Source organism: Populus nigra, chromosome 9, assembly GCF_951802175.1.
Source record: "Populus nigra chromosome 9, ddPopNigr1.1, whole genome shotgun sequence".
NCBI classification, from domain to species: Eukaryota; Viridiplantae; Streptophyta; class Magnoliopsida; order Malpighiales; family Salicaceae; genus Populus; species Populus nigra.
This window is the reverse complement of record NC_084860.1, coordinates 10,806,886-10,878,974: the sequence shown is the minus strand read 5'-3', so window position 1 is coordinate 10,878,974 and position 72,089 is coordinate 10,806,886. Positions and strand designations below refer to the sequence as shown.

At 31.6% G+C, this 72,089-nt stretch overlaps 3 protein-coding genes across 5 annotated transcripts; 1 reads left to right on the top strand and 2 right to left on the bottom strand.

Moving 5' to 3' along the window:
• Positions 1 to 5,221: 5,221 nt before the first annotated feature.
• Positions 5,222 to 13,051, bottom strand: LOC133702497 (polyadenylate-binding protein-interacting protein 9-like). Of its 3 annotated transcripts, XM_062126792.1 has the most exons (12): positions 12,238 to 13,051; positions 11,056 to 11,166; positions 10,899 to 10,943; positions 9,374 to 9,419; positions 8,767 to 8,819; positions 8,033 to 8,105; positions 7,813 to 7,925; positions 7,621 to 7,680; positions 7,413 to 7,460; positions 7,240 to 7,308; positions 5,745 to 5,806; positions 5,222 to 5,654 (listed from the first exon to the last, which is right to left on the bottom strand). In XM_062126792.1, exons 1-12 carry the CDS (start codon positions 12,523 to 12,525, stop codon positions 5,597 to 5,599), a joined length of 1,026 nt encoding a protein of 341 aa, XP_061982776.1. In that variant the 5' UTR covers positions 12,526 to 13,051; the 3' UTR covers positions 5,222 to 5,596. The 3 variants fall into 3 exon arrangements, with proteins under 3 accessions (XP_061982776.1, XP_061982777.1, XP_061982778.1); XM_062126793.1 differs by lacking the exons at positions 8,767 to 8,819; positions 9,374 to 9,419 and having other exon boundaries at positions 12,238 to 13,050; XM_062126794.1 differs by lacking the exons at positions 8,767 to 8,819; positions 9,374 to 9,419; positions 10,899 to 10,943.
• Positions 13,052 to 24,080: 11,029 nt separating this feature from the next.
• LOC133702605 (uncharacterized) lies at positions 24,081 to 35,475 on the top strand. Its single transcript, XM_062126914.1, has 21 exons — positions 24,081 to 24,179; positions 25,676 to 25,737; positions 25,838 to 25,910; positions 26,012 to 26,134; positions 26,259 to 26,428; positions 27,482 to 27,631; positions 28,225 to 28,365; positions 29,173 to 29,233; positions 29,646 to 29,926; positions 30,337 to 30,468; positions 30,752 to 30,871; positions 31,081 to 31,167; positions 31,292 to 31,414; positions 31,556 to 31,655; positions 31,754 to 31,879; positions 32,504 to 32,638; positions 32,728 to 32,879; positions 33,085 to 33,225; positions 33,922 to 34,245; positions 34,741 to 34,863; positions 35,079 to 35,475. Exons 2-20 carry the CDS (start codon positions 25,681 to 25,683, stop codon positions 34,834 to 34,836), a joined length of 2,592 nt encoding a protein of 863 aa, XP_061982898.1. The 5' UTR covers positions 24,081 to 24,179; positions 25,676 to 25,680; the 3' UTR covers positions 34,837 to 34,863; positions 35,079 to 35,475.
• Positions 35,476 to 52,840: 17,365 nt separating this feature from the next.
• LOC133703299 (gibberellin 2-beta-dioxygenase 1-like) lies at positions 52,841 to 54,747 on the bottom strand. The gene is made up of 3 exons (XM_062127761.1): positions 54,268 to 54,747; positions 53,795 to 54,143; positions 52,841 to 53,284 (listed from the first exon to the last, which is right to left on the bottom strand). Exons 1-3 carry the CDS (start codon positions 54,666 to 54,668, stop codon positions 53,036 to 53,038), a joined length of 999 nt encoding a protein of 332 aa, XP_061983745.1. The 5' UTR covers positions 54,669 to 54,747; the 3' UTR covers positions 52,841 to 53,035.
• Between the last annotated feature and the right edge of the window lie 17,342 nt (positions 54,748 to 72,089).

The following is a 72,089-nucleotide window of genomic DNA, read 5'->3' as shown; positions in this document are numbered from 1 at the left end:
ATGTCTTTGTTGGAAAATTTAAGAATTGAAATTTTTTTACAATGATATTTTAGGAATAAAAAATAAAAAATATTATATTTGAAAACATGTCCTCTATATACCTTCTATTTTGAAAATATATAAGTTTACTTCAAATTTATCTTAAAAATAAATTTATTTTTATATTTTTATCTCCGCCTTTCAATCAAACATATATTTGTCTTTATTTTCTCCGTCTAACTACCTTAAATTTATACTTGATATCACTATTTATCCCAGAACATAGGTGTGGTAAACTCAATTTCCATATGGAAATGCATTAAATTCTATGGATGGAAATTAGATGGGTTCGAGTTTGTACTCCTTCCATCCTAACTCTATATCTAAGGTCGTACTTCTTTCATCCTTACCCCATATTTATGGGCCTTAGGTTAGGAGAAAAAATATATTTTTCGCGTCATATGTGAGAATTCTTTATTGATAAATATCTAGTTTGTTTATATATATATAAAGAAATATTAAGTCTACATAAAAATTGAATTTTATCATAACTTTGATACATTGTTAAATACGATAATCAAAAGATAAAATCAACAATAGATTTATTTTAATAGATTAATTATTACTTTTTATTAATTATTTGAGTCCCCTAGAAAAGATGTATTTTCTATTGAGAGAACATGTCCTTGTACTTGTCCCCATGCCTTGAATTTTTTATTATCTAGCAGGACAACTAATTTTTTTGTTCCTATAAAATTTAACATGTATTGAATTTTATAAGCTTGTTTAGTACTTATTATATTATAGTATGGGGAATAATAGGGGGTTAGCATATATAGATGTAGTAAACTAGGAAGCATACCAATCCATCACGCCATAAAATCCAAATACCTCTAGCAAAATCATTATTTAATAATTCTATCAACAACACGATATATAGAATTTTATATTCTCAATAGATGATTTAAAAATTAAAAACAAAAGGATCATACTCCTAAGGCCATCAATGGTGCTATCCATTCATGTTACTTTTTTGGTGACTGGTCGAGGATAAACTTGTGTCCTATTAAGTAGGTGATGAAGGTCAGATTTGATTCGTCCTCTAGTTGCATGGAGGTGATGTTGTGGTAAGATCATGGTGCCCAAAACCTGATGGAATGTTAAGAACTCTCTTAACAGAGCAATGTGATTTAGAAGAAAAGTAAGAAAACAATGAAGTTGAAATATAGTTAATGAGACTAGAGTTTTTATTGCTTGTTTTGGACAACTTCATTCTTTTCTTCCTAATTAACAACTAATTGCAACATATTAGGAATATTTACCATTAGTCTCTGTAACTTGGAATATCAGATACCTTAAATGCTTCTAGAATTAGGGGTGTTGTGGGTTTCAGATTGGGAATTATTATTATTTATTTTTAAGTTGGACAAATAGGGTTGAGGTGAATACTAACTAGATTGGTGGTATGCGTGGGCTGAACCAATTTTTTTCCAAGGTTAAAAATAGGAAGCTCAAGTGACGTATCGTTTTTAAAGAAGCAGGAAAAATCCTAAACTTGAGTCATTGACTTAACTTGATTCAATAAATTCAGTTAAGTTAATAATATTATAAAAACAAATAGGTAGCGAAAGTAAATAAACCAAACTAAAAAAAATTGACAATGATCTACTCAAAAAATAAATATTTTTCAATATTATAAAAAGTTATCCTCCTAATATTCTTAAAAGGTTTCTATGATCTTAGTTGATAATGAAACAAAAATTAAATAATAACATGATAACCCAAAAAAAAAACAAATTAAAACTCAATTCCTAATAAATCAAATGTTGAAAAAAAAAATTAAAAAAATCAAGTTAAAAAAAGAACCCAAGTCAGCCTATCAAATTTGCAATCTGGTCATGAGACCAAGATAGTCCCGTAGAAAAAACAATTGAATATAACTATAAAGCTAAAACCTTAAATAACCTAAGGTTAAAGTGTGAAACTGAAAGAAAATAATAATAAAAAAAACAATAAAAAATACCTAAGTTAACATGACAAGCCCGTGATCCATGATATCAAGATAATCTCATAAAAAAATGAACAAAAATTATGAATTTCAATCTCCAACCAACCCAATATTGAAGGATGAAATTGAAAAAAAAAATCAATTTTTAAAAATGTAACGTCCTAAAAATTTAATGTGATTTCCATCCTTATAATTTTTCATGCACGTGAAAAGTAAAGGATATATATATATATATATATAAGGACACCATCAAGCTCACATTCCAATAATTTTATCCACAAGTATAATGATACACAATAGTACGGTTACAAGACTTTATAAACTACATGCATAAACTTGTTTAGACAATACCAAGACCTATCCAGTAGAAAAAGCCAATTAACTCGATAACCCTTTTATGAGAAATGAAGCATTCAAAAGAAAATACTTATAAAACACATAGGATCATGAAAATTATCATAAATATTTACATTATCATGGTTATTTTATTTTTATGAATATATGAACAAAACCAATATTGACCTTTTCATAAGCACATCAATTTAGATCCTTTTCAATTTAATACTTCCTTGCTAACCACAGATCTCTTTATTATTATTATTATTATTAAACACGTTACTTTATCGTCATCACATATATAGCTATTAATGAATTTACCAACTATTTCATAACTCATCTCAATACAATTTTTTACTTTTTTTATGTTCATTGAATTCATTGTAACGTTTTCATATCATGTTCCCTTTTCACATCATATTTTATTTATACTATATTTCATCTTAAGAGTGTATTTAGTTCATACCATTATTTACAACACCCTTTATTCATGTCATATTTTGTCTCTTAATTTTAATTTTAATCTTTTTTTGTTTTCCTGAGTATTTGGTTCTTTTCAACCAACTAATTTCAATAGTTAATCTGATCTCCGATTATATCATTATTGGCTCGATAATATCAATTCCAAAGTCTATTATATTTGTTATAGCTCATCTATATAAATTTTCAAACTCAATATGCTTCAAGTCCATTTCTGACTTATATATATTTCTTTCATTCTCATGTACTTTACAATCACCTAGCTCTTTCAATATATTTTTTATCTTGAATATTTCTTAGACTCATTTATGGTACTTTTCAATGTTTTTTTTCAAACTAATGTTATTTTTATCCATTTATGGCACATTACAATATCTTTCCACCTCAATTATTTTTTATGTCCATTTATGGCACATTACAATAAATTTCCAACTCAATTATTTATTATACCTATTTATGGCTCATTATAATATCATGTTGACCTTTGGATCACATATTAATATTTATATATTTTGATGATAACAATTAAATGAAATTGGACTAATAATATGCTTGGCTGAGAATAATTTTAAACAGGTTTTCTATGAAAAACACATCAATAAGTATAAAGAATTGAATGAAGAAATCAGTCAAACAAGTTCAAGAAGCAAAGCAAATGAAGATTTAGTTCTTAAGAATTTGTTTTAGTGCAAATTGTATAAATCTTTGTATCTTACTTGATAGCACAAATTAAAATGAATCTACACATTTTGCATTGCATGCATTATAAGATTGATATGCATTTAGTCAGTTCAAGTTTTACCAGGTTTAAAACTGTCAAATATGGGTTTTAAGTTGAATTGGTCGACCGTTTAGCTATACCAAGTGAATTGGTCGACCATTTGTTCATCAGGGATGAACACCTGGGAATTGCAAGAACCGGTTGACCAAATGTCTTGACCAATATGAATCAATCGATCATTTCATCTGTTAAAGGAACAATAACCGCTATAAAATGGCTAGTTTTTGCTATATATATTGTCTAGTTGCACAATTAAACAGAGAATTTGAACATATATCATATACAATATATTTTAAGAGCAAAACAACTTCAAAATCATCAATCCTTAATCATACTCATATTGTTACATCAAAACCTTTATATTGTTACACATACAATAAGATTAACAATATGTGTACAACATCTAATATGCATGAAGTCATTTGACAATATATTAATTGTTCAACCACTTGTTACTCTTTTCAGATATTTATTGTCAAATTATTTGAACTTGCATTGTCTACTGTAACTGTTAAATTGCTATCAATTCTCCATACCAACAAACAAATCTCAATCGTTCGGCCAATTGTTTCACCTTTATGATTAGAAACTTGACAAAAGTTTAGAATTCTTTTATTCAAGTCCCAGCCTTCATCAATCCAATGGACAATCAAACATATATAATTAATATTTTGGATTGATGTCCAAGTATCAGTTGTTAAACATAAACGTTGATCCTTAATAGCTTTCTTTAATTTGTCCTTCTTGACAGCATAAATTTTCAAACAATCTCTCCAAATCATAAAATAAGAAGGAACATCAAATTTAGGTTGCATTACTTTACAAAATAATTTAAATCCTTGGTTTTCTATAAAGTTAAAAGGTAACTCATCAAGTATAATTATTTTTCTAATGGCTTACCTATACTTTTCATAATTATAACTCACTGCCTTAATAGTCACCAGATTTTCCTCTCCATTATCACCCCCTCTATTCTATAGTATGACAAAAGAAATTTTTTTGCATACACTTAGATGACTCCACATGTTACTAGTCACATTAAGTATAGTATGACATGCATAGTCTTTTTCACAATACAAAACTTTCTGTGATAAAGACAGATATAGAACAGTTGAAACTTGAAACGAAAAGAAAGATTGAGAATTAATTGAGATAAATATTCTTAATTTCTCAAGGGTCAAGGCGGTAGCTTTTTGTGAGGGCAAAAAAGGTTATGTTAGGGTTGGGTTAGGTTTAAAATTTTTCTATTTATACCCCTCAAGTTTAATTTATCAATTTAAGTTTTGATACCAAAACCAGACTGAATTGAACCTGTTAAAATTTATAGTTTTAAAAATCAATTTAATCAGTTTTTCATCTTGGTTTAGTTTTTTTAGTTAATTTTTCTTTAGTTTTTTTAGTTGATCAGTTTTTTTTTACACCGTTAAACATCTTATATTCGATCCTTGATTCTTTACTGCTTGTGTAATGCGCAACCTTAGCTAAAGGCATCCCAGGACTGGAGCCAATTCCACCATTCCCCAACCCATCAAATCTACTTTAATTTGCCAACCTTGATCAAAAACAGGTCCTGCGTCTTTCCTGGTAGCTTGCTTCATGAACTTTGTCTGAGTTAATGCCCTCCATAACTACAAGGATTGGGTACCAAATTACCACTGCAAATTATTTGCAGTAAATTGAATAAAAGAAATTACTTGCTCAAGTTATAGGCGTCTTTAACCGTGATCAGAACCACTACAATTACCAAAGTCAACTGATGAAATGGTTCGAACAGGGGGGGGGGGGGGTGGAATTAAGGTAAAAAGTTCTCGGAGACTGAGACAGTCTTGTAAAAACTTCAATTTGAAGCAGGCAACAATATGTTTCAGTCACATTAAAATGTTTCAGTTGTTGCCATGGAAATGATGGAAGCACTGAGACAAGGGAAAGTTTCACCATCCCTTCGGCACAACGGAGTTCCCCTCAACCAGGAAATCACTGAATTCCATCCAAGGGTCTTTGACTCTGACTAGTTAATGCAATGCTAAGCGAGTAACTCGTGGCCTCACTGGTGTCTTTGAAGGACTTACCCTAAAAAATTTGAAACATTTAAGAGAGGTTGGCACTGGCTTAGCTCAAATCCTTTGAAAACAAAACTCACTTCAAGTACAATGATGATACCTGACAGGCTGGGATCCCAGGACCATCCCACTGCAATTCAGCGCAACTATGGCACTTTCTGCCTGTTTACAAAAACAAAAGGAATCAGAAAAGAGAGAATCCAATAGAAAAAGAATGGCAATTGTTTGCATGAATGAATGAGATCAATTGGGAGCATCACAGCTAAATGTTTCACAGCCCTTGCTGAATGAAAATGTAATGCAGACAATACCATCAATATCAGGAGAAAGAACTTTTTTTTAAAATGTAAGCACATAATTAATAGCTCTACTATAAATATTTTATCACCAATACATGGTATGATACGTACTAGTGCAGCTCTTATAGAGATTACTATTGCTATTTTATATCTTCTCCAGTCCTCTCATTTTTCCCTCAAACAACTATCAGATATTCAATCTAGTTCAACACCATACTTTTTGAGGTGAGCTAAATCTCACTCTCTTCATAATGAATCATTACTCTCCTTTGTCAAATTGAATAACTTTGGAATTAAATCCACACAAATTTAAACAGTGCTTTCATAGATAAAGAGCACGGTTGTAACTTGCAAAAATCAATTTGTATACCAGTGAATCCCACACCAATCAATTTTCATTATTAGTTCACTTCTATCCATAGATTCTACTTAAATTGTGCACTATATGCTGAGCTCTATTCCTGATCTTTTCTTGTTTCTTGTTTCTTTTTTTCATTTTCAAGAATTCCAGCCTGCTCAACCTTAAAACTGTCAAATTAGAACGCATCTCTCTTTCAATTGAGACCACAGACATGATATTTTTAGACGAGGAACAAACACAAATACCATAATAATATATAACTCATCCAACAAATGCAATTTCTATCAATTTAATTTCCTTCAATGCAAACAAATAAAAGTCTGAAAGAAAATGAACCTTGAGCACATAGACATGCATCACACAGTCACACCACACACACAGGCTGAACCTACAAGAATGAACACACAACAAGCAAAGAAAGGGCACGTAGCAATTCACAACAGAGAGAAAGGGTTGGTTAAGGTACTTTGTTCACAAGTAAATGAAGGAAGGAGGAGGAGGTGGTGTTAGAAAAGTTTTATTCTCACTAATTCAAGTCTACCCATGAAACAGAAATGATGAATGACTGCTTACATCTCCAAATAAGCAAAACAAAAATTAACTGAGAAAATTTATATCAAAATAATCAAGACAGCTCCCAACCCCTCACCCCCAAAACTCCATATGAAAAAAAAATGACAGCATTTCATTCAAACCAGCAACAACAAGAGGCAGACATATTTACACCATGGCAGCTATTGTTATGTGTGTGAACAACACATATGAAAGAATAAGTTCAGTTATTCATGCAAACCAGCATAAATAAAAACCAAACATGTTATCAGTATGGCTCTGTATTTACATGAGTGTGAGTGTGTAAAACCACACTAGCCATCAATTTCATGAACATAATGCAATTTCAAGAATTTTCAATAACTTCAAACATTATAGCTTACCATAGCAAATTCAACAAAAGCTATACGAGTTGAATGCACATGATCCCCTAAAAGCCTCAAGCGAGTGACCTGTCAATAAAACAAGAAAAAAAAAGTGCGGTCACTCAATGAAGAGCTCTTGGCATCCACTTGTCTGAAGAGGGAGGATGGGGATACTTTGGTGCCATGCTCACCTCACCACATATTGATTCGAAAAAATTCTTGACCTCAGCTTGAGAAACCTGTATTTAAATTAACTTCATTAACTGGAAGAAATTACGTAGGAGTGAAGTTGTGAACTAAATCACCAAGCATAACAGTACAATGGAAAATATGCAGCAGACAGCCCTACATGGGACTCAAGAGTTCATTAATCTATTTAATGCAAGGAGGGGGTCCAACCTTTTTTTCGATATTTGTACAATAGACTGTCCTAGTGCACATCTCCCGTTCATCTTCAGACTGCATTTAGTTAAAATGTTGCTATCATCAAGAAAGCCACCTCTCAAGCATCAAAACTTAAGTTTTCGCTAAAATAGCAAAATCATACAGAATTACACAATTTTAAAAGGCCATAATAAAATTCATTCATACCTGAGGGAGAAATGTAGGATTCACTGGAAGGATAGCAGTTTTTGAAGGTAGCACTCTGACTGGATAGTATCCTAGCATGGTCCCGCCAAGGTTTAAAGCTGCTCTTGCCCCTTCTGTGGAAACAAATTCAACTTCATATGTAAAGAGCACTTATAATTACATATTAGATTGTGCAAAAAACAACAGATAAATAAAATATTGCTGGCAGCTGTTAACTCACGCTCAACAGCAAATTCCACAAAGGCAAAACGAAGAACTGAGCGTGGATCACCACAAATCCGGCAATCAACAACCTTCAATCCAGCATGTAAATGATGATGAGATTGCAGAAATCATGTTCACAAAAAAGGTAAAAGGCATTTCGTTTTGATATGCCCATAAAGGCAAAGTCTCAAGCAAAAAGCACATGGGTCTAAAGTTGCATAAACCAAAACACATTAGGGGCCCGGAGGGGGGGCGCTTTAAATGTGGAATAGAAGTAGCACTGGTTGGTAATGAGTCCTAGGAATAGGAATTGTGAGCAGATTTTGAACCATTTTTTTTTTCAGATTCAACCCCGTTTAAATGCAGACAACCAAATATCTCATGAACTCCGAGAACCAATAGACAGTATTAGGAAAGTAAGTAAACCTTCAATCACACAAAAACTGGATTGGTTCAGGGGTTACAAGAAATTTCAACCAGTTATTGTCTATTACATGATTGGTAAATGATCCTAGGCTACCTAGTTGTTTATAGCCCAGCTGCAGAATTTAAGTCACTTTTTCGTTCTTCAATCCAAATAAATGTGGAACCTGACTTTTGAACATCCTTCAAAAATACAATCTAAATTTGCTAAGATATAATTTACTCATGAACACTGCAACATATCATAAAAAATTAAAATAAAGACAATAAAAAAATGAGGCACAAATTGACAAATAAAGAAATACAAGACAGTACCAAAACACTCACCACAAGGTGATTATGTAGATATCTGTGTATGCAAACAATACACCCTATGACCTCTGGAAAGAAATAAGAATCCCTGCAATTATGTTTGTATGGAAACTATATTGTCTAATAGAAAATGATAGAAGAGATGTATTGACACTACAAATTTTTGAAAGTATGAAAAGACTGACTTCACAAGCTCTTATGCAACATAATGTCATTATAATATAATGAAACCAGCAATTTAGAACTGTTAATATAAATTGCAACTCTCTAGCAGAAGTTCATAAAGGTGAGAAGAAAAAAATTGTCACTAACAGGAGCAAATGAGCCCAGCTCTATAATTAGCATCCATTATGAAAACATCATACCAGATGAGATCAAGAAGTGAAACATAAATGTATCAGTCAATACATCTTCATACTACCGTAACTAGCTTTGATTTTATAAAGGTGAGAAGAAAAAAATTGTCACTAACAGGAGCAAATGAGCCCAGCTCTATAATTAGCATCCATTATGAAAACATCATACCAGATGAGATCAAGAAGTGAAACATAAATGTATCAGTCAATACATCTTCATACTACCGTAACTAGCTTTGATTTTATGAAGTCCATTAGATTCTCACCAATGTGTGAAACTATTATCAGCAATTCTAAAGAATATGGCATGACCTGTTAATATAACAAATAGATTGAATTGGTAAAGTAACAATGAAACAAATAACTTTAATTTAAAAGATACTCGCATGCAAACTCTAAAAACAATCATGAGTTATGTAACTAACAAGAAGCTGTGGGTGCCATCTAACTTACTTTCTTTTCTATATTTTATTTTCTTCTTCTTTTTTTTTCTTTTTTTTGTATCAGCTTATGCACCGACTAAGAGATCTCCTAAATATTAGTAGAAGGTATTAATAGAAGCACACTTAATAAAGTTAAAGCCCTTCCATGAACCTTGATAAAATAAAAGAAAAGTTATTCCCATAAATTGCACATATTCAAATTTATTTCAAAAAGAAAAAAGAAGCAAATCCAATATCAAAAGAAAAACTCATAAGTGATAATCTAGCATTGATGCTCATTTATCACGTACTATCATTATACTTCTGTAAATCATCTGTTTCGGCAGTGTTGTTGAATAGCATTAATAGATCATACAATTGCATTTAGAAAAAATGTATGGTTAGTTTTGTTCACACTATTCAAACCCTGTCAGCTCCTTACAGTTGAGCCATGAGAAGGAAATTTCTCATGAATCTCCTAGTGTGGGTGTATATAGCTTGCATTTGTCTCGATTGTTGAGATAGACCTAAACTCGATGCATCAAGTATAAACAAACAACGTTACTAATATAGAATAATTTTAGCATGCCATCATCAGCATAATCAAGATGCAAAGCCAAGTTTTCTTTTGTCATGTTCTGTTGGCAAGGCCTCCCTTTTCATATAATGGCAAATCTGTTTCTCAGTTTGCACAGAAATTTTTGGGCAAGACCATCACTCGAAACCGAAAATTAAATTTAGAATTAAAACAACTCCACATTACCATATCTGGCTTGAATTCATATCAACACAACCATGGCTTTTTAGGATTTCAATTCACACAAATATCAGATTATAACCCATGGTTAAATATCTAGAGACAAGATATTATCCCAACAAAAATAAAATTGACTAATAAAATTGACCAAGACTTCTATTAGCATCTTCTAACCAGAATGCTAAGCAATAAGTCAAAAAATCAGAGAGTTTAAAGAGCTTCACTGCCAAATGATGCTATGGTGGGATACATTGCTGGACACCAATTGATTTTGCAAATCTTAAAAGATCAATTCATTAAAGATACGTTGAACAAACAATATAAAATGTACAGATTGTTAACTCCAAAAACCCCAAAAATATAGGTGTGGTTCTAGATTTACAATAAGAGAGCTAAGTTTGTATTCTAAGTTCTCATCCTGTAGGATGAACCCAGTACAATAAGGAGATGAAATCCGCTTTGCTTTGGAAGAAAGAAAGATCATTTTGAAGTGAAACAGAGCCATCATAATATAAAATTCATGAGAACTAACATGGATCACCAAGACTTAATTAGCCTTATTGTAGAAACTGCAAAATAAACCAATTAATATTAACAAGAAATGTAACTTACTTGTCCACAACCACTAAATAAGCCAGCAAGCTGCTCTTCGGTTACCTAAATTGTGGACCAGTTTCTCTAAACTCAGAACAGGAGCAAAACCAATAGCTATAAAAATCAATGCATAGAAATAAACATAAGACTTCTGCTATAGGTATCAGAAACTTACATGTTGATCAATATCAGAAACATATACTGTTCGTCTAATACTGTCTTCTCGTTGGGCTCTATAAGCTCTCCCATTCAACCTTCTCCTGCCCTGGTTAAAGTCATTTCTTCGCTGTATAAAACACAAGTAAAATTTCAGCAAGCATAACCAAGAAAAGGAAAAGACAAAAAAGTGTGGCACATCACAGCAGCTTTTCTCATAGCTTTCAAGTGGCATTGCCATATTACTTTCAAAAAAGAAATTTTTGTAACATTGCCAAAATTTTAAAACTTTAATAGAATACATACTCAAGCGAAGAGGAAGACAAAAGAGGGAAAAGAACTATCCCCTGTCAGATGAAAGGGAAAGCAGCAATTGGTTAACAATCATAGTACAGAGGGATCTTAGCGATGGTCAAGGAAACAAATTCCCAAGCAAGACCCAATAGATTTATTAATTTAAAGGCAATACCAGATCAGAAACCCACTTCATAACATATAAATTAATATTATAAAGAAGGAACAGTATAGAGGAAGAGCTAAAATATATAAATAAGAGAAAAAAAAATAGAAACACCTATTTTCATTTTGGAATTACTTAAAACTGCCAGAAAATAGGAAAAATAAAACAAAAGGATAGATTGAAATTGAGAACTCATATTGGAGATGGAAATTCTTTTACCTTCAAACTCAACCAACCTACTTAATTTAGAATAGGATTACGATAACAAAGCCCTTGTGGCATACCCAGATAAATCATACTGATAATAATAATAATAATAATAATAATAAAACCCCAGTCATCAGTGAAATCATAATGAGAGTTATGGTATTCAATTTACTACTAACATTACAACAAATTGGTAAATAATTTTAGAAAATCAACAACATAATTTTCATAGCTGAAAACAAATGTATCAGTCATCAAAATTCAAATTTTGATAGGCAGATATAGTCTAAAAAAAGCAATTCGGTAACTTTATCAGTGATATCAACAAAAAACCAATATTTGAAACTGCAAAATCTGGCAGACCCCATTTGTGAATAACACAGATAAAACCCAAATAACACATTGATCAAAAAAATTTGATCAAAACCCACCAGTCAAAACTATATGGATTGCAGTAAGAACCTGTTAAAAAACACATAAAAAACAGAAATTCAAGATCAAAATAGAAATGATCAAAGAGAAAAAAGGAATTACCCTTTTAGGGAAGTTGTCATTGGCTGATTGTTTGTTAGGCACTGGAAAATTGTTGATATGAAATTGTTTTGGATTGTTTTTATTGTAAGATGATGGGAAAAACTCCTTAGCCAAAGGATTCAACTTGGTGAACATATCCACAAGCTTTTGAACAGTGAATTCAGATTCTGATTTTGGGTTTCTTTCTGAATCCAAATTATTGTTGTTATCATTTTTGTTGGTTGTGGTGTTGCTGTTGCTTTTGGCAGCCACTGCAGCCTCACTGGCAATCTCAGCAACCGCAGCCATGGATAGATACTCAAAAAACCCAGAAACCAGAAAGACCTTAACTTTATTTCTTTATTGGAAATCAGCAACAACCACTACTGAACAGAAAATCCAACAACAAGTTCTCTTCTTTTTTTCTTATTTCTATCAGTGAAAAGAACAAAAAACGAAAGAGATAAAGAGATAGGGAATGTATAGAAATGTAATTAGCTTATAAATAGATAGGCATTAAAGAGATGATGATGATGAATTCTGACATAAATAATAAATATTAAGCAGAAATGGGAAAAAAAAAGTAAGAGAAATGAGTGATCAAAGATTTTTTTTTACTATAAAGTGAGTAAAAAAAAGAGAGTAAATTAGGGTTTTTGGCAGTGGAGGTGAGAATGTGAGAAGAACACAACAGTTTTGGCTTTTTGTTTGTTTGGCTTCTTTCTTTCTTTCTCTTTCTTTTTTCTTTTTTTGTGTTCTCTCTAACTCGAGAGGGAGAGGCCAGAGGGAGAGGGAAGAGGGGAGAGAGGAGAGAGGAGAGAGGGTTGGAAGTATATTTAACTATTATAGTGAGGTTAGGAAGGAAAGCTAACGTAAGGTGACTTAGGGACCGTTTGGGAACGCGGCTGCGGCCGCGTTCTCAAAAAATTTGAAAATTTTTTGTTTTTTTTTTTTACTAAAATTTAATATGGTTTGTACGTTTTGGATCGTTTTGATGTGCTGATGTCAAAAATGATTTTTAAAAAATAAAAAAACATCGTTGGCATGCATTTTGGCACGAAAAGTTATTTGAAAAGCACCCGCAACCACACTGCCAAACACGCTCTTAAGCAAAGGCCTAAAGCTTTTGGGTAGTGTTAGGTAATTGAAAACACTGACACGGCTTCTTCTTTTCTTTTTCTTTTTTTTTTTTTTTTTTTTCTATAGCATTTTTTTTTCCGCTTTTGTTTCTTTTTTTTTTTTACATGTTTTTTTTTATTTTTTTAACCTAAAATTGACTTTTTCTTCTTTTTTTTTATTTTTTTTTTAAATTACCTTTGCTAATTTTTTTAAATATTAACCTGGTTAAAAATTTACCTGTGTAGTTTTTTTCTTTAAAACATTATAGATTACTATAATATTCTCATGCATTGTTTTTTTTCCTTTTTATGATTTATTTTTTTTTATCAAAATGATCTTTGTAGATTTTATTTTTTTATATTAAGTTGGTTGAGAATTTAGCTTTGTAGTTTTAAAAAAAAACAATATGAATTGCTACAGTGTTTTCCCTACATAGCTTTTGTTTTACTGTAGTGTTTCTCCACATATTTTTTTAAAAAAATTATTTTTATCGAATTTATTTTTTCAATATTAAGCTGGCTGATAATCTAGCTTTAGCTTTCCCCACATGTTTTTTTTATTTTTTTATTTGTTTTTCTTTTTTTCCAAAATTAGCATTTTTTACATATTTTTCTTTTTTTTGTTTTGTTTTTTTCAGAATTATTTTTGTTTTTTTATTTTTTTACTATTGAGCTTGTTGAAAATTTAGTTTTTTTGTTTTTTTCGTTAAAACAATATAACTTTCCCCGCGTGTTTTTTTTTCGCTTTTGTTTCCTTTTTTTACATTTTTTTTTCATTTCTTTTATCCAAAATTGACTCTTTTTTTTAAATAGTCCTTGTCGGTTTTTTTATATATTGAGCTGGTTGAGAACTTAGCTTTGTAGCTTTTTAAAAAAGAAAACACTGTGAATTACTAAAGTGTTTTCCGTACATGGTTTTTGTTTGACTGCAGTGTTTCCCCCAAATGTTTTTTTTTAATTATCTTTGTCGAATTTATTTTTTAAATATTGAGTTGGTTGAGAATTTAGCTTTAGCTTTAGTTTTTCCTATTTTTTTTATTTTTTTTAATTTTTCCCAAAATTGTCTTTCTTCTTTATATTTTCTTTTTTTTTATAATTATTTTTGTTGATTTTATTTTTTTACTATTGAGCTGATTAAGAATTTAGTTTTTTAATTTTTTTTCTTTAAAATACTAGATTGTTACAGTGTTTCTCTACATGGTTTTTTATTAAATAATTTTTTTTTAAATTATCTTTATCGATTTTATTTTTTTCATATTAAGCTGATTGAGAATTTAGCTTTGTCGTTATTTAAAACACTGTAGATTGCTATAGTGTTTTTCCACATGATTTTTGTCTTGCTACAGTGTTTTTCCACATGTTTTTTTTATCGATGTTTTTTTTTCAAATATGTTTTTGTCAAATTTATTTTTTTCATACCGAACCAGTTGACAATTTAGTTTTTTTTCTTAAAATATCGTTGATTGCTATAGTATTTTCTCATATGATTTTTTTTGTTATGTTTTTTTTTTAAATTGTCTTTGTCGTTTTTATTGTTTTTAATATTGAGCTGGTTAAAAATTATAACTGTAGATTTTCTCATGAAACACTATAGATTGTTATAGTGTTTCCCTGCATGTTTTTTTTCCTTTCATTTTTTTATATTTGTCAAAATTATCTTTGTTGATTTTTTTTAATATTGAGCTGGTTGAGAATTATAATTGTATATTTCCTCACAAAACACTATAAATTACTACAATGTTTTCTTAAATGATTTTAATATTATGTTGGTTGAAAATTTAGCTTTAACTTTCCTCACATGTTTTTTTTTTCCATTTTATTATTATTTGTTTTTTGCTTTTTTTCTTCCAAAATTGTCATCTTCTTTTTTTCTTTTTTTTGTGTTTTTTTTTTTCATAATTGTTTTTTTCAATTTTATTTTTTTAATATTGAGCTGGTTGAGAATATAATTTTGTAGTTTTTTCCTTTAAAATATTATGGATGGTAACAGTTTTTTTTATATTATTTTTTTTCAAATCCACGATAATGTACAAGATCGCGGCATCGCACGGGCATGTCACGCTTTTACTAATATATTTACTTATTATATTATTATATTATTATAATTTATTATATAATAATAATAATAATAATAATAATAATTGTATTGTATTGTATTATATTATATTATTGTTTTTTTCTTTTTAATTTTTTTAATGAATTGTTTTTGTTTGATTTAGTTTGTTAATATTAATTTTTTTTATTTAGTTATCAGATTTTCATGATACTGACCTTGAGTTTAATGGGTTAACCTGATTTGACGAGTTATTTTTTTCATTTAGTTTAGTTTGTTAAAGTTAATTTTCTTTCTATTTAATTATCAGACTTTTATACTTTCATAACATGTATCCTGAGCTTAACAGGTTAACTTGGTTTGATGGGTAAACCCGTCATTTTTTTCTATTTAGTTATCAAACTTTCATGACGCGAATCCGAGGTTTTACGGGATAACCTGGTTTAAAGGGTTAACCCAATTAATTCAATTTTTTTTTCTTTTTCTTCATTAGTTTTTTCCTTCATATTGATTTTTTTTCTTTGTTTTTTTTCATTAATCTATTTAATTGTCACACTTTTATGACACGACCTTATAGCCAAACCCATATCCAATATTCTTGGGTCCAGTGTTGCAGTCAGGCTCATTTAAACTTGGGTCATGCAAATTTAATTTTATTATTAATATTATAAATATTATTCTTAAGTCAGGCGTTGCAGCTAAACCTGAGATTTTTTAGTATAGCTTTGCAAAAAAACCCAAAATTTTTAAATTTTTGTTTTCTTTAATATTTTTTATGGAAAAAAAATGTCTCGCAGTATCATGCGGGTCATGTATGTAGTTTAACTATTATCGTGAGAAAAGTTAAAAATGGTTAGGAAGGAAAGCTAACGTAAGGTGACTTAAGCAAAGGCCTCAAGCATTTGGGTAGTGTTAGGTAATTGAAAACACTGACACTACAAATAAAAATATAAGAAGGAAACAGATAACGAGGAATTATGTATGATAATAATATATAACATAAAGCCATTTTTTTATATTTTTTTATAGTTATAAATGGGAAGATATAACATGTATTGTTATTTAAATTATATATTTTAAAAACTAATTATATATTATTTTTTTATTTTAATTTATATTAAGTATTGAAATTAATAATATTATAATAAACCTAGTTATAAAACTATGATTGGCTTGATTTTTTGGTCCATAATGGAAACTTGAACTAGTTCAAGTTTAGAAAAATTAAAGAATGATTGACTTGTTCTTATCTAGTCAAAAACTTGGGTTCACTCAGGATAAAATTAAGGTCAAAATCCGTTGAATTTTAAAAAAAAAATAGTCAAAATAAGGCTGTTTTAATTATTTTTAAATTTTTTTGGATCAATCGGGTTGTCACTCCCAACCTTTGACTTTAATGTTATCTCGGGTTGACTCCCGAGTCAAGTTTTAAAACTTTAATGACAAATACTTTTATCCATACATTGTCTCATATTAATCAGGGTTGACCCTCATATCTCGTGGCCTAAACCCTGCCCTGGTCGACCTCCAAGTCGGATTTTAAAATTATGATAATAACTACTTTTATTTTTATATTTACACAAGTTAATACGGGCTGACCCTCCAGACACATAACTTAGACCTTGCCCTAGGTCGACCTAAAATTAGATTTTAAAACTATAATAATAGCTATTTTTATTATTACATGTCTTAGTTAAACAATTTTGGAATTAAGAGTTTTTTACAATGATATTTCAGGAATAAAACATTTAAAAAAATGTTATTTATGGAGACAAGTCATCTTTGTACCTTTTATTCTTAAAATACAAAAATTTACTTCAAAATTGTCCTAGAGATAAATTTATTTATATCTCTATTTTTTCTTTGCCTTTTTAACCAAATATATTTTGTTTTTACTATATCTATCCTTTCTATCTCATAATAGTAACTGAATGCTACTTTGTTGTTGTTGTTAGCACTACTTTTCTTTGTTTGTGAAACTATGAATAATTGATATGTCACCTATAATGTGAGATTTTAAAAAATAACTTCATTAAAAGTTTTGTGTTAGTTTAAAAAAAATGATGCATTACCATACACCCAAAACAAAAATATTTCTTAATTATATCCCTACTTACTTAAAGAAATATTTATGTAGAGGATGGAGTTTAGAAATACTTTGGTGAGTAAAGCTAATCTTAGATACATAATTAATCTCACTAGAAATCAATTAGAAGACTCAATTTTGAAACTTTACGTTGAATGAATTTTTTTCTTAATTATTTGTTGATTTTTGATAAATCCAAATTTAACAAGTCTAATACCCCTGAAAGCCCAAAACTCATGATCTGAGGCAACGTACCCCGAGCCCAGCCCTATTAGCTCCTTTTAAGGGAGAAGCTCAACTCTCATGAGTTAAGCCTTGGGAAAGAACCCAATGTCATTGGCTCAGCTTAGAGGAAAAGCTCAGCCCTCCGAGGCTCAACCTAGAAAAGAACCTAATGTCATGGGCTCCATCTAGGGAAAGAGCCCAGCTCTTATGGGCTCAACCTAAGAGAAGAGTTCATCCCTCATGAGCTCCATCTTGGGAAAGAGCTTATTGCCATAAACTCGACCTAAGAGAAGAGCCCAACCCTTGTAGGCTTCGCCTAAGGGAAGAGCTCAGCCCAGGGGAAAGAACTTAACTCCCTTGAGCTCAACAACTTTCTGGATCCTACTCTCCTTACACTATTATATGTATACGAAATATCCTAAAAGTCTATCATATTTTCATCAACATTATTGTTGTGTAAGAGATGGTATATAAAGATTTTCTAAGAGCCCATCGTGTTTCCATCAACATTAATGTTGTGTGAGAGATATTTTTAATGTATATGTCAGGGATATTTCCCCTCATTAATGCTTCTATAAATTATATATATCCTTCATTAATTCTATCAAGATAAAATTACACTTCAAACCCTTATCTTTGTAAAAGAACAAGACTAATAGGCTATAAATATCTCATGAATCCTTTGAGCTTGTTCACAATTTTCATTCTCTACTGTATATATGTTTTCGAAGCATCTTTCTCTAAAATATCATTATATTATCTCTCTAAATAGATACTTCAGCATTCGAAAGTCCCTAAATCTACCAAAATTGACCATTTATAGGTACTAGACACCAGACTTTGACATACCAGGCACCAAGTACGGACTACCAGCCATCTTAGTAAGGGAGAATGGATCATATTGCTATAATCAAGAGATCAATTGATTATCCAATGCATAAGCCTTGATCCTAAGATACTTGGATTTTTTAGGACATCATTATTGGTGTTGTCAATGAAAATTAAACAAAAAGCCATCAGTTTCTTTCTAATGACATTTCCAAGTCATTTCATGGCATACAACCATAACATTCCTGGGCTAGAACGATTGATGGATCTACCCATTAGCACCGGCTCAACTGCTTATTTTGGACTTCCAACAGCTCATCAACTAAGTGCAACCCCTCACCCAGGTTGTGTTGATCGTTCAAGTGTAAAATCAGGTTTTATTACCTCAGCAAGTCTTAGCACCTACGATAGCCCCACCCCTGAAAGGGATTGACCAGGGGTCTCCCTAGTGCAATAACAATACTCTCCAAATGATGGGTCAAAGGGCTCTCTAGAGCCCAACAAATCACTTTAGAATATATTATTCTCAATAGGAAGTAAGTTTATTTTTAAATTAAAATAATTATTTTTTATCATACATTTCCTATTTATAGATCTTTAGTAGGGGCTTCTAGACTCTTACGCAATCTTCTTGGAAGGGGTTTTCTTAGTATGGTAGCTTCACCCTCCTTGATAACTTAGGATGGCCAACCTCAACAAAGCAAGATTCTCCCTAATGAGATAGCTTCACCCTCCATGACAGCTTGAGATGGTCAACCTCAACAAAGCAATAAGACCCCTATCATATGGCTAAGTATATACCATTAAGGCTAACTAGAACTTAGAGAACTAACACAACTCTTTAGATAGGCTCCTAGACCATATGCTATCTTTAGGGATGATCTAGAATCTTCACTTTTAGGTATGATCTCTCTCCAATAGGGGGCTTTCACGCCCCATTCATCGCCAAGAAGGTCATAGGTCTTCCACTCTAAAAAAATACAATAACTCTTAAATGAGGGAATCTCACACATCATGACAATGCTAGAGATGTAAACCTTGACCTAAAACTAATAAATCAATGCTAGAAATGGTAAATTTTTTTATTGAGAAATGATAATTAAGAAGAAAAATTATTATGGATGGATATAATAAACTTTTAGAAATTTAACTTAAATTTTGAACAAAATAAAGTAATAAATCGATATGCAAAATGTCAATCCAATGGCGAATCACGTAAATTCTCTAATTGGGTGAAATAATTATTTAAGGGAAAATTTTTATACATTGGGGATTAAAAAAAAGGTGATCTAATAATAATAATAATAGAGTGGGATTCTAAGAAAAAAAATAATGTATGGTTTTACATGTGAAAACATTGATTGTTGGTATAAGCCCCACTTACAATCATGCTATTTTGATAGAAAATGGTGAAAATTTTGAACATTGTTTTAAGATGGTTATGGATGGGAGTCATAAATGAATTAGATTAGTCTTTTGACATATTATTTTATTTTGGGTTGAATTTTCAAATCAATCAAAGTCTGGGAAGGCCTCACAAAAATACCAACATACTGGAATTTGATAGAAAGGAACATATATATATATATATATATATATATATATATATATATATATAGACACACACACACACACACATATATGTATATATATATTAAGGGCATTGTGGTCTTTTCATATATTGTGATAAAAATATATATGAAGTCAAAATAAATAAATAAATAAAAATGATTTGAAAAGATGGTAGTGCCCTTGTGTGCATTATTATGGGTATTGAGGGTGTTTGGGAGTATAGTTGCTGTTACTTTTCAAATAACTTTTCATGCCGAAATGTATCAAAATGATGTTTTTTCATTTTTTAAAAATTATTTTTGAGATCAGCACGTCAAAACAATCCAAAAAATACAAAAAAAATTGAAAAAAAATTAAATTAAATTTTTTTGGAACGCGGTCCTAGACACTTAATGATTGGTGGCATTGTAGTCTTTTTCATATATATATATAAGGTAAAAAAAAAAGAAAATACCAGATTTTGGAGAGAGCACTGTAAGTGAGAGGAAGTGAAAGAGAGAGAAGGTGAAGAAAAGAAAGAGATGGAGAAAGAAATGAAGAAAAAGTTGAGAGATGGATGATGAAGGAATTAAGTGTTAAGGTAAGAATGAGTTTTGATATGGATGGTAAATGTGATGTTGATTTTTTTTAGGTTTCTAAAAATTTAAAGTTTTTGTTGTTAAAATTGATTGATAATTATTATGGGTAATGGTTAGATTGATTGAATTGAGTGGATTGTTAAGAATAATTATTTGAGATTGAATTTGATTAATTAATGTATTTTTAGTAAGTAATCTTGTGAGTTGTGAAGAAATCTTTGCTAGATAATTATGATTTGATCCCTGAAACTTATTTTATAATTGTAGGCAGAACTGATTATAGGATTAAATATGATGAAATTCACTTTAGTCATTGATTTATAACACCTAGACGAATAAATTACAAACCTACTATTCATGAAGAACAATTTTTATTCAGAGTATTGTTTTTCTGATCTTCACCATTCATACTTTAGATAACACTTAGATGAATAAATTATTCAAATTACATCCCAATCCAATAATTCCCGGAGGAGAACAAATCCACTTACTATGACCATGCAAAAGAGTGTTTTCTCCCGAAAATCTCCACTAGCCATATTTTTGAAATGAGCCTAATATTGAAAATCCCTCTGGTTAGAATGTAGTAGTCATTGTGATGAACAACATACCCAAAAAGCAACCCAATCCAATGGTGGAAAGTGAAGATATGGCTGCCAAAATGCATGCCCTCAATGTGTTTTCTCTCAAATACCAACTCAGTCGCACCTATAGCTGTCAATCATCTCTAACCCTCTTATTTTGTTAAGATTTTGAGAAACAATAAAGGCAAGGACATGCAAAAACGATTTAATGAAGATGAATAAGGAAATGGATTGTTTTTAAGGTTGTCCTGACCGGCCCTATGAGAGAAGAAAATGAGCTGATTTTCTTGTCTCATTGTATTTATACCTCCCCCCTTTAATAACCCTAGGCTTTAATAACTCAGGGAAAGCAAAAGGAAAGCTAGAGTTTTTGCCCTAATTTCTTGCAGAATAGACAACAACCAAGTCGGTATCTCCTGCAGAATAGACAACAATCAACAGAGAGTTCATTGGAGAAATCTACAGGTGCTCAATCTCTTTTACGTTGATATTGTGTCCAAGCCAAATTATTTGCTTTTATGATTTTTGCATCTGGATTTTCGCATCTGCAGCTCTGCTACTTGCTTTACACATTTGGGTTTTTGTCTTTGAATCTTCTAGCCCCTCTTGGATCTCCCATTTCACTTCCCTTTCTGTCATTGATTTATTACTTGTTAAATTCATGTTGTTTTTTTTTTTTTAACTTTCTCATAACAAACATTCTCAGGACAGTTTCATAATAATTTATTAATGAATATACATTATAAAAAACATGCTCCTCTTGGTTTGTGCTCTGTATGATAATCTAGAATAATTAATATTTCTACAAGTCTTTTATCTGATAATGTTTTTCCATTATAATCTGGAATAATCCAATTTGTGCACATTCATTTAAACCAATTACTGCCACACATGTCTATCATTACTCTGTACCATGAATCAACCATTACTCTGCCGAATTGAAATTGCCTGTATGCTTTTTGGCAAGATGAATATCAAATTATTATGATGATGAGCAGTTACTCTCATTGCTTCTATGAGTTCCATATTGCAAGTTTTTTAATTTTCTTATTTGAATTAATACTGAGTAAGAAGCCGATTCATGATGCAACAATAATGGGCATGATGTTGAATACAACATAGTGATTTGTTCTCTCTACATTCCCAGTCTGTCATAGTCCGAGTTTCCTTAATTTCTCTTCTTGGTTTATTTGATTGCTCGTCCTATAAGGGGAAAAAAATTAAAAAGCATGAAAAAAGCATAGATGTAAGGGGAAAAAAAACAAAGAGAATATTGTTTACACGGGATGCTCCCGTGATTAAAATTTGAATTTTTTATGATAAGTTTCACGTTCAAATTTCAAACACTGTTATAGAACTTGATATCCGTTGGACATTTTTAGTGGCGGGTCCTAGAAGGCACAGATGAGGCCAGTAGCTCCTCTCTTGGGTTTTTTCCAATATTTTGTTTTTTTTATGCTGCTGAAGATGTTGATTTATGGATTCTAATGTAAAATGGAGTTAAAATGTTGATTTATGAATTCTAATGCCAACTAGAGTTTGAATATTGTTCCCTTTATATCTATTATGTTAAATTTTGTGTCTCTAGAACAACTTGTTATTTTATTATCCATGTCTTTAATATCTTTAAATTATGTTAAATATTTATTTATTTGAAGATAAATGCACCTTGATGCTAATTAATTATGCTAGTATATATGTTAATGTGATATTTTCTTATTAATTATGCTAGCATATATGTTAATGTGATATTTTATGTCAAAAGAACCATATTAATGTGTGCCTTTTGTTATTGACCTGGGTTGACCCCCAAGACCCGTGACCCAGTCATTTTACCGGGTCAACTACCGGGTCGGGTTTTATAACTATGATTTTAGTCTGTAATTGCATCTAGCCTAACTTGTGAAATTTTACAAATTATAAACCTGATTCATTTATTTAAAAAAATTTGGACTCAAGTGGGTTGGATATATCAAATTGGACTAAAAGTTTTTGTGAGTATTACATATATCCACATGTTGGATGTATATAGTTAATTTTCATGGATCCACATTTAGAGACGAACCTACAACATAGATTGTATGTGTCATAGCACTTTCAATTTTCATACTTTGCATCACCATTAATTTCTAGTTACACCCCATTCCCCTTCAGTAAAGAGAAAAATTATTTTTGTTATGTTAAAAAAATCTAATAAAAAGCCCACTGAGAAAAACTTTAGAGTTGTAAATTTTTAAATAAAATAAAAATAAATATTGAATTCACAAGCTATCAAATATAAAAATAAAATGAGTATAAGGTGTATGAGTTGGGTTAAGTTGACTAGATTTTAAAATTTGTGACCTACCACTCAATTCATGATTTCAATTTCTTATTTTTTAACCCACTATCATATATAATACCCAAATTATTCAATTTAAATTTGTTGAATTGGATCAAATAATATAAATATTATATATGAGTTACTATTTTTTTAACAATCCTAATTGTAAACTATGTTTTTTTTTTAATTTGATAGTAAAGTTATCGATCATTAATTAAAATATAAAAGTGATTTATAAATAATTAATTTTTTTTTTATTTTTAAATATATATTATAAAGTGCTATTAACTTATAAACTCTAGTATATAAATTATAATTTATGAAAAAACGAAGGTAAAAACAAAATCCTAGTGTAATTTACCTTAAATTTATCAGTTTTGAAGTTTGGGTAGTTTAGGACACCGAATGAAAGAAAGCTGATGTTAAAAACGACGTCGTGGTTTGAACTTGTATATCAGCCAAATTATAAGACCATTCCAAAACCACTAGTAGAAAGTCTAAAACCCTCTTTATTTTAGTGAACAACACTTCTACTACCACGGATATTTCCACCCGGCGACCATCACCAACACTAGCGGCCGTCTTTCTTGTTTCGGGTGAGAAGTTCCTCTGCTCTGCGTTTTTAAAAGTGATGGGATTAATGTCTTGTTTTGAGGGTGTAGTTTTGGTCAGTTTATTACTAGTGAATGAGAGAGGTTTCTCTTCGATCATCATCATCATGTATTTAGTTTCTATCTTTTGATAATTATTGTGGTTAAGATGCTCTGTTTCACCCAATGACTGTTTTGTTGCCTGTGTTTGTTTGTTTTCTTCTCTTAATTGGGGGTGGTGGAGTGTCCTAATTTGGCGGTGTTTTTCTTTTTCCTCTTCATTCTTTCAACGACACATGGGATCTTAGTTTTTGGTTGACAAACCGAGTAATCTGATCTGAAACACTTTATTTGTTTGATAAACCCAGCTCAAAGCTTCAATCTTTGCACTTAATCTGATTGTTCAGTTACTTATTATATAGTAGCTGCAATGCATCCCTGCTAGTCAGTTCTGTTGTCTTCTTTGTTGGTTATAGAGATTTTGGTTGGTGTCTAATCAAGCGTGCTTATCCTTTGAGATTAGGGCAACGCAAAAATCTCTACCATAATTATCGGTTTTTGTTTTTAACAAGAAAGAAAAATTGATTTAATGGGATTTTTTAGACAAAACAAAGTTAAATTGATTGAAAATTCAATTTGAATAATTTTTTCCTCCGTTTGTATTCTACTCTCTTCAATGGCACTTCTGAAGTCAGTGCATGTTTGGTTAATTTTGAAAATTTGCAGGAGGATCTGTAGGGTTTGGTATTTTGTGTAACTTGCAGCATATGCATGTGAATTTGGTTTTCAAAAAAGCTTCTTACCTGATTGACATATCATTCTTCCTTTATTTTGTGTAAGTGCTATTTCTTGCAGCTGATATGTTTTTCACCATGCCAATAAGGCAAGTTTGTTAAGTGAGCTAAAGTGGCTAGCTTAGACTGGCCATTATTATATGACTCCATTATGATTAATCTTATTTTAGGGCTTGTCACTCTGAGTGAAACTCTAAATGCACCTAAAATACTATGCTACATAATACTATTGAAGAAAAAATATCTTACAAATCTATCTTCAGCGTTAGAATCCCAAGACGACATGGTTGGCATTTTTTTAAATTTTTGTCCAAAACAAAATTGTTTCAGTTTTCTTTAAAACGACGTTGTTTTGATAATGGGCCGGGTTGACCTAGCCAACCCACGACCTGAGCCGGGTTTGATAACTATGGTTTCAACAAAGCAAGAAGGGAAATTTTCTTCATTAATCGTCATCAAAAGCATTCCCAAATCCCATTGATGAAGAACAAAAGGGGTGTAGAACCTTGTGAGAGTTTTCTCTCTCAAAATAAAAAAATAAAAAATTCAAGTTGTTTTTCTTTGTTTTTGCAGCTTCTATTTGCCTCGTACTAACTAGTTTGCTCTCAAATCCCTGTGCTCTGAATTATATTATCAATTTTAATTTATTATCAGTTAACAGAAGTGTAATTTTGATGCGTAAACTCTTCTTTTTTCTGTAATTTGCAGTGAAAATGGCAAAAACTAAGGGTTCTTCCAAGAAGCAGCAAAAGCGTGGAATTGACTTCAAAGTGAGTAATAGCAGTTTCTTTCTTTTTCCTCCTTTTTCTAAATTTCAAGTCTTGTGAACTTGAATTGTTTGCTCTCTTTTTTTTCTTGTTAATTTTGTAGAAAATAAAGCGAAAGATCGGCAGGAAATTGCCACCTCCTAAGAATACTACTAATACAGAAATTAAATCCAAAGGTAAAAAAAATATTTCCATTTAGTTTCTTCTTAAAACTTTGTGCTTTTTATGAAGTAATGTTACTAATGGAAGTTTCTTTTTGTGTGTGTGTTATGAGCAGCAATTGTTCTTCCGGAGCAGAGTGTGGCATCAGAGAAAGCAGGTTTAGCTGTGAGCAAGAAAGGCTTAACTTTGAAAGAGCTTCTTCAACATACATCCCATCACAATGCGAAAGTCCGTAAAGGTACTTTCTTTAAATATCTTCATATCCTGTTAGAGTAAAAGGTTGTCCTTAAGAGTTTTGGGTTTGTAATTGAAAGAGAAAGAAACTATTTATTCATAAAAAATATCTTCTTTTCCTTTTGAAGATGCCTTGATGGGCATGAAGGATTTATTCCTCAATCATCCAGAAGAGCTTAAATTGCACAGATATGCTGTTATAGAAAAATTACGTGAACGGATCAGTGATGATGGGAAAACTGTTCGAGAAAACCTTTATCAACTTCTTAAGTCAGTGATTTTACCAGGCTGCAAAGAGGTAATTTATCATTTCTTTCTAGCATGTTTGTGCAGGGCGGTTGCTTGGACACTTTCAAATCTATAAGGACATGTATCAGCCTTGGCTCAATAAGTTATATTCTATAAACATTCAAAATTATGTTTATTTTTGGTATGACTTTTCTTTTGTAATGTTTTTTTTTCAATTTGTGTTTCTTGTTCTTCTTGGTTATTGCAAGAGCACGAAACTATCGTCAACATGATGTTAATGGTTTTTTTTGTTAGACAATGATAGGGGGAAAAAATAGGAAGATTTTCAGCTTATCATTGTATATCCTAATGACAATTGGTAAAGCACAAGCCCTCTTGTTTGAATCTTGAGAGCAAACCCTACATGGAAAGCGGTTAAAGGGAAGAACCATATCAAACATCAATGCATGACAATGCACTCATATTAATCAGTTATTAGTATTAATGGCAGTGTCTTTCAAAGACTTGATATAGACGATGGAAATTTCATCTATAGAGTGGCATACTCAAAATGCCTAAATTAAACTGTCATGGTTCTTGGATATAGCTAGCTGTAGTAATTGTTTAAAATGAGAAAGAAGGATTCTTCCAAAAGTTTTCAATTTAAAAAATAACAGGGGGTCTATTTTTTCTCTCAATCTTCTAATAGTGAGCTTTGAGATATTAATAGATTGATCTAGTGGTATAGTTGCTTGTATGATTCAATAACTAGCAGAATACTGCTTATAGGAGTGGTGGTATCGGTTTCTGTTGGAGGGTGGACCGGCAAATGGAGTTTGAGACTAGGGGATAATAAAAATTTACTATTTTTTAACAGAAGATGTTAGTTTTACTTTTGATGAGATTAGAGATTTGTGATTTTCTTTTCAATCAGATGTATCCTGTACAACAACTAAGTCACAAGGCTGTAATAGTTTGTTGTTTCCAATTACTTTTCTGTTTTTTGATGGTCATTTTTTATCTTTATGAGGCATTCTGTCAGTTTCATTGCTATTTTATCACTCTTTATCATCATTAATTTATCCCCTCCTTTGACATTATTTCTCTATCCTTGCATGTCCAGGATAATCAGGGACTTGTCATTTCGTTAATGATGGCTTACATCTTTAATGCAATGACACATTTAGCAATTGACATTCGACTTATGGCATTCAAATTTTTTGATCTCGCTGTTGAATATCATCCTCCTTCATTTTTCTCATATGCTGAAAAGGTATCTTCATTTGTTCATGATATTCAAATGTTTGGAGTGCATTTCTTTATTATTGGTGTTTGAGAACCCACTTGTTTTGTATTTGTTCTGCCCTTTGTTTGTTCATGGTGGCTAGTGCAATGTGAATAAGGGTCCAAATGCCATTGTTAAAGTTCTGCAGTCATCTCTTCATTGTGAAAGACTTGAACCATAGTGTTATTTGAAATGAAACTGTAATGGAGAGATTTTCATGTGGCACACAAGTGCATGATAATATCATGAGCTTCTAATATGGTGTTGCAGTTGCTTATTAGATCGAGTCTTATTGGATATCCTTCTTTTCATCAAATCTTTGATGGGTTACTTGCTTTTTGAATATTCTTGATTTCCCTCCATTTATGGTTTGGTAGATGCTGTCATTTTAGGTTCACGCAAAATATATGCTGCTGAGCTGTCAAAATAACCTCATATTAAATTTGATAAGAATTAAGATAATGCTATTCCCAAATGCTTTCTTGCCATCAAAATGATACCTCATGAACTTTAGTTGATATGGTTATCATTCTTTTTTATTTGCATTTTGATGCTTTTTTTGCTGGACGTGTCGTTAATAGATACTTCAAAATTATGAAGATATTCTTCGGAAGAACCAGTTCTATTTAGAAGACAAAGTCAAGCTGAAGAATGCTCTTGCTGGTTTGGTGCGATGCTTGTTGCTGTTGCCATCTAGTAAAGAAGTTAACCTGCCTGCGAAGGTGCTCCCTGAGAATCACTTGCAAAACTCGTTTGTTTTCCTTTTAACATCCTAATGATTTTGGTAAAATTTCTATCAGGTACAAACTGTTAGGTCATATTTTACACTCAGCTATGCATGATTGTACCATCATACTCTGGAAGATAGTTCTGTAATTTTCCAGTTGTTATTGTGGTCATAGTAGCAGAAGTTTTAAGCACTAGTGGTCTATGACAGCTAGATGATTTAGTTCATTGTAACAGTTGTATGGATCTTTTGTTTGTATAAGCAGTTTAAACTTCATTTGTATGTTGGAGGTCTTACATGAATCGGTTGACAATTTATGAAAACATGAGCTCTGGGGAAGTTTATTATGAAATCTGTAGTTGGTTTTCAGATCGCATATAAATACATGATTAGATAGACATGGATAATTTATTACTTTTGCAAACATGGAAGATCTCAGCCAATGACCCTCATAGTGAGTCTCCATTGGCACAAGAGATTTCTTATTTTGCACAATAGCATGTTCAATACAATACGCATCTCATAGAACTGGTGGCTCATTGATATGGTTCCGGAGCTTTGGTTAATTTGTTATTCTGCGACATGCCTATGGCATGCATTGAAGATGAAATGAACTCGACAATATATAAATTATCTTCTTCATATTGAAAAGTAAAATTATAGTTTTAAAGTACAACTTCAGGGATGGATTATTCTTGTGTCTAATTGTGTTATGAGGTTTGCTATACTTGTGTCCTTTTGCTAAGCCACTTGCCTTTGATTTGCCTAACGATTTCTGATAACACTTTTTTCAATTTCATAGAATATCCCTGAGAAAAAAATATTGCAGGCTTTTGAGCCTGATGTGCCTACAGTATTTGCAGGTATGTCTAAACACCTCGCCCTCACTTTTCTTTATAGGTTTGTAGAGTGACAGGCTCATTGCTACCAACATTCAACTGTTGCTGCATGGAAATATGTTTATGTTACTGTACAAACAATATGCTTAATCTTGCACCAGAAGATTTTATGTTCAATTTTACTTAGTATTTAGCAATGGTAGCTATTTTTTGTTTTGCTTACTTGTTAGCTCCACTTTGGTAGTTCTCACTGCCATGCTATAGGAGAAATCCATTCATTTCTGATAATAAATAATCGTGGCTGAGTAGCATATTTTCAACATTCAATGCACAACTGTGTGACCTTTTATGCCCTTTGTTTGTGCTGTAACTGTAATTTAAAATAGTAAAATGTGGCAAGCCTTTACCTTCTTTTGTTTTGTTTTTGTTTGTGTAGAATATTCCGTCATCATCAAGAAGCTGAAAGACCTTGTACCAGTTTTAGTCAATTGCTTCCAAGATTTTCTCCCTGTACTTCACGACTCACTAGATGCACAATCATTTGATTGCATGCTTAACATACTTCAGAGCATAGATCTTGCAGTCGCATTCTTTATACATGGGATTCAGCAAGGTCATCCCGAATCACCACCTCTTGATCAAAGCTTCTCATCAGTATTGTTGAAGAAGTTACTAGTTGTGTTTCCTCTCAGTCCAATGCATCACCTTTCAGAAAAGGTATGACTTTGTTTCCAAGTACATCTCCTTTGTTTGGTTGATAAAAAGGGAAAGGGATGCAAAACAAAAGGTCCTTATTTTATATAAGGATAATGTATCCGCCATCAAAAACTTTATTGCCTCTTATTGATGGATAAGATATGGGGAAGCCTTCAGAAAAGTTTATTGCCTCTTTCTACATCCTCACTTCTGTTTCTTCTCAACCAGACAAGTGGAGATATAACTCAAAATGTTTTTCCATCCCATGGTTTCCTCGCTTTCAAACACTTTTTACTGTGCATATTTCTCTGCAGTAACTTCCTGTTTGCTTCCTTTCACAAGGAAGCTTTTGTCTCAAAAATGTCTTTGTAATTGTAGTTGCTGTTATAGTAGCTCGTGTGCCTTAACTTTTTCTTTTTGCTTGCTTGCAGGATGATGACAGATATGTTCTCTTGAACATTGTAATTACAGAAATATTTATGCACTTAAGTGAATGGATCTGCCCACCTGCTGTCTTATTTGAGAAATTTCTATCATTTGTGGAATACGTGTTGCTTGAAAAGGTGTGCTTCCTGTGTGTCAATACTTCTTGAATTAGCAAAAAAGATGTTAATCTAGTAAACCTTGGATCTTGGACCAGATAATTCAAATTAATATGTTCCTTTCCTTATCAAATTATTTCATAGTAGAACAGTATGAAGGAAAAGGAATGAGAATCACTCTGAGTTGCACCGCTGTTTGGGGAGATTTTCAGATATTTTAAACAAAGAGTACTTTTAGATGATTTGGAAGCAGTACCTTTATTTACTTTTTGTTGATTTGTTGCATCTTTTTTTTTTTATACAGAGCTGCAGTAACGTGCGATCTAACAAAGCAGTTCGAGAAAAGCAGATATCTACACTGATTCCTTTTATCCCAAAACTTGTGTCACGGGTGATTGGAAATTGGAAGAATCGCCTTCTCCAGGTTTGACTCATTCTTTAAGAATTTGCTTTATAACTTGTCCTAAGTAAATTATGTTGGCTGATGTCTCTCTTGCTTTATGAGATTGTCTTTTGTCACTGTGTCCGGGGTTCTTGGTTATAGATTTTTCTCTTCAAAACTCTACATGTTCTGTAGAGAACTGTAAGATCTGGTGGTAATGAAGATGTTAAACAATCATATCTTTGTTGCAGGCATTTACAAAGACATTCCAGGATTGCAGTCCAGAGTCTTCAGTAAAATTAGCTTGCCTTGCTGCAATTGAAGAAATGATCATTTCTGTATGTTCAACTCCTCAGCATTAAAGAGGCTTATTCCTTGCCTCCTTAGAAGATATTCTCATCGTTTCTATTTCTGCAAAAAATGTCTGAATCTCTCAAATAATACCTTTTGCAAAACTTGCAGCATGAAGATCTGCTGTGCACAGATGTCAATGATTCAGGACTATTTGACTACAAGATTACTTGGATAAGAGAGCTGCCTATGTTGCTCATTCTGCTAGGCGACCGGCACTCATCCTCTTCCAAGGTATTTAGAGTAGTTGTTGAAGATGAAATCTTTACTCATGTCATCAATATTTAGGTTTTGCTTTTCTTCTTGCTATCAAGTTCACAGGCAGCTCAGTTAATGCATGAACTTGGTGAACTTTTATTGCTTTCTTCCTCACAGGTTGTGTTGCATCTTCTACTTCGCCTGGGGCAACGTTCATTGTTGTATGATGATATGCAAGGCTTGCTGAAAGAGTTCTACAGCACAGATCAAGACAAAGGTTAGTGCTGATATTTCCTGATAAATTCCATGCTTGGTTACAAGCCCATGGGAGGTCCATTATTTGGTTCATTGTCATACTCGTTTTCTGTTGAGCAGGGAACATATGTTATGGTCCTTTTTTAAGGCTAGCCAGGGATTCACAAGAACTCTCTATCTGCTGTCTTTATTATTTTTCTCAACTGGATTCAACTTTGCTGAAGTCAATTGCTTCTTGCTGCGTGTGTAAGTGTGTTTCTCCCCTCACTGTAGTCCCTAACTTCCTTTAGTTTTCCCCTAATTGATTCTTTATTTTGGAACTGACATAAAACATTTTGTTGAACTTGATATTAACTTTCAAGATGTTGCATTACTTAACTTTATTTCTAATGATTCCTTTCTACCAAAATTTACGTTGCTACTTTTAGCAAGGATCCAATATCTTTGAACCCATGCTTGCTTCTGTCACTCTTGTAGTGTCTTGCGTTCCCTAAGGTGCAAAAGTTTTCATTGTGGGGACAATAAAAAGACTTCTGCATGAAACGTTGCACAGAATGTCTTCCACTGATTAGCTCGTATTGAAAGACTACTTATTTTGAAATGACAGTTTAGTTGACAATTTGCAATTTAATGATGAAAAAATTTTCCTTCAACATTTCTTCCCATTAGAATGGACTTTTATCATTAGAAACATATTATATATTTGATCCTTATACCTCTTTAATGAGGTTTTTAAGAAATGTTGTTGCTTTTGGATGGTTGTTGTAAGCATTAAACTTTAAAGGAGGACTTGATACTCATGAAAGAGGAAACTAAGTTCTGACTGTTAATAATGTTGTTTATTTCAAATCTTCTTTTCTGATATTTCAGGTCATGAGTTGGATCCATTTATGTTATTCCGGATCATAGAGGTTTTACATTCAACCTACAAAGCTGGCCACATTCAGATTTCTGACTTCATCAGCTTCTTAATCACGTTGGCTTCGCGTTTCAAAGTTTTTCCTGGTAAATTCAGAATGATTTCTCCCTTGGCAAGCAATTTTGGATCAGTAGTTTATGTAGTTTGTGTATGACAAGGAGATTCATGTCTGCAGAAAATATTTTTCCTGCCACGGAGAGAGATATGAAGACCTCAAATCATGCAACTTTTAAATCATTGATCAGTGTTGTTTGCTCATGCCTGTCGCAGATGGGTGACAATTCTCTAGTTTTTGTGATTCTAGAGAAAGTAATGCTAGAGCAGCTAGTAAGTTGGTTGACTTTTATGCAATTTTGTTATTTACATAGATGGTCCTGTTTTTGGGCTTCTGAGGTTTCTGTTGGACAAATTCTTTTTATTTCAAAACGTGAACACGAAATAAGGTAGAATTTTGTTTGCAATATCTTTTTTGCTTGACTCGTGATGGGTCATTCATGAGGCTCAATGGTGACACCTTTTTTCATATTTTCAGTCATTAAAACCACCTCTGGACAATTCTTGTGCTATGCTCAGAATGCTTATTGCACTGGATTCTAAGCCCACAAGACTTTCTGAACAAAGTATTTGCTCTTTAAGCAATGTCCTCTCAGCATATCTCATTGATGTTGCACATGTAAGTATTCCTACCCTTAAACAACTGTCCTGATTTCTTTCTTCTTTACTAAGACCTTCCTCTTTTCTTTGTTGTATTTGTATCAATGTCTGTTTTTCTTTTGGAGTGCTGCTGGCAGCACTATTTCTTCTGCCTTTTCTGAGAGAAAAAAAGCTGAGTTGCCATTAGGATATTTGATGTTTGACTTATCAATAAATACTTAAAGTCTTGCAAGACGATGATATGAAATTGGTTCCTTTTATATGGTACAGCTGTGTGTATCTTGAGTCTTGACCCTGGCAACCTAAATCTTTGTGAAGTCAATGATATTTGATCTAGTTTCCTTTATACTTTTTGTGATGGGAACTGGGATGCTTTTTGAAACTTTATTGTTTTCTTTATGGCATAGATCTTTGTTCAGTTCCCCTGTTTTTTGTATATGATGGCCTTAAATTTTCCAATGAGGAGGGTAGAGTATTTATTGGCCGAGGAATCTCTTCATTTAATTTCCAGGTTTCATGGAACAAAATACATTCTAGCAGTTGTTTCCATGGTCATGATGAAGTTTTTCTATATAGTTTCCCTTTTACTTTTCGTGAGCTGGATATTTAATCTTTCTTATTTTGCACTAAATTTTGTGAATTTGCTTCATAGACATCAATCAACCCTCACTGATTTTTTAGTTATTGAAATGAGAATATTTCACTTCTCTAACAGTGTGTTCTAGAAGATGATGATGAGAGCATGAGCTCCATCCATGGACAAACACGTCGTTATTATCTTCTGCCTAGCTTTATCCTGTTTGATAGAAGTCACAAACTTCTCAATCTTGTGTTGAACGTGATGGGGTCATCGATTAATGGAAGAAGTTTCTCACTTCTATCTGGTGATCGTATCTGTTATGCCAAGGGGAGCTCAAGTATTATAAATGCTATTGTTTCTGTTTTACTATGGATGCAAAGGGAAGCTAAGGTTCAGCAAATTCTTTATTTATACAAGGAAGAGATTGACCACATTTCACGAAGCATATGCTCTTTACAGGTATAATTTTGCTTCCCAGGCGTTACTTGTCCATGTTCTATGTTTCTCTGTTTTTGTATTACAAAAGATTTATCAACAAAGGAAAAGAATTCACTATTTTAAGGGGAGAGAGGAGAGATTGAAGGTCTGGCTGGCCCTTTTTAAATCAAATACTCCTTGTGCATGTCGGTCTTGTTGGATATCATGTTTAGCTATGTACATAAAGGGGCATTTCTAATAGTAGAAAATATTATTGGAAAGCTGTGGATCGAAAGCTCCTCATATTTGCATGGCTCGACTCTTTAAAGCATGGTTTTTATGATTATGGATACTTGGAGACATGACTGTAAGGTCTCAGCAGAAAACTTGTCTGAGTGGTAGAAAACTTAACCTCTGTTTTTTCCTGACTTTGAGGGGTCATTGAATATACTGTCTCGTACATTGGAAATTATGTGTTGAGAAATTATGTTATTAGTTTTTAATGCATGTCATCTCATGTTTTCGTTGTTTTTGCAGTCTTTAGAGGAAATCAACGTGCCAATAGAAGAAAGACACATAATAAACCGGGCAATTGATCGATTAAAGACTCTAACAAGTTCATTATATCAGTAGAAGCAAATGACTTATATTATCATTGCGGTAATGACTCTGTATTCTGTAACTTGAGTTACATCACTGTGAATTTATTGAGTTTCTGATCACTGACATTCTGAAAGTTCTTTGAGAAATATAAAACATGAAAAAGGAAAAAAGAAATTTATCAAAGCTGTGACAACTTATTTTTTAAAAATATCCATGCCATTTCTTTCTCTCTCTCTCTCTTAAGAATGCCGGCCGGTGTCACTTTCTTGTAGGATACTCAAATTTCCCAGCAAATAGAGGGAAGTTGGAGAGATTGCATAATAAGATGACCCATAATTGCAAGGTACAAGCTTGGAAAAGGCGAACAGCTTTGATGGTTTATGAGGATTTGCCATAGTGGCTGGGAATGTGTTAAAGAATATGGCTTTTTTCGCAAGTCAATGAAGGCAGCATCTATATTCCAAGTTTTCTGTGGCATGCGGGCACAGTTTTGAAGTCTTAAATTGCGTTACAATTTTGAATTAGGTAATAGATGGTTAGAGGGGGGAAATGTTAGCCCCTCATTTTCCTTTCTTTTGTGGTATATATAGGAATGTTGTTGGAGATAAAATTTTGTAATGGAAAGAAGTGAAGGTTAATCGGTTGTTGGATGAACACTTGCACAGGACATTTCTCTGCCTTCTCTGATTTTGTTTTCTTTCGTTTTGTTCAGCTCATGGATCCATTTTGTCGTATGAAGTAGGCTAGCAGCCTGCAAATGTATTTGGTTTTATTATAGGTTTTACGGCTATAGTTCATAAATTTTTTAAAAAAGTTATAAATTTATATTTTTTTACAACCCAGGTTTTTAGGGTATCTTTGGTAACATGCATGTTAGAAGCATCAAAATGATGTCGTTTTCATGATTCTTGAATATATGTAGTTATAGTACTTGTGAAATAATTTAGTGTTGTAACTCATTTTTACCTTAAATTTTTTTATGTTTTAAAAATTATACTTTCATTCCAATTTATTTTTTGGCATTTAAAAAAATAAAAGATAAAAAAGACATTTTAAGGGGTGAAATAAGAAGAAAAGGAGAACAAGGGATTGATATGATTAGGGACTAAAAAATAATGGAAGACTATGCAAAAGAAAAAAAAAACAAGTAGAAGAATTAAACAAAATTAGAAAAAATTGAAAGAGGTTCTTTAAAAAGAGAAAATTTAACTAATTAGAAATCCACAATAAAAAAAAGAAAGCAATATAAATTTTAACAATATTTTTGCTAAGTTTAGTTTTTTCTATTTTGTAGAGGATCCTAGACAATATAAATAGAGAAAGAGTAGCAAAGAGAATGACAAACGTATAGGTTAAATGAGAGACTCTTGTAAAAAGTCTAGCCAAACAAAGCACCTAGTAAAGAGAAGATAAGAATAGAAAGAAAAAGAAACACCACTAGAATGAGGAAAAGAAGAAAAAACATCAACAACATTGAAAAATTCAACACAGCAGGCACTTCCCAGCCTTTAATCTCTCAGCTCTGGCGGAGGTGATCGACATCGCCAACACCAAAAGGAAAAGGACTGAGTCATGCACGCGAGCATATCCATGCACCCCTTGCCTTAGTTTACGGGTGCAAAGAAGTCCTGTAATCTTGACTAGTTATCTGACATGTGCACAATACACACCAACACTATTTTTTTATATCATTGTTTATTAGGTTATTCTAGTCTCATAACTTGAGAATAATGCTTAATATGTTAACCCGGATTAACTTAGGTTGTTTTTTTATGTCTTTTATTTAATTGATTTTTTTATTTTATAATTCAATATTGGATTGGTTGAGAATTGATCTTCATAACCTGTTTTAATTTTTTATGAGAATATTTTAGTTTCACGATCAAGGTCACTAGTTTTGACATTTTAACTCCGGTTAAATCATGTTGTATTTTTTAAAATTTTCTCTCTAAGAGGTTATATCGGTCATGACTCGGGTCACGGGTCCTTCAACATTGGACTTGTTTTTTATTGAGTTATCCTCATCTCATGACTCAGATCGCGAATTTGACGGGTTAACTTAATTGACTCATTTTTTTCTCTCTTTTTTTAATTGACTCTTTTACCCCAATTTTATCAATTAATATTGTATTTAATTGAGAATTAGACTTCATGATTTGTTTCGATTTGTTTTTCATTAGGTTATCACAGTCTCATGACCTAGAAATAATGCTTAATGGTTAACTCGGGTTGACTTGTCTTATTTTATGTTATTTTTTAATTAAGATTTTTATAAATTTCATCATTTAATATTAGATCTGACATGACGATTGAGAATCGAGTTTTATAATTTGTTTTGACTTTCTTAGACTCAAAACCAAAGTCGGGGATTTAACAGGTTAACCCGGGTTAAATCATGTCATTTTTTAATTTTTTTTCTATAAGATTATCTCGGTCTGATAACCCAGGTCATGAGTTTTGTGGATTGACTCAGGTTATTTTTTATATTTTTTTAATTAATTTTTTTAATTTTATCTTTTAATATTGGGCTAGTTGGGGATTGAAATTCATAATTTGTTTCAATTTGTTTTTCATGGGGTTATCTCAGTCTTATAACTCAGGTTGCAAGTTTGACATGTTAACTCGGGTCATTTTTTTAGGTTTTATTTTATTTTTTTTTCAATTTCATCCTTCAATATTGTGTTGATTAAGAATTAGGCTTTATAATTTATTTTGATTTGATTTCTATAAAGTTATTATAGTCTCATAACCCGGGTTTTCCCAGGTCAATCTAATATTTTTTTATTTTAATATTAAGAAATATATCATCTTGAAATTTTATATAGTCAAATATTGTTTTCACGAGTTGTATAGGTTGTTTTGGATTAGTAAAGTCAACCAGATTACATCAGGTAAATCCTCACATATTTTTTTTTCCTCTAGAAGAAAACATCAGCAACATTTGAATATTTTTTTATATTCAAGAAAAATTTAACTTGATCCACAACATAGCACGGGCCAGTCATCTAGTAAATAGTCTATAATGCATGTGTGTTTTGCCGCAAGAAATCAAAAGAAGATTAAGGTGTACATTTGATCTTGTTGTATAAATATGGTCACGCTATCAACACTCATCCTCTAATTGGATCCAAAACTCAATTCAGGCTTGGAAGGTGTTTGAGAGTGTGGTAGCGGTTGCTTTTCAAAATAATTTTCATTCCAAAACACAATAAAAAATATTTTTTTATTTTTAAAAAATTATTTTTGACATCAGCACATCAAAATAATATGAAAATATCAAAAACATATTAATTTAAAATAATAAAAAATTCAAATTTTTTTAAAGTACTTTCCAACCGAGTGTCAAACACTCCTAAAAAGAATCTCTTTACTTTCCTTGTTGTGTTGTTAGGTTTTCAGGTATCATCTTTAATGACCATAGAAATGCATGGACTCACAGTGATCATAGAGTGTTTTAAACACTGTCTACTGTTTTCCCTCATAAATGATTTGAGATTTGAATCCTCAGAGTTGTTGCTATTTTCCATAGGCCTTCACAACATTCCCAACTCGTTGTAATGCCTCTGAGGTTGATCTGTAGGAGGATTGTTGTCAGGTTTATTTGAGATTTTCTTTTCTGGTTTTCGTTAGGTGCTTCATTTTTGTTGACCTATAGCAGTTTTACTGAACTTTACTTGATTTGATTGGCAAACTCGGTGTTGCCTTTACTAGAGAGGGAAGTTGAACCGACAAATTTCAGCTTTTTTTCATGAAAAATTCTTAAAATAGTATTGTTTTATATTGATTCAGATTTATTTAGTATATAATACATGATTAGAGCTTTAAGGTGGATTATAGGTCAGTTTAAATTTAATAACTTTAAAATATACTTGTGTTCTTGGATCTTGAGAAAGTTTTGGATGAAGAGGGCACTTAATAAAATGTTAGTTGTTGTTTTTTAAAATAGTTTTTTTGTTTAGAAATATATTAAAATAGTATTTTTTTTATTTTTAAAAAATTATTTTAACATCAACACATGAAAATAATTTGAAAACAACAAGAAAATATTAATTTAAAGTAAAGAAAAAAAATTAAATTTTTTTTCTAAACCCCTTCAAAATACAAAAACAAACAGGTCTGAAAGAGAAACAAAAAAGAGAATCTTTCGAAACGATCAGGTTTGTTATTAAACCGAACTCATAATTGACCTAAGTAAACCATATGATCTGCCTAGGTTTGGACCGGCCCAACTAGCATCTTAGTTAATGCCACCAAACCTATTTCGAACCCGGCTGAGTCAAAAGCTAGGTTATTAAAACAAAAGATTAAAACGCTTGAAAGTACGCTGTTTTGAATGAAAAAAATGAATCTTTAAAACCCTTCCCTAGCGGCCACCGATCACAGATTAATAAATCATTCAATGTCAGCCAACACCTTGCTAATCTGCTCCAATACTCGACATTGCACTGCTACCACTCAGTACTGACCTTCAATCTTTGAAAATCGACATTCTGCTACATTTGACCTGTTTTCTCTTCACTGTCAACTTGCAAGGCTGTTGCAACATTTTGACTTTCATCTAGTTTAGTACCAATCTTAACTGTTTCTTACTGCAAGACTTGTTTAGTGATTATGTAGATTTGGTTTTGCGCCTGAGGGTTTTGATATAGGTCTAAGACTAGCTGTTCATTGATGTATGTTGAGATTGGTGCCTATAGGAAGCTTATGGCATCAACATTGCATATGAAACTCTAATTTTATGTGTCTTTCATTGTGTTTTAGTGCGAATTAGGCTTTTGGAATATTTGGGCAACTTTTTTTTTTCTTAAATAAAACTGCAGGTTTTCTGAACATAATCTTATTGTAGAACCTAGTTGCCTAGGAGGAGAAACGAGAATGTAATATATCTGGAGTTGATTGGCTCTATGGTTTCAAGTTTTACGCCTTGAAATAGGATGAATTTTCCCAGGGGCTGAATATGAATATAGCGCATCACCTCAAGTCAATTGGCTCATATATTTTCAAGCTCTAAAGATAGGTTGGATATGTATCTGTATTGTTTTCTCTTCACTTTTGTTTCTGTGTGCGTGTGTTTTGTGTATGTTGAGGGGGGGTTGTTAGGAGCTAGTGTAGAAGATTTGTAGAAAAAATTGAGAGCTGCATTTATAAGATACATGATTCCAGCTAGTAGAAGAATTTGCTGTCATTTATCTAACACTTGGTTATAGGGTGTGATTGTTAAGAAAAGAAACCTATATTAACTGTGAGACTAGAGCATGTCCGAGCCTTTCTGGTACATAATTGAGAATGATAAAGATACCAGAGCATGTTGGGTGCATAATTCACAATAATACTCCTGTTTTACCCGATTTGAAAGGAATCTTTGAGATATTGCATGATTATGAATTGGTTTCTAGGAATTTGCTGGATTGATTTTTTTTTCTTTTTTTTTCTTTTTAGAAGGGAATCTAATTCAAATACATTTTTTTCATCTACTTTTTAAGTTTAAATCTTAGAATTAATATCCAAAAAATTTCATCCCAGATGCTGTTTTTTTTCCTTACAACAAGGAGTGGCTAGCTTGTGTTATAGGGACCAGAGACTAATTACCAGTTTCGGAGGACAATAGTTTTTGTTTTTATATATTTTTTTAAATATATATTTATCATGAAAAAATATAAAATTAATATAAAAATATATTTTATGTGTCTCTGTCTTGTGTGCATGTGCACATATGCACCTGTAATTCTTGCTTCTCTCCAGTTCCTTTCGTTTGCAAGTTATTGTTGCTAGAGTAGGTGCAATTAGTTCTTTCCTCTACAAGTCGGGTTTGGTAAGATTGATTATAAAGAAAAAGGTATTGGTAATGCACACTTTTGATTTTAGTGCTGATGTTTCTTTCCATTGTTGCTCCACCTAGCAACTGTTGTTTTTCTTGGTTTTCATTACGTAACTATCACTCGTTTGATAGCCCCGTTTTCTAAGTGATTTTAGTTCACTTTATATTCTTCATGATTTAATCATTTCCATGCTTGCCATTTTTTTAAGTATTTTTATTTTATTTTCACATTCACTTTTTCCTTCATGTTTGTTCATTTTAGATTTCACTCTTTTTTTCAATTATTTTGTTTCAAGAAAATATTGTTTATTCCTTCTTCTTTTTTCCCACTTTTTCTTAACATTTTTAACATGAATTCCTCTTATGATAAATAGATTATACATTACATATGCCTATTATCCTCTACTTCTTTAACTTTTCCTTCGCAACAAAAATTTCTCATTCGTTGTTTAAAAAAACTTCCTCTCTTACCAAAAGCACAACTTCCACAAAATAAACTTCAAAAACAAGAGAGACAACCACTTCTACAACCTCTATAAGAAATGTGTCTCCACCTTCTCAAAAAATGACAAAACTATTAAAAAAAACCCATCAATATCATTTTCATGTTTTCCTTCCTTCTTCACCACCTTTATCGACATAAACCCGTGTTATCTCTTTTGTTCACAACTTTATAATATCTCCCCAACCCAACCATATCCACAAGTATGTCATCATTTGCATCATCTTTGAACAAAGATTGGTTGTAACTTTGTTTCACTCCTTTTTTTCCTATTAAATCCCTTAACTACTCACTTGTATTGTTTAATCACCATAAACCCATCAATCAAATCATTAATATATCAACTTACAACAAATTTTCTCTTTAACAATATAATTTTTTTCGTTCTTAAAAATCTATTGTTAATATGATGCATTCTGCTTGCTCAACTTACATTCCTATTTGTACTTTAATTGGTCAATTAAGGGCTATGTTTCTTATGCTTTTACATTTCAATCAAATTGAATTACACACCCAAAAAAACCATTTAATTGTTGTTTCCACCAAAAAATGTTTTTTATACTTACACATGTTGGTTGCTAATGTTAAAAAAAGCTTTTCATTTCATGTCTTTTTTATGTTCTTTACAACATTCAACATGTTATTAACATTTTAAAATAATAGAATTAAAGCAGATGTTTTATATATTTTGATCAAATTCAAAAAATTTCATCAACCTCAATTTTCTTCTTCGTTTTTTATTTTCAATCCCTCATTTACATCACTGCTATGTTTTCTTTCATTCTATAACACCAATTATAAGTGACATCAAATTTAAAAAAAAACCTTAAAAAGAGAAGGCATTTTTACTATACATTGCTAGGAGAAACATGGATTGTAACAATGTTTTTATGTTTTTTTGACATTTGAAGTTTTTTCATATTCAATCATCAATTTTTTTTTATTTTGTCCTTATACATTAGATTAACTGGGTATTAGGCTTGATAATTTATTTCAATTTTCTTTCTGTGTATATCGTGGTGTCAAAGATATCGAATTGAAGCTTGGTTTTGAAAAATAAAAAATTGGTTTCTTTACTTTAAAATAATTTAAAATCCAAGGACCAAAATTGACAAAGAGACATATATTCATGCTCTTTTATTTTTTTTCCATTATTCATTTAGTGTCTTTTGAAAGATTTTTGCCTTTAGATTTTTTTCATTTGTCTTTTCAGTCACTTTGGTTTGAAACTTTTACATTTTAGTTTAAAACTTAATTTTATTAATTTTTTTTAGTCTTTAAGTATGAAAAAGGAAAGAGAAAATAACTAGAAAATAGTGAAAGAGATAAATTTATAGGTTGATCATATTACGACAACAAAAAAGAATAACCTTTGCGTCAATGATTCCATTTGATGAGATGAGTATCTTCAAGGTGATTTTCAACCCTTATCTTATTGAAAAAAGTATATCATGGTTGAGAAAGCTTTTTCGGTTTTAATTTTGTATTTTTATATTCATTTAAAGGTGTTTGTGTTGATAAATGAGTTTATTGAGGTACTAAAGATTTTAATTAGGTGTTTTTACTTGAAAATAGGTTAAACAATGGCTTTATTCCGCTTCTATAACAAGGTAGTGTTTGATATTGTGGTAGTGATTGCTTTTCAAAGTGCTTTGTACTTGGAAATGCATGGAAATAATATATATATTTTCAATATTAGCACATCAAAATGATTAAAAAATACAAAGAAATTAATTCTATTTTTTGTTTTCAATTTCTTGACAAACACGTGGCCAGTCGCGTTGCCAAACAGATTCAGCTACGTGCTAAGCCCGAGTATATATGTGTCTGACAAGTTACCAAACCCATCACCCTTAGGTTTAGGTTCATTCTAGGTCCAAATGCGTATGAAACTGTTAATCATTATAGGCCTCATGTTGGGTCACGAGGCATTGCTTGTTTATTCTTGTTACTCTTAACATAAAATATTAAAAGTAATGAATAATCATCTCTCTACATTCTAGGTGTATAAAAGTCTCCCAAGAGCTTACTATATTTCCATCAACATTAATATTGTGTAAGAGATATTTATCATTCATTAATATTGTGTAAGGGATATCTATCCCTCGTTAATATTGTGTAAAAGATATTTATCCCTCAGTAATGCTACCCAAAGGAAATAACACTCCAACCCCTTCATTCAAACAACATGACGAGGTTCAGAGGCTATATATACCCTTTAAACTACCTCGATAAAGGGTTTATAATTTTCTATTCTCTATGTATTCATACTTTTATTCTCAGAGCATTTATCATACAAAAACAAAAACAAAAACAAACACAAAAACAAAAACAAACATTATTATTCTTAGAATTTAAAGCTTATTCTCTCATTTATTACAATCTCTTATTAAAAGTCAATAATTTTATCATCGGATGGTCCCAAAACCCTATCAAAAGGGATTGTTTTGCAGGTGTTAGATCTTCTACCACCAACCACAAACTTCATAAACTCTTAAGACAGGAATATTAACATGAATGTTTGATTACCCATTGTTCAAACTCTCTAAGAATCTCAGAAAGTGTATAACCCTTGCTCAACATACAAATATGTACATATATTATTTTTATCAATCCTAAAGCTCATTGAGCATCATTAACAACATCAAAATCACCTATATGAACTTCCAAAACTAAACAAAAACACTAGAATGATCAAGCATTGTTATATGTCCCATTTTTTGTATATAATTATCAAACTATAATATATGCTTTCCATGCATCAAGAACAAGTATTCAAACATCAAAAGCATATCATTAATAATTTATTAAACATCATATTAATAATAAGAATAAACAATCATATTACAACTTTCATTTAAAGCACCTTAAACATATATGCAAAAATAACTTAAACATGGTCGAATCAATTCAAAAATATCATGAACAACACTTGAATAAATGAATCAAAGCTTAAGATGAAGAGGTGAGAGATATTCTCCATGAGTTCTACCTCTCCATCAAGTTGAGTAATATAAATTCAAGAGATGATTGCAACTAGTTTCTTTCTTTTTTTCTTGATTTGAACAGATTCCAGTAGCCCATTCCAAGCAATTTTTTTATTTTCTTCTTCACAATATCTTATTTCTTTCTTTTTCTCTCTCTCTTTTTCTCTTTTTTTATATTATTTGATTGGTTTTCTCTCAATGTTTCTTCTTTTTTTCATGGCCTTTTCTCACCTCTCCAGTCCCTTTTAAGCTTCAAAAGACACCCTTTCTATAGCCTTAAAAGGCAGGTGGTTACGAAACCATTTATGGGTTTGAAGGTGGTTTTTGAAAACTAGATCATAGGAGATTTTTTTTTCTCATTTTGCTTATGATCTATTAGGGGACCACCCTCCTCTTTTTTTTTTTCCCTCTTCCTATATGTCTAACAAACTCTTGGAACTTCTAGAAAAAGTTGGGAAGTTTATAGCTGAAACTTGATTGAAAATAGCTGATTAGAGGTGCACCTTCCATGAATTAATCGTGGCAAATACTAGGATCAAATCATACTTTATTTGGTGGCATGTGGCCTTCCCACCATCAATCCAAAGTTAGGTGTAACACTATTAAATTTTATTGAACCAGACACGATTGCCTTAACACAAGATGTTGAGGGCTTTCATGTGGCAAGTGAGGCCAAAACATCGAAAAAAGGTCGATATAGCCTTGTATAGGGGAAGCTCTTTTGTCGAATGGTGGTCACTGTTCATCCAGCGGTGGCTGGAGTTATCTTGATTATTACTTATAAGAGTGGTTCACGATCAACCAAAATAGAAAAACCCTGACCAAAACAATGTTGTTTTCCTTAAACCCTTAAAATTAGGGTTTTATTAATTAGGATTAGGCAATCTCTAATTTAGTCCCTAGTATTTTAATTTAAGCTTAAATGTCCTCAATTGAGATAAAATTGATTAATTTTATGCAATTAAACCCATGTTGAACATCAATGAGACCTTTTAAGTCTGGTATCTTTTTCAAAGATGTCATTGGTTTCCAATTTATTCAATTTAGCCCCTTAATTAAGCTTTAATCTTTGATTTTCTTCAATTTAGTCTATGAAAAAATTCGATATAGCTCCCAAAATTGGGCGCCTTTTACAGAAAGGTCCTTGGTCTTTAAATTATTTAATTTCACCCTTAATTGATCCCTGAACTTTGATTTTGTAGCAATTTCACTCCTGATTTCATTTGATTAAGCTTGTAAAAAATAAATTGGCTCTTTAAAATTTTAATTTTTTTAATTAAGATCAAATTAGGCTTCCAAACTCAATTTTTCATCAATTAAATCTTTAATAAAATTAATTTGACCTATTAAAAGTTTAATTAAGTCATTTCATTTAATTAATTTTTTTAATTTTGACCTAAATTTATTTTTAAACTTAATTAAGTCTTTAATTAGCCCCATGATTAAATCAAATCAGCCTACTAAAAATGTAATTAAGTCCTCAAACTTATTTTTTATGCAAATTTATCCAATATTCACTTAAGTTAGCCTTAAATTTGTATTGTCTTTCACATTTATGTCTTTCAAGGGTACAATTGGGTTTCCAATATTTTCAAAGATCCAGTTTGGTCCTTTCATCTTTCATTTATGTATTTAGATTCTTTTTCAGCCTGTTCTTGCCAACTAAGTCATTTTTCCTCTTACATCTATTTTTTTTAAAGAACTTCTTTTTTTTAATTTTTTATAAAATAAAATGATAATTTTAAGGAACCCAAATCATGTTATGACACCTAAAATTAACATAATTTAAATCAAATTTCCCAGATCTCCTAATATTCCCTACCATGGCTGGTCACTCTAGAGTTCCCATTACCATAATTAGTTTTCAATTACTCAATTTCCCCAAAACATAACAATCATATCTTACTCATCGTAATTAAATTTACAAACATTCCCATATGTTCTCAAACACTTAATGTGAATTTAACTAGCTCATTCTTTACATAAACATTTACATAACTTTTCCAAAACATAATAGTCATAGTTCACACATCAAAAATCAATTTACAATGATTATAATCAATTTAAGCATCCCTAACATCATTAAGACATCAAAATATACATAATTCTACCATTTCTATACTTTCATTTCCCCACAATTTACTCACATAACCAATACTAAAAAAATTATTTTACATGAATTTCCATCAAAATTATACACATTAACATCATCATACCAATCAAGTTTAAGCATCATAAAATTATTCAAAACACCAAAAATCCACCAAATTTAGCCAAATTCCAGAATTCCAACGTATAACAAAAATAATGAAACTCTTAGCAATCCATAATAGAATGTCCAACACCAACATCAAACATTCCTTAACATCATTAAAACATCACAATCTACCAAATTTAGTTACATTTTCAAATCCTCAAAATCCCTATAAATGGCTGACCACTAATTATCTAAGTTTTCATAATTGATTTTCTATTTTTTTTCTTCAATTTGTTACTTATAATACCATTCCCACATTAAACCACAAAAGGATTAACCAAAACAACCCTTTTTAATTTCAACATAGAAAATTTTCATCCTAATATTTTTTCAAAATATCATCATCCATAATCAAACACACAAAAAACCAATACCACCCCTATTATAATCACAATTATATACATAAATCATCACAAAGCCACAAACAAACCCAAAACAAGCTAAATCAAAGCTATTTTTTTTTAATTCCCCTAATTTTCAAAACTAACAATTTGGCCATTCATAGTAAAACCCTATAATTGACCAAAATTCCTTCAATTTGATTACAAACTTATCATCACATCATAAGCTAACAAAGAACCATTGAAATTATCATTTTAAAAAAATAAAGCATAAACCCTAACAAATTCAAATTTAAAAATTTTCATTTCCTTGCTTAAAATAATAAAATTTTTTGTAATTAAAGTTCTTACCTTTCATGACCAACTCAATTTAATGAGTTTTTATGGACAATTCTTTTAAAATTTTCTTTCTCCTCCAATGAAGTGTCTTCTCTTTCTAGCTTCCAAACCTCCAATATCTCTCTCATATTGTCTCCCTAAAGTTGACTAATATAGATTTGATTTTAAGGTGAAAAACCCTTAAACTAAAATCTTCATGGCATATAATTCAAGAAAGAAAGGAAGAAGAACAAGAAATGAATAAATTTTCAAGTTCCCCTTCCTACACTGGCTGGTTGTTATTTAAAAGGGAGGATTTGTTTCTCCATAGTTATGATAATGCCACTCACTTATGTCTTATGAGTATTCCGATGATATTTTTTTCGTACATTTTTTTTTATATTTCATCTAAGTTTCAAGCTAACTTACCTGAAATTTTTTGTCACTAGACATAATAAAACTTCTCTGAATTTTATTATCCACGCTGTTAAGTAAGAGTTTACACCGATTGTCGATATTGTTTGCGCATAAATTCATACTTTAATTCATTCAGGGTTTTACTCCAATTCACTAAGAATTTTCACCATTAATCATGGAAATTTTATTATTTTCTAGTTGGGATTTAAGCGATTTATCATGAGGTTTATTTGTTTTCTGTTAATTACCCAACCATCATTACTTTTCATATACCAAATTATTACTTTATTTCATCCAAGATTCTTAAACTAATTTACTGGGAACTTCCACGCCTAATCATAATAATATTTTTTTATTTTAGTATATAACCTTTTTTTTTGTTGTTAAATATTACATTATTTAACACTAGTTTACAAATTTTAGGTTGGGTTTATAGGCACCCTCAAATCCATAAGTCTAGATTCACATTTTAAAAACCTTTTTTTTTTATTTTTGAAAAATCATATAGTTGTGTATTAATCAATTCTATTACACACCATACAATTACAATGTCGAGGATAATGCCCAATGACAGAATTCATTCATTCATTCAATATGGTTTGATCTAAGGATAATAAAACAATTAATATGCAAAGTAAAAAAAATGAAATTCAAAGTTGGAAAAATTATGGTAGCCATACAAATATTTTACGTGTAATGAAAAATTACACAATTCTATTGCCCACTCAGCAACACCCAAGAATAATGCATAGTGATGGTATTCATTTATTTTATATTGATTTATGGACAACAAAAACAATTAATATGTAACAAAAAAAATTCTTGTGATAGAAAAAATATGGTAGCTTGAAAATATTTTACACACAACAAGAAATAAAATCGTGTATTAAAACATTTTATTACCCATTTGGCAACATACTAATATAGTGGTATTTATTTATCTTGAATTGATTTATGGATAACAAAATAGTTAATTCGCAACATAGAAAAAGCAAAAGAAATTACTCCTTTTTTTTGAAAAAAAATACTCATTTTTATTATTTATTTACTTTCTTATTTAAGCTTTCCTTATCTTATATTATCTTCCATTATTTCCTTTAATTTTTATTTCTGATTTTGTTTTAATCCTTCCTTTCTTCTAAACTTTGAGTTACTTGGAGAGACTTTGATGTTTATTTAGATATTCCTTTTTTTTATTTATTACTTATAATGTCACTCACTATTCTTTTTTTTTATAAAATTCATCACTTCAAAATATAAAGAAGATATGTGAAAGGAATCGAAAAAATAGATGTAAAACTGGCTGAATTGCATCACAAATATAGTTTTTGAAATTTTTATATTTTAAAGTTTTTTTTTTGAAAATATATTAAAAAGATGATGGTCAAAGATAGGTTATTGCAATATATTTCGATGCTATATAACACATAACCATGATAACTTCTAGTATATCATATTATATTTTAATATTTAATAAATTTTATTTAATCATATAATTAAACTAATATTAATTTTTATCTTTTAGGGAAACGAGTATTTCTTACAGTGGCATAATGCAAAAAGTATTATTTCAGTTTCTAACAAGAGTTCAAAATAATTAGTATAAATTTAGTGATTATTATTTCTAATAGTTCTTTGCTACCTAATATCTATTAAACATAGAAAATCAAGGAAAGTTATTAACTATAAGTTTTCAAATTTTATATGAATTATTCATAATTTAAAAAGTATTGAATAGAATAACTAGCAAACCTATATATTGTTTTGTAGATAATTCAAAACAATGCATTAAATATTTTTAAAAATGTACTTTAACATTGTTGAAGTAAGAAAACAGTCTTTAATTAATTAAATACCAGCATGTACTATGTGCATTGATGAGTAAAAAAACTCCAAAAATTGATTAAAAGATAAAATAAAAAAATTGAATAAATCAAATCAAGAAAAAAAATTCAATTAACCAACTAAAAAACCTAAAAAAATTCTGGTCTAGATTAATTTTAATTTAAAAAAATTAAAGCTGATTGAGCATGATTGAACTAAACCTGTTCACCCAGCACTTAACTTACTTTAAAAACAAGTATAAATAATAATATTTCTTCTGACTCTAAGGGTCTGTTTGTAAATGCGGTGCAAACCGCGTTCCCTCAAATTTTAAATTTTATTTTTGCTAAAAATTATTTTTTTATGTTTTCAGATCGTTTTGATGTCCTGATATAAAAAATAATTTTTAAAAAATAAAAAACATATATTTTGATATATTTGTAAGCGAAAAATACTTTAAACCGCAATCACTACCACAATCTCAAACACACTCTAATAAAACCAATCACGCAAGTGGCGGAGCCACGTAGGGGCAAAAGGGGGCAATTGCCCCCTCCCCCCTCCCAATTAGCAACCATTGCCACTCTCGATCTCATTTTAATTATTCCATGGTATAAAGGTGTGTTACTTTTTTAAGTGATTCATATAAATTAATAGTAGGTAAATCATTATCCAAATTAAATAAAATATAGAGATTTAACAGCTAAATCAAACATAATATAATAGAAAAGGAGTTGATTAAAACTAATATAAAGCTGTGTTATTTTTTTATTTGTTTCATTATATAATTTTAGTTTTATTTCTATATAATTAGTTATTGAAAATGTTAGGGTTTATAATAATTTATGGATTTGTTAAATTAATATCTGTATGGGTAATATTATATGCTAATAGATATAAATTGAAATGAGTTTTGATGAATTGATAAGTATTTTGTTATGAATTTCATATAAAAATAATGATAATGAATTTACTAATGATTAAAAATGAAGTACAGGATAACTAAAAAAATTAAGGACATAATAAATAAATTAAAAAAACATTTAATATTTATGTTCAATCCACTTGTACAAAACAACAAGCCAACAAGAACAACATCAATTTTAAACAATCCTTTTAAGTTATGATTTTAGATGTTATGTACCATATGTCAGCATAGAATTGTTGTCAAGAACTTTCCTAATCCTTGAAAAATTTAGAAATAGATAAATGAAAATTTGTTGTATATATTGAGAAAGATATTTTTAATGAGATTACAAATAAAATCATTATGAAACAGTTTTAAAATATAAAATCTCGAAGATAACAATTATAATGTAAGTTTTTTCATTTTAAAAGTATTCTTAAATTAATCTTGCTTAACTTTAGTTGGTATATATAAATTAATTTCTATATATAACACATATATATATATAACATATAATATTAAATATTTGTTAGTAATTTGCCCTCTCATTTAAAAAATTCTGGCTCTGCTGCTGATTACACATCCCCACAAGCAACCGAACCTCTCCAAACATTTCCTCCATCTCTCGTCGATTTCTATTCTAACCCTAAATCAAAACCAAAAACAACCCCATAAACTCTCTCTTTCTCATCTGTAAAATATGATAGGGGAAGCAAAACTGTTAGTGAGAAGTTTTGGCTAATGAAACTGTATGGTTTTGCTGGTATTTTTACAAAATAAACCAAACCGAGTCGAACTTATATCAATAAGTTTGAAGTACTCGATGCTTATTGGTTTTTTCTAGTTTCGTTTGATTTTTATTCTAAAAAGAGCAATTGGGTTATTTTTAAGAGTAAAAACTAAACTGAACTGGGAATGTTAACCTAGACTTCATCAAGTTCGGATATTTGATGGTAATGGAATAGAAGGAGAAGGAATATATGATCACGTGGAGTGTCTATAATCACCGACTAACGATATTCCCTTTATCCATATCTTAATGTAATGCATGCCTTAGATTTACAAGTACGGAAACTTCTCAAGGAAAAGGAATTGCATCGTCGACAGTTGTGTGTGCAGACCAAAATAACTGATGCGAGTTTCAAAGGGGCCATTGTTCTTATCCAGGAGGGTTCTTCTGAGGTGTAAGAGAACTTTGAGGAGAAGTGTCATAAATCATCATAATCTTAACCGAGAGACCACGAAGCTAAAGTCGCTGTCTTTCCACGCGTTTTAAGCCATGGTTTGTGCATGTTTTTTGTTTTTAATTAATTTTGTTTGATTCTCTTTTCTTTTGTGTGTGTTAGATTCATCCCTTTTGAAAGATACTACAAAGGTGCTAAACTCTTCATGTTAATACTTATGCAGCTGGCTTACTCCTTGCTCTCTACTTTTTTAAAAAATCTTTTCCAAGGGATTTCTCAATTATTTGCATTTAAGATTTTTCAAGTTAAGAGATTTGATGGGTTTGTGTTCCTTTCAAATAGAGAAGTGGAAAGGAACATCTCAATTATTTTCTTTTTAATAGTTATAACTTACAAATTTTAGTCTAAGTTCCGTTAATCAGAATTAAAAAAAAAAAAAAGTGTGAAAGAAACTTTTCGAAACAGGAGTAATTTGATGCCATTGGCTGGTAAAAGTTGGAATGTGAGTTAATTAGAACAATAGTTTATTTGATTTTTAAGTTTTAACCAATGCGATAAATTTATGTTGATCTTACTTGAGTTGAGAGATCATGAAATCACGGGAAACCATTTAGTTTTGGATACAAACAAGCGCATGTATGCGCTGTGGGTGCCCAGCTTCCAGGCAGGCAGGCAGCCCAAACGTTACTTATGCGCAATCTCATGGGATATATCTCTGGCCTGGCGCTTGGCTCCTGCAAGTTGTAGTCTTCTCACATGCTCCCATCAATAGTACAGTACAGTACTCGCGCTACAATGCAGAACAATATAATTCATAGTAAATTCACTCATAATAAATAATATTCCACACTACAATAAAATACTGATCAGTTTTAGTTATAATTAATTTACAGATTCGAGATCAACTATACATATAACTGCCTGCGTTACATAACAGATATTTTTTAAAAAATAAAAAAGACTAAGGAGTAAAATATTAGATCGAAAAGGGTTTTGTAATTTAATTTGTTAAATTTATAGTTTGGATTATGAACTGCATTTAATTAAATAACTTTTATTTAGTTATATCATAATAAAATAAATACTTATAAAATTAAATACAAATAAAATATCGTGATGTTTATTTAAGACGAAGATTGCTATATAAATAACAAACTAAAATAAGATATAAAAAAAATTAAAAATTAATCAAATAATAAATGATGAAATTTAAATAAAAAAATAAAAAATTTATTCAATAAAACTTAATATTAAAAATAAAATTGCAAAAAAAATAAAGGGAAAAGAAAAAACAGAGACAAGAAAATCATATGTCAAGCTATTTTCCCCTTCTTTGGAGTAATTTTGATCAAATGTTGCGGGGAATCTGCCATGTTTCTTCACGACTCAAATGATGAGTTTTCCCATCTCTTTTTTTCTTTTGGGATAACCTTCGCCATAAAATATTATCAATGCTTCTGTTTTCGACAGAGTGGCCGAGGAGCATAAATTAGTTCCATTAACAAGAAAAGTAATTGGATAAAGTATGGGAGACAAAAACTGGAGAAAGTCAAAGAAGAAGAACGTAAGAGTAGAAAATACAAAGTATTAATTCCATCTGTGGCAGATACAGTAAACCTATTCTTGAAGTATTTGGCAAGAACACGCGAGACTTGATTTTGTGTACGTATTTATTTACGAGGCTGTTATCCTCTCGAAGAGGACAAGCTTATTATCGGCCAATCTTGAGCTGTAAGCAGATCTCTTGTACTCGAACCATGTAAATTCTCTGTACAAGCTTTCTTCTCCTTCCGTGAGGGAGGGCAATGGAGCTATTTTCTCTCTCAAAGGTGGCCCACCAAAATAAATCATTGAAATTCTAGCTTTTATACTGTTGGCCAAGACTCTGTGCCTTACACTTTTAAACCGCCCATTAGTCATAACCTGCACAGCCACCAACCGAACCAAGATTACTTCATTTATTAGTCACATTCAATGAATGGAAGCAAGCATGAAGATTAGAAGTTTCATTCTCTTTTAGTTGACTTTGACTACAAAATGGAAGGCGGAACCAATCCTTTAGTAAAGGGCTAAGCTAAGCGTGCACGTAGGAAGCTTTGCTCTTGAAGTCACTTGACATATTCCATACACCTCGGAACTCAAATCATGTATGTTCCTCGAATGGAAGGAACTTGGACTCTTGGAGCTAGTCTATCACGCTTTCTATGAGGAGGAGATTAGAGCTGTAACAAAACTGGCCAGTGGAGTTCATCAAATGATGGGTTGACAGACATCAAATGTTAATTTGGAAGTGTAGTTATAGTTATTTTTTATTTAAAATAATATATTTTTATTTTTTAAATTTTTTTAAAAATACTTTTAAAACTAAAAAAACACTCCTGATTTTGTAATTTTTTTTACTGTGTTGAGAACAGCAGCAGTTTAGATGTGTACCTGTAAGGAGTCGCCAACATTGATGAAAAATGAGCCCGGGTCAGGTGGGACTGAAATCCAGCTTCCATCATTAAGAGAGATTTGCAGGCCAGAAGTGTTGTTGGATCTTAACACAGAAATGATCTGTGGGTCTGTGTGCTCTCCAAATCCAATCATGTTGTGGTCTTTCAATGCTTGAATCTCTGGGCATGGAGGGTAGTGATTTAGCCTAAAAACAGAGTCACTCTGTTCATCCATCAAAAGTTTACTAAACACGTTTCTATTCTGAATCTTTAGACCATCAGCCATCATTTCAAGAATCTCACATGCCATTTTCTTCACAGCTGATACATAATCATTCAAAGCACACCTGAAACATCGAAGCCAAAAGCAGAGTTTAACCAAAATAAAAATAAAAGAACCATGATCACAACTTTTCTATGTTTCTCTGGATAAAATTAAAAAAAATTGATTGATTTGTCGGAGTTTCACACCGAAACTTTTCTGGGTTGTCACCAAAAACTGAAGAGAGTCTCTGAGAAACTGATTCTTGATTAGTGGTCAGGAGAAGGTATTCTACCCAACCCACATCACCGTTTTGTCCAATGCTTTTCTTACCATAGCCAAAGGGATTAGGAGGGCTTGCTTTTTCTTTCTCAGAAAGCGGTAATGAGAAGAACTTGACAGCTTCGGATTCCAGCTTCGAAATGAATTCCAAAGGCACGCCATGGTTGACTACCTTGAAAAATCCAAATTCCTCACATGCCTTAACCAGGAGGTGCTTGGAGTCGGGTTTTGAGAGGTCTATTAGAGGGATTCCAGAAAAGAATGTGGTGGGTTTGATGTTTCTTATAAACGAGAACTGTTGAAGTGCTGGCTTGGGCACAAGCACCATGGTTGTTGTTGTCTGCAGGAGGAAAGAAGACAGAGAGATAGAGAGAGCTCGGATGAGTTGATATACAAAAATGCTACTTATAATATACACAAACACACACACACAACCATGCTGCTCTAAGGTAATTTTTTTTTTTTCATTTTGTTAAAAAAAGCAGGAACCATGTAAATGGTGGGGACATCATAATCTTTCAAAACAGAAAACTAGCCACCAATCACCACCTCCCATCAGGAACAATAACTCTAATCTTATTCTCCTAAAATAAACATAACAAGATTTATCGCATTAGAAAGGGATTTATCGCATTAAAAAGATTGTTTGATTTGGATAATGATGATTTTTTAAAATTCAATATGATTAGGAATAATGGTTTTTTGAGTGTTTGGATAGAGAATGATCACATGTTCATGTTAATGTTTCGTTCTCCAGAGTTTAAGAAGTTGATAATTGGTGATAAAAGAACGAACACCTAAAAAATAGTTTCTTTTGGTGGGATTTAAAGACTCTTCGACAATAAAATCAGTGATTTTTAAAAAAGAATTGCAATAAATAAAAAAATGAGTTTTAAACTCTTAAGAGTAAAAGTGTTTGTTTTTAATTATGTATGATAAATGCTTTCTAAAAATAAGAGTAGGAAAAGTGTGAATTTTTTATCTGGGTGGTTCAGAGGCTATATATTGCCTCTAAACTTTGTCATATTACTTGAATGAAGGGGTTATAACATTATATCTTCTTAATAGCATTAATGAGAGATAAATATCTCTTACATAATATTAATGAGGGGTTGATACCCCTTACATAATATTAATTGTTGATGGAAATATTGTAGGCTTCTAGGAGACTTTTATGCACCTAAGGATATAAGAAGATGATATAGAGAGATGATTGTTCTTGACTTTTAACATTTTATGTTAAAAGGTGTAAGAATAAACAAATAAATCCTTGTGACTTAACATGAGGCCTAAAAAGATTATCAACTCAAAAAAGTATTTAGACCTAGAAATATTTCAAATTCAAGGGTGATGGGTCTAACAGCTTTCCAGACTCATATGTACTTAGGCTTAATGTGTAGCTGAACCCAACCATATTGGTTCTGACATCTTGCCATACTTATATGTATTTAGGCTCGGTGTGTAGTTGAACTCAAAGGTGTTGGGTCTGGCATCTTACCAAACCCATGAGCACCTGGACTCAACGTGTAGCAGAACTTAAAGGTGTTGGGTTTGGAATCTTGTTAAATCCATATGTATTTAGGTTTAACACATAGTTGAACCCAAGAATATTGTGTCTGACAAGCTGAACCCAAGGATGTCGGGTCTAGGATCTTGCTTGATCCAAATGTATTTGGGCTCAACACGTAGCTAAACATAAAAGTGTTGGGTTTGATATCTTGCTAGATCTACAAGCATTTGGGCTCAACGTGTAGCTAAACCTAAAGGTGCTAGGTTTTGCATCTTGTCAGACCTATATATACTTGGGCTCAGTACATATCTGAACCTAAAGGTGTTAGGTCTAAAATCTTACTAGACCCTCAAGCACCTGAGCTCAACATGTAGTTAAACCCAAGGGTAATGGGTCTAACAATTTTCCAAACCCATATATAGTTGGACTTAGTGCATAGCTGAATCTAAATATGTTGGGTCTAACATCTTGCTAGATTTACATGTATTTGGGCTCAACACATAGCTGAACCCAAAGATACTAGGATTGACATCTTGCTAAACCCATATGTAGTTGGGCTCAGTATGTAGCTGAATCCAAAGGTGATGGATCTGACATTTTGCTAGACCCATATACACCCAGCTCGACGTGTAGCTAAACCCAAAGATTGTGGGTCTGACATCTTACGAGACCCACATACACTTGAGTTCAATGCGTAGCTAAATCAAAGGGTGTTAGGGTTTGGTATCTTTTCAAACCCATATGTTCTTTGGCTCAACTCCAAGGATGAGTTTGAAAGCAAGCCAAGCCCATGTCATCTGGGCTTAGCATTCAACCAAGCCTTGGTATATTGGGTTACCACCTTATCTTTGGCCTTTTTAATCATGAACTTTTAAGCAAATATATCACATATAGAAAATGCAATGAACCATCATATAATTATCCATTGTTTTTAGCACTTAAAAGTAATAGACTTTTAGTACTTAGTATGAGTGAATAACCCAAGAGTATGAGTGATGGTTATGCCTTTTTTTTAATTTTTAATTTGAATTTTAAAATAAGTACTCATAAAAATTTAATTTTTTTAATATGCCAAAATGATGTAGAAAGTTCATCCTTAATATCATTCAAGAATCGATTCAAGCTTTATTTGAACCCTCTATGGTTATAAATTAAGCATATTTTTTTTGTTATCAATTTCATGAATAACAATATTTAAACTCTATGATAAAGAAAATATAAATAGTTGGTAAAACAAAATTATTTTAGAAAAGGCGAACATGTTATCTCAATTGATCATCAAACAAACATGTTTTCTCCTACTTTTAATATAAACATCTAAAAGAGTGTTCTTCTTACAAGTACAATAGGGTCAAACAAATCATTAGTTTAACTTTACATGCCAATACGTCCTCTAATAATATTCCAAAATCTAATATACTTAGGAATGAGATTTTTTTTAATGTCTGGATAGTGGGTAGTCATATGTTCATATCAATATTCTTTTCTTTGGAGCTTAGAAAATAGATGATTGGTGGTAAAAATCTCAACATCTGCAAAACAATTACTTTTGAAGGGGTTTAGGGACCCTTATACGATAAAGTTAACGATATTTTAGTAAGAGATTGCAATAAATAAGAGAATGAGCTTCAAATTCCAAGAACAAGAGTGTTTGTTCTTGTTTTTGTATGATAAATGCTCTGAGAATTAAAGTATGAATACTTAGAAAATAAAAATTATAAACATGTTACCTAGTTAGTTCAAGGAGTATTTATAACTCATGAACCTTATCATGTTGCTAGAATTGAGGGGTTGGAGAGTAATTTTCTCCTGATAGCATTAATGAGGGATAAAAATCTCTTACACAACATTAAATAAGGGACAAATATCTCATACACCATATTAATATGGGATAAATATCCCTTACATAATATTAATGGTGATGAAAATATGAGAGGTTTTTAAAAGACTTTTATATACCTTGAGTGCAGGGAGACGATCATCCTTAACATAAAAGTCATAAGAATAAATAAATAAATAAAGCCTTATGACTCAACATGAAGCCTATAATGATCGTAAAACCTATCCCACTTAGGCATGGCATGATGTTAAGCCCACAGGTCCACTTGAGATCAGCATGTAGCTGAATCTAAGGATGTTAGGTCTTGCAGTTTGCAGACAAATGTGTACTTGGACTTAGCGCGTAACTGAACCCAAGGACATTGAGTGTGACAGCTCACCAAACTCATGTCTACTTAGGCTTAGCGTGTAGCTGAACTGAAAGATATTGAAACTAACAACTGGCCAAACCCACATTTGTTTAGGTTCAGCGCGCAGCTGATCCAATAGAAGTTGGATCTAACAGCTCGCCAAACCTTTTTTTTTTTGCTTAGCACGTAGCTAAATCTAAGAATATTGGGTTTAACAGCTTACCAAATCCATGTATACTTGGGCTCAACTTGTAGCTGAACCTAAGGATATTGAGTTTGGTAACTCACCAGACTCCTGTATGTTTGGGCTCAACGTGTAGCTAAACTCAATGATGTTGAGTGTGACAACTCGCTTGACCCATGTGTTTTTGGGCTTAGCGCGTAGCTAAACCCAAAGGTGTTAGGTCTGAGCAAGCCAGAGACCTATGTCATTCAGGCCTGATATTTTGCCAAGTCTAGAGATGTTGGGCATGAACATAAGCTCTACCCTCTTATTATTAGGTTATCACCATACCTTTGATCCTTTTAAGTATGGACTTATGCTAGAAATAATTTTTTTCAAATATGTTGATATATCACAATTGTTTCATGTTTGACAATAAACTTATTTTATAGAATATTATAATGTTTTTCTTCATAGCTATTTGGAGTTCAACATCCAAGGATTAGTTCAATTCAGTTAAGCTGATTCACTTTGTTTTAAGATGCTTAAAGATTCAAAAATTTGTTAGATTTATTATTCAATTTTCTTAAATAAAATAGGTGTTTGTTAAATTAAAAATCATTTCAAAATTAATTTTAACATTGCATGTATAAGAAATATATTATGATAACATTCATATGTCAATTTTTCAAGAAAAAGAAAATCAACCCACTTCATAAAAAAAATGCAAAATCAAATAGTTCTCATTATATTTTTTTCATAAAAGTAAAAATTAATTTAAACTACAAAAAGTATTTACTTGCACTAAAACCAATCCCTCATGTATCAAATACTATATCGCATTACTTGATGATAATTATTTTACTAAGACAATGACTTAGTAAGAGGATCTGTAAGATTCTCTTTAGTATGTAATCATTCTATCTTTACATCTTTCATTTATGTGATTCTTTAATCAAATATAATTGTTTAAGTACATCTTTGGATAATTGATGAGATCTGGGTTCCTTTGCTTGTGCAATGACTCCATTATTATAACAATACATGACTACTAGATCAATAATGCTAGGAACCACACCTAATTCAATAATGAACTTTATTGATTCACACAACCTATTTTGTCTCCTCAAAACACAGAGGTGCACTCAACTATAGTTGAATAATCTACTTTAGTCTCTTATTTGAAACTCTTCCAACTTACAACACTATTACTTAGAATAAAATATAACCAGACTGAATTTTTTATTTTCAATATCATATTGAAAACTAGTATCAAAATAACCATGAACTACTAGTTAATCTCCTTCATAAACTAGAAAAACATTATTAATTGTTTTTAAGTATTTAAGAGTATTTTTTACTATCTTCCAATTACTCTCACTTGGATTAGATTGGTATCTTTTTGTTATACTCAATACATAAGATACATATGGTCTTATACATAACATCACATATATTATGGATATTATATATCTTATATCTATAGTATATGGAATAATTTTTATCATATCTCTCTCAATTTGTGTTTTAGAGCACATATCCTTAGAGAGACGTATCATATGTAAAATATGTAAGTATTCTCTTTTGGATTATTCCATGCTAAACCATTTTAGCATCTTATCTATGTACATGGATTGAGACAATCCAAGCAACCTTTTAGATATATTTTTATAGATCTGTATTCTCAATATATAAGTTGCTTCTCCTACATCTTTCATGGAGAAATTCTTTGACAACCAGATCTTTACTAACTAAAGTAAAGAAATGTCATTTCCAATTAATAATATGTCTTCTACATATAATATTAAAAAAATGGTTATACTTTCACTAACCTTTTTATAAACACAAGTCTCATCCATATTTTTGATAAAATTAAATTGTTGAAGCTTACTTAAGTTCAAATGAATTTTTATAGCTTGCATACTTTATTAGAAAATTCCTTAGATTCAGAACTTTCAAGTTGTGTCATATATAAATATTCTTGAAGATTTTCATTCAAGATTATAATTTTGACATCTATTTGTCAAATCTCATAATCATAGTATGTAACTATATCAAGCAAAACTTTATGAATTTTAACATAGTTATCGGCAAAAAAGTTTCATCAAAGTCAATCTATTTGTCTTTGTTTGTAATATTTAGAAACTATTCTATCTTTATATGTTTGTACTTTGCCTTCCATGTCAGTCTTTCTCTTTAAAACCCACTAATATCCAATTAGTTTTATCCCTTCAAGTGGATTAACCAAGGTCCATATCTGGTTGATGGACATGGAATCCATTTTAGATTTTATAGCCTCAAACCATTTCTTAGATTCAATATAAAATATTAGTTCCATGTAATTGGCAGGCTCATCAGGTACAAGTAACTCATCTTTTTTAGCTTTTATGAGAAGTCCATATCTCATTAGTATGCATGACATGTCCTACCAAATCTACAAAGTTCTTGTGTTTATTAAGCTTTAGGTTGAACATCCAATTATAGCCTCAAGTTTAGGTTCTATTTAGATGTCAATTTGTGGCTCTTGAACTTCTTCAAGTTCTATTTTCCTCTCATAACTCCTTTAAAGAACAAATTCTTTCTCTAGAAAGGCAACATGCTTTAAGATAAATAATTTTGCTCAACTAGATTATATAAATAATATCCAATACTTTCTTTTGGTTATCCTACAAACTTATATTTATCTGACATAGCTCCTAATTTTTCAGATACAATGTGTTTCATATATGTGTTTCATCTTAAATTTTTTAAGTATGATAAGATTGGTCTCTTACTATTCCATGTCTCGTATGAAGTCTTATTAATAAATTTTGATGAAATATTTTTTAAAAGGTAAATAGTAGTTTGTAGGGCATAACCCCAGAAAAGGAGGTGAAAGGTCTGTATAGTTTATCGTGGATTGCACCATATCTAATAGGGTGCAATTTCTCAACTCAGAAAGTGTTTGTTATGAGAGAATCTCATTTTTTTTTGATAATCTTGAAAATTTTGGCTAAAGTATTCACCACCTCGATCAGATCAAAGTATCTTAATATTCTATCCAATTTGTATTTCAATTGTATTTATGAATTCTTTGAACTTTTCAAATGATTCAGACTTTCATCAAATACACATGACCATATATAACATTGTCATCAATGATGAAAATTTATATTCATCGATGGCATGAATTGTTATTGGTCCATATACATCTGTATATATTAGACCTAACAATTCATTAGATCTTTCACTCTTTCAGTAAATGGTGTTTTGGTCATCTTACCCAATAAACAAACTTTACAAGTTTTGTATGATTCATAATCAAGAGGATCAAATATCCTTATTTATGTAACTTGGTGATCATTATTTCATTGATATGACCTAGTCTATAATGCCATAAATAATATGGATATTAATTATCTAATTTGTTCTTGCAATTTATATTGAACTTAGGCATTTTAAGATTGAGTTTTTACAAATCATTTATATAAGAATCATATCCATAATAAATATCATTATCATAGAAGAAATAACATTTGCCTTTAATAACAATTTTAAATCCATTCAAAAATAGATATGATATTTCTAGAAAGTACTAGAACAAAATAATAATTATCAAGTTCTAATATCAGCCCACATGGTAAAGTTAACGCAACAACTTTTAATTCATTACTAACTCGTAGGTCTACTTTACTTTTATTCAATCATAAACTCACATAGAGTAGAAGCTTCAATAAGCTTTTTAGCCTTTTTGGTTGCAAAATAATCTTTGCAGTTCCTCCTACAGTAGCTTTCTTTGTCACAATAATGATAAGTTCTCTTGTCATTTTTGATGTCCTAAATAGGCTTTTAGGCCTGGATTGCAAGACCAAGTCAACGCTTGACTCATGGTCTATGACAAAGCCTAATTGGCCTAATTTCTTAAAATAACCAATCATCGTCAACACATGGGTGTTCATCGACAGGCCCTCTGTCATCTTACAATAAAACAATTCCTTAGAGGTCTCATACCTCTCAGTCCTACTAGTTGCATCAAACAACTCTTTGAGATGCGTAATTATTATATGGGCATTAATATTTTCATGTTGTGTTTGAAGTTCAAGTGATATGTGAAGTAACTTCACACAAGTAACATGTTTATCGCCATCAATATGACATTTATATTTAGTTCTAACTTCATTATCAACATCCTCATAAAGGACAAAAGAAATTGTATTTTTCAAGAACATATAACCTTTTTTCTTAGAACAATTCTGACATTTTAGTACCATTCCAAGAAGTTTGGTTGAGTCAATTTATTAGCATCAAATATGCTTTGTAGAGATATATTTATTTTACTCATAGTAATTTATCAACTTATTCATGTAAAGATAACATGTATTGGTTTCATGGATAAATAATTATAATCAGATTTAAATAAGGTCTTTAATCATAATTTGGTCTCCCATCATTTTCCTGCAAATTAATAGCCCTCACTATTAATTCGAGAAACCTTGCTTAGATCTCCTAGTGGTTTAGGATCTCATTTAATTTATATGACCTTAAGTAACTCAACAAATCATTTGGTAGATAACATAACTTATCAATCACATCTTTGTATAACTCCTAGATTAGTTAGGTGACAACTCTTTGTCTAAACATATCATATATGTTTCACCTAACTATTACCTCTAATCTTATATAATCATGAGTAACTCATCCAAATCATATAAGTTAATTAAGTAGGACTCGATTTTATAGCATTAAATATATTTGATTAACGGTAACCTCGAGCAACTCAACAAGTTATCCATAAATAAAACTCTAGTTTTATGCATATAAATTTGGAAGACAACAAATCATGTTCTTAACATATACTTAATATATTAATGAGAGATTTATTATTTTAATTAAGTCTCATTTCATGGCATTAGTGACATATCATACCTAACAATTATATATAAATATATACCTCTAGCATGTCATTCTAATTAGATAATTATGGACATAACTAAATTAATTCCCTCGAGTCATCGAAGGGAATTAGGTGGTCAAAACTTAGGTAGCTATTGCAAATTTTTATAAGTCTTTTGTGAGCACCAATGTTGTAGCTTTGTTGTCGTTCTTTCTTAATCTTGGATTATAAAATAGATTTTCCTATTTAAATTTCTATATTTCCAAATTATATAACATTTAAATAATTTTATAAGAAAATTTAAGTTGCATTCGAGGGCAATTAGAAGAGAAAATGTTTTTACAACTTAGAAGAAAAATAGAGAAAATGATGGACAAGCAGGCCTTATATAACCATTCAACCATAAAAATACATTAACATTGGTTTTTAAGGTTCATAACCATCCATCATGCATAATAACATATTAATATGCATAATAAAATTATTTCATGCTCCAATTCTAATTATTAGCTTTATATGCAATTTTAAAATAATATTTCTAACATTTAGAAATATTAAATCAAATCTAATTTGATAATTTCTCAAACATAATAAATTTTATTTAATACAGTTTTTCTTTGATTTTTTTTAATTTTAAAGAAAATTAATCATATTAAAATTCTTATTAATATTCTAAATTATTTTAGAATCAAATAAATAAAATTCTATGGACTAAATACTCTTTTTATTTTAGAAAAACTATTTTTCTAAATATTATTTTAATTAAAAATTTAATTAGATCTTAACCCAATTAGGATATTTCAAAACTCAAATTTTTTTAATTAAATTTTTTTATTCAATCCTAGTCCTATTAGGAAAATTAATTCTATAACTAATTGAATTTAGGGTTTTAATTTTAAAATATAAAATCAATTTTTTTATATAAAGGGGTAAAATCATAATTGTATCACAAAATACATATTCTAATAAAACATAAGTGGGAGGGGAATAATTGTAATTTTGTCCTAAAACTAAAATGTAATAAGGCATAAGTGATAGGGGCAGAATCGTAATTCTACCCCAATAGCCTAAAACAATAGCTACAGGGTCAGAGTTGTAATTTCGCCCCTCATCTCCTTCCTTTTGTTGCAGCCAGCAGTGGGCTCACTGTCCATTGCCGGGGGTATCACCTAAAGCTGTAGAAAAGGTTGTCGCTGCGTCACTTGCTTAATAACCCCAAGCTACATCTACCATCAGTGTGCTTGGCGGGGAAGCAGCCATGGTTACTGCCCCTCTTGCTAGCAATAAGCGCCAGCATATCTGACGCCGCTTCTGGTACCTAGTAAGGCAGCACCGACTCTCACATAGTAGCGAGCGTAAACAGGTTTGGTGCCCCTGCTGATGGCACTGCCACTTTTGTTTTTAGGATTCCGGCCAAATTCAAATAATCTAGCCATATTTGGCTAAAACAGTAGATGTTTTTTAAAAAAAACAAATACAGGATAGAAAAATTAATTTTGAGAAAATAATTTTTCCATAAAATTAACTAGAAATTAACGCCAATAACAATTAAAATATGAAATCAACAACCCTAATTATCTAATGATAGCTTTGATATCGTTGGTAGGTACATACACGCAGCGAAAACTATAATTTTAAAAAAAATTCAGTCATCCCAATTATCTCATTAAATAGATTTAGAATTGTTTAGAGTTTATATGAAGATTACCTGAAAATCATATTTTCCTTTCGGCTTTGAATATTTGCTTCAAGGTTAGGTTGTCGTAAATCATAAGTCATCCAAAAGTCTGACTTCTAACGATAATCAACATATTCACCAATGAAAAATCTCCTATATCCTTTTAGAAGAGAGGAATTGTTGTACCTTAGAGTGTTAGCTCTTTTCTTTTATCTTTTAGATGTTTACGTATTGCACTCTATTCACCCTTACATCAGTTCTTATGGGAAATAAAAGACAAAAAATTTAGAGAGACCTAAAAACTGTATAAATGAAAAAAAATCAGTTTGCCCCTTAAATAATATCACATATTATTTTAGGCTAATTTTAAAAATTTATTCAATCAAGTCCTAACTTGGTTGTTTCTAAGTTTATAATTCTAATTCCTTGTATTAATTACATTCTAGTCCATAATTTCTAAAATTTATTTACAATCAAGTCACATTTGATTAATTATCTCATTTTAATTTCTGACTAGTGGTTCTTATACGTGTGACTTATTAGGCTCTCTAATAAGTTGGCCCAAATAGAAATCGCAATCCTAAATAAAATAGGATTAAATTAATTAATTAAATAAATTTATTATCAATTCAACAATTGATTGATTTATATTTGAAAATCAAGTACAATGTCTAGCAAACTATCATGATCCCCCAAATATTAGAAAAGTCATAAGTGGTTTAACTTAACTTTTCAGTGACTAAGTTTTCAGTGTAATTATTATCCTTTCATCAATAATGTTATGATTTACATGGAGTGTCTACTCTATCAAATCATGCTTGTTCTCAATAATATTGTCATTGATTCTTTGTATAAGATTTGAAACTCTTTTTAAATCTCATTCCACCTTGCGCAAGGATTTACAATCAATACTATTTAAGAACACATGAAACATTTTTCTAATTCATCAAGGGTGATAAATCCTCTCTTGAATACTTAAATACATTCATATAGTTCATGTTATACCCAATATCTACCCATCTGTTATCCTTGATTAGGACAATGTGTAGCAGGATCAAAATATAACACCCCATATAAAAGATAACTTAATGATCTAAAATCTAAGGATCACTTACACAACTGTCACGTTAGCCTTTTTATAGACACATGTGATTTTTTCATATGAAATTCTCATGCAGGTCAATTCAGTGTACATATCATCTGACAATCATCTACAAATTAGTTTTAGTTATCTCTCATACCTTAGTTTATGAGAACAATTATTTCTTTTCATATATATATATATATATATATATATATATATATATATATATATATATATATATATATATATATATATATATCAGTCTCAACAACACTAATTAATGTCTAATTTGAATAGAATATTGACCAGGAATATTCAAGAACAATTCTTTGATGCAATAAGATTTTCATAATTATAATAATTTTATAATTTTTTTGTAAAGCATTTTTGTTCCAAAAACTTTATCTTTACTCTAGATTCATTAATTATATATTTGATGAATATTAAAAATAAATATATCTTTATTAATAAATTTTATATACACACACACATGAAAAAATTGAATATAACGTGTAATCAACTTATTCTCTTCTTAGCATATATTCTAACCCAAAGAACCTGACCTTGTGAAGTGCCATACAAGCTTGTCTTCGGGGAATCTAAAGTTTTGCATTATCTGAGTAGCTTCAAGAGGAAAGAAGATATGCTCAATCAACGTGGAATTCAAGTTTCCTGAAGATTAATCAAAGAAGGGAAGCTATAATAGCATCGGGATCTAATATCCTCGGTGGAGACCAAATTCTGAGGCCATTCTGCTCGGGAAGCCAGTTATCCTTTCATATCCTGCCTGACGATCCATTACAAATACGTCATCGACTCCCTTTTTGAATGAAATTCCTCCAACGCCAGGTATAGTTACCATTACCCTTAATAGCAGCTTCAAGAAAAAGTTGATTTGGAAAGTATTTTTTCTGCATAACCGTACAAAGAAGAGATGCACGATCATTTATCGTCCTCCGTCGTTATTTAGCAAGCGTTGCCGAAGTAAATGCACGACAACTTCGAAACCTCATGCCTCGTAATTACTTTGATTGAACATGTCTGGCCATTTAGCCCAATGTATCCTTCCTTTCTCAACTTGCTGCCCACACCAAAAATTTGCAACAATAGAATCTAATTCATCACACAGAACCTGGGGAAGGAGAAAGCAGCTCAAGATGTATGTGGGAATTGACTGTACCACAGCTTTGATAAGAACTTCTTTTCCGGCAATGGATAACTTTTTCCTTCCAGCCTTTAAAGTTTCTCCAAAACCTTGTCTCTCACCATGGAAAGAACGAGTTGTTGGACCTACCTATGAGAGTAGGAAGACCAAGACATTTATCGTGGTGATCAACTGCCTTAACTCTTACCCTCGATTGAATTGCTTGCTGAGCCATTTTGGGAACATTTCGGCTAAAAGTGAGCTCCATCTTTTCGAGTTAACTTTCTGTCCAGATGCCTCCTCATAAATGCAAAGGATTTGGAGAATTCTGTTTGCTTCATACGGATTTGCTATAGAAAATAGCGAGCCGTCATTTGCAAAGAACAAGTGGGAGAAAGGTTATACGCTTCTATTGTAGCAAATTGTCAATATTTTTTCTCAACCACCCTCTCCTTTCCAACCACCCTCTTCTTTTCAGCCATTATATTGATGCTTCCCCTTCTCATGTAGAAACAAGACAGAAGATAGAAGAGAGAAACGAGAGAGAAGAAAGAGTGCAGTGTGTGTGCAGAGGAAGAAGAGAGAGTGCAACTGTGAGAGAGAGTGCAAGTGCAGATTAGAGAGAAATACTGAGTGTAAGAGTGAAACACTGGGTTTGAGAGATTGTACTGGGTTGAGTTGAGTGTATGTATCATTCCTCCATTAATATACAATCTGCTGCCTCTGTGGACGTACCCGGTTTTGGGGAACCACGTAAAATCTGCTTGTTTGTGTTTTATTTGTGTTTGCTTTCGGTCCAGTATGCACAACAAATTGGTATCAGAGCATTAGGGAAGCTTAAACACAGAAAAACACGTTTTTCAGCTCTCTGTTCAAAGTTGCAGAATTTTCAAAGTTCTCAGATCTTGATTTTGACCAGCTGCGGAGATTCCTCTCGTCGATACGAGTCCAGCGATATAACGATCGTCGAAATCGGAGTTGAAACGAGCCCTGTAGAGCTCGCCGAAGTTTCGCCGGAAAACTGCCGGAAAAACCAGTCAGTGCCGGAATTCTCGCCTGAGAAGACAGCCACGTCATCCGACACGTAGGCGCTGAGTCATCATCCACGTCATCAACAGAGGGTCCACATCGCCCTGTCATCAGCCATGTCATCCAACAGTGGCAGAATATTCTCTTGACAGAATAAGAATATTCCGTTAACAGTAAGAGAATATTCCTGTGACAGAATATTCTTTATCAGAGACAGAATATTCCTTTCCTGAGTCAACTCGGTCAGATTGGTTTTTTGGCCAACTCAGTGATTTTTTGACCCGTTTTTGGCCGAGTCAAGTTGGTTCCTAGCATTTTCAACCATTCCGGACGCAACCGTGGTGTCCGTTTTGTTAAACAGCATACCGAAGTTACTGTTTTGGCACTTTTGAGCATAAAAGTGTGTTTTAACAAGTTCAGGATTCCATTTGTAATCCAAAGACGTCATAATGGCTGATATTCCAGAAGAAAAATCAGTGGGGAATGCTAGTATACCTCCACAATACATCCCGGTATCGAATACCAAATTTAAGGTGGAGAAGTTTGATGGGAAAGGTAATTTTGGCATGTGGAAATGTGAAGTCATGGATATGCTTGTCCAAATGAATTTAGATTTCACTCTAGAAGATAAACCAGAGGATCTGGATGATAAAAGCTGGGAAAGGATAAATCGGTTGGCTTGCAGTTCCATCCGACTTTGTCTTGTAAAGGATCAGATGTACGCCTTTTCAGAACAAAACTCTGCAAAGGAATTATGGCAAGCACTGGAGGACAAGTTTATGAAGAAGAGTATAGAGAATCATCTCTACTTGAAGAAAAGGATCTTCCGGTTTCAGCATAAGAAAGGTACTTCTATGAATGAGCATCTGAATGATTTCAATAAAATGATAGCTGATTTGAAGAATTTAGATGTGGAAATTGATGATGAAGATAAAGCTCTACTGTTATTAAATTCACTGCCTGACACATATGAACATCTTGTCACCACTTTACTGTATGGTAAAGAAAAGATTAAATTCATTGATGTGTCCAATGCTTTGGTGAACAATGAGTACCGGAAGAAGGACCAGATTGTTCACAAGGAGTCAACGTCAGAAGCATTGACAGTTAGAGGCAGAACAAACCCCAGAAGATTTCGAGGGCGAGGGAGATCTCGCTCAAAATCTAGAGGAGAATCATCAAACAGACGATATCTTGCAAAAGATGAGTGTGCCTTTTGTCACAAAAAAGGGCACTGGAAGAAAGATTGTCCAATCAAGGGCAACAAGGAAAAAGACGAACCACCTGTGAACGTTGCACGAGATGAGGATGAACGAGACTCTGCATTCATGGTCTCATCACCAGAAAACCATTCTGGTGAATGGATTCTTGATTCTGCATGTTCCTATCACATGTGCCCTAACAAGCACTTATTCTCAAGACTCGAGGAGTTCGATGGAGGAGTTGTGTTGATGGGTAATGATGATGTTAGTGAGATCAAAGGGATTGGGACTATCCATCTGAAGATGCATAATGGGGTAGTCAAGACACTAACAGATGTACGGTATGTACCTGATTTGAAGAAAAATCTCTTCTCACTTGGAGTCCTAAAATCTAGTGGTTATAAGATTATCATGCATGGTGGAGTTTTAAGAGCAATCCGTGGTGCATTAGTTGTCTTAAGAGGCACGAGGAAAGGAAACTTATATTTCCTGGATGGATCTACAGTTACTGGTACAGCAGCTGTCTCCAAGAGCATAGAAGATGATGAAGCAGATAATTCCAGACTTTGGCACATGCGCTTAGGGCATGCTGGTGAAAAGGCTTTGCAAGGATTAGTCAAGCAAGGTCTATTAAAAGGCGCCAAGACTGGGAAGTATGGGTTCTGTGAGCATTGTGTTCTTGGAAAACAGACAAGGGTCAAGTTTGGCACTGCGGTACACAACACAAAAGGGATTCTAGATTATGTTCACACAGACGTATGGGGACCTTCAAAGAATAAATCTATTGGAGGTAATCGTTGGTTTGTTACTTTTATTGATGATTTCTCAAGACGAGTATGGGTGTACATGATGAAACACAAGGATGAGGTCCTTGATATCTTTCTGAAATGGAAGAAAATGGTGGAGACTCAAACTGGAAGGAGGGTTAAGACTCTTCGGTCAGATAATGGTGGTGAGTACACTTCAGATCCTTTCTTTGAAGTTTGTCAGAATGAAGGGATCAAGCGACATTTTACTGTTCGCAAAACACCACAACAGAATGGAGTTGCAGAACGCATGAACCGCACATTGGTGGAGAAAGTCCGATGTATGCTATCACATTCGGGACTAAGCAAAGTGTTCTGGGGCGAGGCATTAAACTATGCTCGTCATATTGTTAACCGGCTACCTTCAGCAGCATTAAATGGAAGAACCCCCTTAGAGGTATGGTCAGGCTCTCCTGCAAATGATTATGACTCTATGCGTATATTTGGTTGCTCAGCATATTATCATGTTACTGAGTCCAAGCTAGATCCTAGAGCCAAGAAAGCTATATTTTTGGGCTTTAGTGGAGGAGTAAAAGGCTACAGACTCTGGTGTTCTGAATCAAAGAAAGTGATTTTGAGTAGAGATGTCACTTTTGATGAGTCTGGCATGTTACAGCAAGAGAAATCACATGAGAAGGAAAAACAGTCTGGTGATGCACAACAGGTGGAGTTGGAGACTTCAGTCATCCCTATAAAGACTGTTCAGATAATCTCTACTGAAGGAGATCCAGATGAAAGTTCAGATGAAGAGGATGCAACAACTCCAGCAACCACACAACAAGAATCCATTGCAACGAGTAAACCAAAAAGGGTTATCAAGAAACCTGCTCGGTATTGTAATATGGTGGCTTATGCACTTCCGGTGATTGATGATGGAATCCCCTACACCTACAAAGAAGCAGTACAGAGTGTAGAAAGTGCAAAATGGAAAGAGGCAATGGATGAAGAGATGAAATCTCTCCACAAAAATCAGACTTGGGATTTGGTACAACTCCCTAAAGGAAAGAAGACAATTGGTTGCAAGTGGGTATATGCTAAGAAGGAAGGTAATCCTGGAAAAGACAACATCCGATTCAAAGCAAGATTGGTAGCAAAAGGCTATGCTCAGAAGGAAGGGATAGATTATAATGAGGTATTCTCTCCAGTTGTTAAGCATTCATCAATCCGTATTCTGTTAGCCTTGGTTGCACAGTTTGATTTGGAGCTATCCCAACTTGATGTGAAAACTGCCTTCCTACATGGAGATTTGGAAGAGGAAATTTACATGTCTCAGCCAGATGGTTTCAAAGTCACTGGGAAAGAGAATTGGGCTTGTAAACTGAAGAAGTCATTGTATGGATTGAAACAATCTCCTCGCCAGTGGTATAAGCGATTTGATAAGTTCATGGCAGAACATGGATACACACGGAGTCAGTTTGATCACTGTGTATATTTTCGCAAACTTCTTGATGGTTCTTTCATCTATTTGCTCTTATATGTGGATGATATGTTGATCACATCGAAGAGCAAGGTGGAGATTGATAGACTGAAAGCTCAACTAAGAACTAAGTTTGAAATGAAGGACCTTGGAGAAGCTAAGAAGATTCTTGGCATGGAGATTCAGAGAGACAGAAGAAAAGGCACAGTCTGTTTGACACAGACCCAATACTTGAAGAAAATTCTACAGAGATTTGGGGTAGATGGTAAGACCAAGCCTGTAAGCACACCTTTAGCTCCTCATTTTAAGCTAAGTGCTTCAATGTCTCCACACACAGAGGAAGAGCGCAAACAGATGGCTCAAATTCCTTATGCAAATGCAGTTGGTGCATTAATGTATGCAATGGTTTTTACGAGACCAGATATTTCACATGCTGTCAGTATGGTGAGCAGGTATATGCATGATCCTGGAAAGGGTCACTGGCAAGCAGTTAAGTGGATTTTACAGTACATTCATGGCACAACTGATATTGGTTTGAAGTTTGAGAGGGATGATAGACTCGGGCAAAATTTAGTTGGTTATGTGGACTCGGACTATGCTGGTGACTTAGACAAGCGTCGTTCCACAACAGGCTATGTGTTTACATTTGCTAAA

Bases quoted from the DNA above. Each gene is read 5' to 3' on its own strand.
- LOC133702497 (XM_062126792.1), bottom strand. From the start codon at position 12,525: ATGGCTGCGGTTGCTGAGATTGCCAGTGAGGCTGCAGTGGCTGCCAAA. The intron at 10,944-11,055 runs GTAAGTTTCTGA...TCCACAATTTAG, and splicing joins TTTCTGATATTGATCAACAT to GTAACCGAAGAGCAGCTTGC. The intron at 7,681-7,812 runs GTATGAATGAAT...AACTAAATGCAG, and splicing joins ATCCTACATTTCTCCCTCAG to TCTGAAGATGAACGGGAGAT.
- LOC133702605 (XM_062126914.1), top strand. From the start codon at position 25,681: ATGGCAAAAACTAAGGGTTCTTCCAAGAAGCAGCAAAAGCGTGGAATT. The intron at 26,429-27,481 runs GTAATTTATCAT...TTGCATGTCCAG, and splicing joins TTTTACCAGGCTGCAAAGAG to GATAATCAGGGACTTGTCAT. The intron at 29,927-30,336 runs GTATGACTTTGT...GCTTGCTTGCAG, and splicing joins TGCATCACCTTTCAGAAAAG to GATGATGACAGATATGTTCT.
- LOC133703299 (XM_062127761.1), bottom strand. From the start codon at position 54,668: ATGGTGCTTGTGCCCAAGCCAGCACTTCAACAGTTCTCGTTTATAAGA. The intron at 54,144-54,267 runs GTGTGAAACTCC...TCGATGTTTCAG, and splicing joins GACAACCCAGAAAAGTTTCG to GTGTGCTTTGAATGATTATG. The intron at 53,285-53,794 runs GTACACATCTAA...GTGGCTGTGCAG, and splicing joins ATGTTGGCGACTCCTTACAG to GTTATGACTAATGGGCGGTT.